The 72,089-nt window shown below is 36.2% G+C and overlaps 3 protein-coding genes across 12 annotated transcripts; 1 reads left to right on the top strand and 2 right to left on the bottom strand.

Annotated features, from left to right (window-relative positions):
* The first annotated feature begins 14,409 nt into the window (after positions 1-14,409).
* Positions 14,410-17,685, top strand: LOC104235479 (trihelix transcription factor DF1-like). The gene is made up of 2 exons (XM_009789258.2): positions 14,410-14,953; positions 15,590-17,685. Exons 1-2 carry the CDS (start codon positions 14,658-14,660, stop codon positions 17,205-17,207), a joined length of 1,914 nt encoding a protein of 637 aa, XP_009787560.1. The 5' UTR covers positions 14,410-14,657; the 3' UTR covers positions 17,208-17,685.
* Positions 17,686-31,521: 13,836 nt separating this feature from the next.
* LOC104235480 (actin-7) lies at positions 31,522-34,418 on the bottom strand. The gene is made up of 6 exons (XM_009789259.2): positions 34,306-34,418; positions 33,453-33,522; positions 32,950-33,343; positions 32,258-32,871; positions 32,069-32,135; positions 31,522-31,796 (listed from the first exon to the last, which is right to left on the bottom strand). Exons 2-5 carry the CDS (start codon positions 33,510-33,512, stop codon positions 32,070-32,072), a joined length of 1,134 nt encoding a protein of 377 aa, XP_009787561.1. The 5' UTR covers positions 33,513-33,522; positions 34,306-34,418; the 3' UTR covers positions 31,522-31,796; position 32,069.
* A 2,832-nt stretch (positions 34,419-37,250) lies between these two features.
* Positions 37,251-59,630, bottom strand: LOC104235481 (DNA (cytosine-5)-methyltransferase DRM2-like). 10 transcript variants are annotated; one of them, XM_070158479.1, is made up of 16 exons: positions 59,518-59,630; positions 59,313-59,378; positions 50,960-51,024; positions 45,630-45,676; positions 45,316-45,462; positions 45,080-45,179; positions 44,952-44,995; positions 44,267-44,413; positions 43,484-43,610; positions 43,088-43,179; positions 42,221-42,949; positions 41,581-42,032; positions 40,607-40,673; positions 40,081-40,128; positions 39,869-39,972; positions 37,251-37,484 (listed from the first exon to the last, which is right to left on the bottom strand). In XM_070158479.1, exons 4-12 carry the CDS (start codon positions 45,630-45,632, stop codon positions 41,595-41,597), a joined length of 1,827 nt encoding a protein of 608 aa, XP_070014580.1. In that variant the 5' UTR covers positions 45,633-45,676; positions 50,960-51,024; positions 59,313-59,378; positions 59,518-59,630; the 3' UTR covers positions 37,251-37,484; positions 39,869-39,972; positions 40,081-40,128; positions 40,607-40,673; positions 41,581-41,594. The 10 variants fall into 10 exon arrangements, with proteins under 10 accessions (XP_070014580.1, XP_070014582.1, XP_070014585.1 ...); XM_070158481.1 differs by having other exon boundaries at positions 39,869-39,967; XM_070158484.1 differs by lacking the exons at positions 40,607-40,673; positions 50,960-51,024 and adding an exon at positions 58,358-58,407 and having other exon boundaries at positions 45,630-45,646.
* Between the last annotated feature and the right edge of the window lie 12,459 nt (positions 59,631-72,089).

The following is a 72,089-nucleotide window of genomic DNA, read 5'->3' as shown; positions in this document are numbered from 1 at the left end:
ATAAATAAAGTGGTTAACCACTGACAAGCAAGGTCTTCCAAGCAGAAATCAAAGTTATCATGGCAAGTGAAGGAGCAATAGACCTCAAGGCCAAGTCCAGTGGTTTAAGTCAAGAAAGAACAGCATACGCACTGAGTGGGTGGCAATTGACGTGCTTTGGGATTCATGTGAGACATAAAGGTTTGGTAAATGTCAGTTCATGGGCAATGCAACGGATAGAGGGTATTGGGTCTTAACGGAGAAGAGGTATTTTCTGTGATAAGGATGACAGAGAAAGTGGTTAGCGAGGTCTTCGAGTGGAAGTCAAAGTTATCATAGGAAGTGAAGGAGCAATCGCCCTCAAAGTCAAGGCCACAAACCAACCACCGCACTTTAAACTGACAAGATTTTTCTTTGATTGAAATAGGGGCAGAAAATTTCGTTTGTTTCAGAGAAACCCTCTGTAAGGAAAAACAAGCACCAGACAAGTTTGACCGTAAATTTTCAGGACCCTCCTGAAAAATGGGACCTAGTTTAACATTCAAAACAATCATGAGTAGCATAATCTAGCATAAATGTACCCCAAAGGAATATAAGTTGGCTTCAAAGTTTGTATGTTTAAGATATGATTCAATTAGGAGTTTTCAGGACCCTCCAGGATAATGGGATGTAGTTTTAAAACTTGCTTGGATAACAAGACTTAGCATAAGACATACCTTCAGAAGACATAATTTAGCTTTAAAATTGTCATTTAAATAGGAGTTGTCAAGACCCTCCTGGATAACGAGATCTAGCTTTCAAATTCTCGATAATGTTTGGTAACATGATTCAGTTTAACACTCACAGATGTGCCCAGCTACCAAACTGGGGCAGAAAATTTTCTTTGTTTTGTCTATTTTTGTTGAAATCAGGCACCCACTTGGAGAATAGGGAGAAGCAGTTCGAGTTCAGCAATTAGGCGCCCACCTGGAAAGCACGGGAATACAATTCAAATTCAGCAGTCAGGCGCCCACCTGGAGAGCACGGGAATACAATTCAAGTCCAGCAGTCAGGCGCCCACCTAGAGAGCATGGGAATACAATTCAAGTTCAGTAGTCAGGCACCCACCTAGAGAGCACGGGAATACAATTCAAGTTCAGCAGTCAGGTGTCCACCTGGAGAGCACGGGAATACAATTCAAGTTCAGCAGTCAGGCGCCCACCTGGAGAGCACGGGAATACAATTCAAATTCAGCAGTCAGGTGCCCACCTGAAGAGCACGGGAATATAGTTCAAGTACAACAATCAGGCATCTACCTGAAGAAAAGGGAAAGCATCTCAGATTACAATTCAAGTCGGCAACAAAGGGACTTCACCGGGAGAATACAAGTCAGCAAAGCAACAAGAATCACAAGATCAAGTTTGAAGATATAGATAGGACTTTTGTAATTCCTAGATCATAGTTCAGCCTAGCTTCTTTTACTTTGTCATGGTGTAATAAGGAGGTCAGTAAGTAGTAGCAGCAGCAACAGTGAAATCACAGCTCCATGGTAGTCCCAGCTACCAAAACTTTCCGAACTACACTGACCTAATTTCTTTATAGCCAAGGATATGTAGGCAACCTCGGAAGCAGGGTGCAGTCAAATCTTTCAAAAAATGCTTCCCACGAAATATTCAAACGGGCAAAATCGCTCGTATCCGCTCACTTTATCTTTGCACAAAAACTCTTCATGTTTCCGAGCAAAGAGGGGCAGTTGTGAGCACGTGATTTTTGCCCTATATGAATTACTCTAATAAATTCAAAACAAAATAATTTTTTCCATTGTTTGCAATTTTGTGGATTTTTGTGGCATTTTCTGTCAATTGTTTGCATTTGTCTCGGTATGTTTATTTGGTTTAATTAACGAAAAATACAAAAACATGTTGCATTTGCATTTAGGTTTTTACTTTGCATTTTTAAGAATTAATTAGTAATTAAATTGCTTTACAAAAATGAAAAATTACAAAAATAGTTTATTTTGCTTTTTAGTTTTAATTTTGATTTTTGGTAATTCTCCCTTTAATTTGGTATTTAATTTAGTTGTGATAATTATAATTTAGAGCTCCATTAATTTAATGTGGTAGGATAATTTGTTTTAGGAATTAATTTTTGTCTTATTTTTAGTTTTAATTTTTAAAAAAAGAAGAAGAAAGAAAGAAGAAATGAAAAGAAAGAATACAAAGGAGGGAAGCCTAATTTGGGTGAAGTTATTTCAATCTTCCCAAGTCCAAACCATTTGTCCCTGATACCCGCCCAAAATCTGCCCCAACCCAAGCCATAACCCGGCCAGCGCCCATTCTCTACCAAACGACCCCGTTTTACTTAGGGGACTGATCTGGGCCGTCGAGGTTTCTTAATCGAACGGTCGAGAACATGGGGGCCTTTAGTACTTATATGTCCGAAATTACTTACCCCCCCCCATCGTTACTCATCTCTCCCAACTCAGCCCCTCAGAGACCCCATCAACCCTAATTCACCGCCCCTCTTTTCCCCATCTCAAACCTGGCGGCCCCATCTTTAAACGTCACCAAAATCACACCCTAGAGCCTCCTCACTCCCCTCTTTCCAAACCCCCACCTTGTACCCTTCGAATGAGGCCAGAACTCGTCGAATCTCAAAATTAGGGTTCGAGCTTTAGAAGCCAAGTCGGAGTTATGCAGGCAAGGATCTTCCTCCAATGTTTCCTCAGTGTTCAAAGTCGATTTGCTCTCAAAATGACGTTGGTCATTTGTTCTTGGCAAAGAACAAGCGAGTGACGCCATTTGGAGATCGAATCAAGGTCAGTCGAGTTCAAGCCGAGTCGGTAAGTTTATTCTTTCATTTTGCTTTCTTTATTTTTCTTTTCTTCTTCTCCTGGGTTAATTCAGTCGAAAGTCGACCAAATTTCGGGCCAAGCCAAAACCCCGTCCATCTGTTCTCTTTCAGTTGTTCTGTTCCAGGTTTAGTCGCTGATTGTGTTTTGTTTGTTCCCCTTTTGTTAAATGGCTTAATTCACAGTCTTAATTTTTCTTTTTGATTTAACTTAATTAAAGTGATGTGATAATTTAGTTTAATTCTACATTAACGGGTAAATTAGTGTTGGTTTAAATTTCGTTTGTTTTAGTTTTTGGCCCGTGTTGAGTTTTTTTTCACATTTTTGTTTGGGAATCCAAATTGTTTCTCTTGTTTTCTTATTTTTCATGACTGGCAGGGTTGGACCTGGGCCTAAGAAAAGGTTTCAGCCCAGATCTTGCCAGAGTTAACTTATTTTGAGCCTTTGGGTACAACTGGACTCATTCTGGGTAGGCTAAAGTAAAAATAGGGGTATGGGGGGGGTAATTTGGGTAGTCTGCTTAGGAAAATCTTTGTATAACTGAAATGGAAGCTTCTTAGAAGCTGGGGTAGGGACTTAAGGGGAAAATCTGATAATTGCCTAGGGATATCTAAGCTATATTGAAAATTTAAAAAGGGCTGAAATGCAAATCTGATCTCTCTATTGCTGCCCTATTTCCTTGCCTATAAATGCACACTTCCTTGCTATTCAAGGGAGGTTTTTTTTGGAGAAAAAATTCAGAAAAAAACAAAGACGGCTAAAATTTGAGTGAAACTTACTGTTTTATTGAACTCTTTCTGTGATTTCTTAAGTTTCTAATTCCTGAAATGATTTCTGATTTATCTGGGGGCTGAAATGGTTTGAGTTTGGTGGTTTAAAAGTTTGGTTTGAAGTTTTGGTCGATATTTTGTTGATTGGTGCATATCATTTCTTAGTTTAAAGCTGGTTCTCTTGGTTATCTCGGCTGCTGACCACTGTTCTTGCTACTGGCTTACTGTTGATCCTCTCACCTCTCTCTTATTTTGCTTTCCAGGTAGCTGTCCTTAAAATTGTAGAGTTGATGCTCAAATTGGAGTTGAAATGGAAATGGAAGTTGTTTTTTTAGCTTAACATTAAGTTGTGATTCATAATATAGCTTTACTTTCATGGGTCTCTCTGTTTCATGCTTTCATAATTAGGTTCTTCATGTGTAATTGAATATGACATTAGATACTGTCTTTTACATGTAGGACTTTAATTGGTTTTGCTTGAATGTAAGAGGCTCAGAGACATTTTAGACTTTATGGATCAGCAATCGTTGGACTCTATGCTTAATTATGTAAACTGAGTAACGGGAAATTGTGTGTCACAGGTTATCCCATTGAATGTTGTTTCAAGCTATGATCATCTTTCTTTTTCTTGTAAGCTATGTTTGAGCATGAACCATTAATAATATATAGAGTTTTTGGGTATATTAATTATGGGTGGGATTGAGATTTATTCAGTCGTGTTTGAGTACAAAATGCTGATTTAATATGGTTCAATGTGGTTTCTGGATAATTTTAAAACAATTGGTTTTTAGTCGTTCATGAAAATGTTTGGGTTCTGAGACCTGGGCCTAGTACTGGCCCAATCAATAAAAAGTAAAGACCAATCGGAATAAGTATGACATCCATGTTGTTAAGGAAATTAGGATCATGTCAGCACTTCATTAATTTGATATTTTGTGTGCTTAGGGGTTCAACCTCGAATCCCACCCCTGCCTGACGCTCAACCCTTAGCATTTTGGGACTCACATTGGGATGGATTGGGAAGCAAGCCGAATTTCTTTATGTACAAGGCTGTGTAGTCAAGCCCAATAGTTTGCTCTCATGCGTCCGCTATATGTTCATCTCGTCTAGTGCTGGTTCATTAAATTTTGAAATCGGTTCAAATGCTTAACCCAAATTTAGTGACAATCTTTCCTGCTCCTTTGATTAGTTAGTGGAGGTGAGCCATACTAGACAACACCAATAGCTTATGGCCCTCCGAGTTTAATGTGAATTCTTTTAAAATTAGATTGGAGGTGTGCCATGCCAAATAAAACCATAAATTTCACGGCCCTCATTTAATTAATATTTTTATCCTTAGAACTCGAGGCGCGCCATTTAGCAAATTTCTCATGGCCCTCGCAAAGTTAAAAACGTGCAGTTGCTTTAGGCACGATATTTTAATAATTTACCTTCCTAAACTCGGGTGCGCATTTATGTGACCCAAAAATCCTAATAACGTTATATATAATGTGTTGCGAATTGCGGGTGCATTTATGTGACACGGTTCAAAACGTATTTTATGTGACATTAAATTTTCTTAAAAATGATTAAAAGCGGTTATAAAGTTAAAATTGCACATAGGCTAAAACATGTTTAAAATCAGATTGAGCCGATTATAATAGTTGAGCGACCGTGCTAGAACCACGGAACTCGGGAATGCCTAACACCTTCTCTCGGGTTAACAGAATTCCTTACCCGAATCTCTGTGTTCGCGGACTGAAAAATAGAGTCGATCTTTCCTCGATTCGGGATTCTAAATCGGTGACTTGGGATACCATAAATTATCCCAAGTGGCGACTCTGAATTTTAAATAAAATAATCCTGTTTCGATTGTCACTTAAATTGAAAAAAACTCCCTCACAACCCTTCGGGTGGTGTGTAAAAAGGAGGTGTGACAATTATCATAATAATTTATGGTTTATTAATATTAGTTTGTTTACATAATAGTTATGTTTTCATTTCAAGAAGATTATTATAAAAGGGTGGAAGAATGACAACAAACTCAATCTCCTTCAACTCAACGAACTCCTGATGATATGACTTCATTGTGGACAGAGGTAGCGGGTGGAGTAAATAAAGGCAGAGTCTACGAACTTGGTGTACGCCGACCTACATATCACTCAAACCCGCTCTTAGTCGATTCTTCTTCTTCGCAAAATCAAGAACAGATGGAAGATATGAGAAAAGAAATTCGAGATTTGAAGCAACAATTGGACTCACAATTTGAAACATTTGTTAAGATGCAGAATACATGAGAAAAAACGGGCATGCTCTATCTGATGATGAGGATGAAGAAATTGAATATGATTTGTAGTAGTTTAGGTGTATGGTATTGGTTGATTGGTAAACTTGATTGTGAGAGACAAGTTTATGTTTTGTTTTAAAACTTGAATGTGGGCTATATTTGGATGTTGTTATGCCCAAAATTGTTAGGTTTAATAGATTTGTTGGTTTAGACTGTGTTAATGATTGGGTTTGTTAGTTTAGATGTTATATTTGTTGATATTTGTGATTGGTTGTTGGCGTTATTGTATTGTAATTATTTAACAGGTGGTGTAGCTCAAAATTGAGTGGAATTCTGCCCAGTTTTACAAAACACTTTGACTGATTTCCAACGAAAACAGTGGGACAGTTGCCTAGTTTTTTTCAAAAAAAAAAACACTTAGATTTTCGACCGATTCGGTCGGAAATGATAAAAAAATTAATTATTTTTAACAGTTTTCGACGGATTCTATCGGAAAGTTAAAGAAATTTTATTTTTAATTATTAATTTCTGATCAAATACGTCGGTAAATATTTATTTTTGTTATTTAATTTTAAATAAATATTATTTTTATTTAAATTATTATGACTGATTCGGTCGGTAAAATTCTGACTACTCTGGTCGAAAATTTAAAAATAATTTGGTTGTCTGATCTTTTGAACGTTCCGACTATTTGGTCGGAAATCACGGACGGATTCGGTCGGAAATCAATTTCCGACCAACTGTTTTCCGACCGACCAATTTTGGTCGGAAAGTGTAAGAAATCTGTGATTTTCGACTGATATGACGGTCGGAATTCAGCCATTTTCTAGTAGTGCCATTTGGTATTTTGTGAAATTAAGTTCCACGACCCTATAACTATGTCGAATTTTCAATTAGATTCTTCATGTCTCACGATCTATTACCGTGAAAATTCCTTACACAATTATTTAGTTTGCTTTCTTATCGTTTCTTAAATTTTTGAAGATAAAGTAACATAATATAAGTTAACAAAGTTCCATCGCTGGTAAGATGCCGGTGACATGGAACCAACTCTTCTGATTTGTTTACTGGGGAATTATAACTTTGAATTTTCAAAGTTCAAAATAAGAGGTCGTGGTGTGAAACTGTGAATCAACAACCAAAGCGTCACACCAATTATACATGGCAGTACTAATGCGACGTCAGAATTTAAAGTTTAGGGATTTCGATTTGTTATTGAACCCTTAGCTCCTTTTGTTAGTAGGTTCGCAATTAAAAATTACACATATTTAATAAATATTCTATTATAAATTTATGGTGTAAGTAAAAATTATTGGATTTGTCCGAACCCGTCAACAAACTCTCCCTCCGCCCCTGGATGCTATTATTACCCTATAACAACATCAATCAAACTGAAAAATTGACCTAAAAAATTATTGCAAGATTAACGTGGGGATATATATTAATCAATTAAAACTAGGGTTTGAAAATAAAGCAATCAACAACAAGTGATTCGGTTAAAAATTAAAACAAAATTTGAACTACAACTGTACAAAAGATGTTTATCAAAGTGTCTTTGTAACAATTTAAAATATGGATGTTGACACATCATCTTCATCCAACTCATAGCATTAACTTCTTCAATAATATATTTATGGGGCTTGGAAGTTGGAATAGTATATTTATACTACAATGATTACAATCTCATATATGTATTATTATTACTAACATAAATACATCGCCTATTCCATTCTGTATTTTCTATAAGTATGCTAATAAGAGCCATTTTCACACTGTCATCAAGGATTTCTAATTCAGATTAAATCATAAATTAAATTAATTAATAATGTCACTTAGAAGAATCTTTTTTTGTTGCCAATAAATTGACAGTAAGTAGTGCTTGGCATCAATTATTTCAGTCTACCTTACACCTTTATCTACATAATACTATATCATATAATACATCATTTTCGTCATTAAATGCCAAGTTTATTAACCAATAGTGGGTGCGTGGATTAAAATTAATTTAGTAGCGTTTGCTCTCATGGAAACAGTCCGTTCAATCATAAAAAAAAAGAACTGATTTTCTTTTTATGGTTAAAATCAAATGCCAGCGTTTGAAACATAAAGTTCGAAGTATCCAATCCTTAGTTTATAATTTTCTTTTTTTTTTAAATGAGAATATATAATAAAGAATTGACGACTCGACTGGTCGTTTTGCTTTCTAGAATCCTGTTCCCCTAAATAAGACTTCCCGTACTTGCTTTTACTGATTTGTGACTTGGGGGATGGTTGGTTCAGGATTTGGAAGAGTTTGGGTTGAAATCGGAACACTTGGTTCCTTAAGGTTAGCTTAAAAGGCCAAGTTTGACTTTGGTCAACATTTTGAGTAAACGGCCTCAGAATCGGGTTTTGAAGGTTCCAACAGGTTCGTATAATGATTTGGGACTTGGGCGTATATCCGGATCGGGTTTTGGCAACAATAGTGAAAGTTGATTCTTAGAGGATTTTGGAGTTCTTTAAATTTGGTTTGGAGCGGGTTTTTGTGATATCGGGGTCCGAACGGGATTTCGAGACCGGAAATAGTTTCATAATGTCATTTAAGACTTGCACGCAAAATTTGGTATTATTCCGAGTAGTATAAGTACGTTTCGGCACAATGAAAGTAGATTGAAGAAGTTGAAGTTCATAAGTTTGATTCAATTGGTTTTAGGGTGTGATTCTTAGTTTTAATGTTGTTTTGGGCATTCCGAGGGTTCGAGCGAGTCCGTTTTATGATTCAAAAATTATCGATATTTTCGGGAGGGGCCCCGAGCGCCAATCGGACGAGGCTCGAGCTAAGTTAAAAATTTGAGAAGGAGCTGAAGCTCTAGTTGCTGTCATAACCGCACCTGCACTTGGCCAGCCGCATGTGCGAGCTCGCAGATACGGTTAAAGCATCACAGATGCGGCCCAAGGAGGGGAGCCCAGGTTCCGCAGATGCGGCCCCTCTTCCGCAGAAGCGGAACCGCATGAGCAGTTACCAGTCCGCAAGTGCGGCCCCAGCTGGCCCGGCCCATTTCCGGAGAAGCGGACAATCATCCGCAGAAGCGAGACCGCATATGCGGTCAAGGCACCGCAGGTGCGGAAATCGCTGAAGGTAGTGGCCTTCATTTAATACGGGAGTTAGTCATTTTTTACTCATTTTCACTCCATTCTTGGACGATTTGGGAGCTTCAAAAGGGGAGATTTCAACCTAGCTTTGTGAGATAAGTAACTTCTACCTAATGTGCGTTTAATACATAATTTATGGGTAGACTACAACATGTAAAATATTGGAAATTTTGATTTAGAGTAAAACCTAGGTTTTTAATAAAAATGAGATTTAACCACGAAATTTGTTATGGAATGTAGTAGAAATCATATATTCTTGATCCTAACGTCATGGGTAACAACTTTCTTCAAAAAATTTCGGGATCCGGGCATGGGTCCGGGGATGAATTTTAGGAACCTTGCATTTAGGGTTGGAAAATTACTTTAAGAGTTAGAATATGAACTCTTGAGTATATATTGACTAGTTTTTACCCCATTTGAATAGTTTTGGATCGTTCGGCTCCGATTTGAGGGTTTGAGCGCATTCTTGAGTTTGGAAGTAAGTTGTGGGGCAAGGCAAGTCTCCTTTTTTAACCTTATAAGAGGGAATTAACCTCATAGGTCAATTAAATAAATGTATGTACCTATCTGTGGGGGCTACGTACACACGTGGTGACGAAAGTCCGTACGTAGCTACTATTATGCTAATTGTCCGGGTAGTTTAGGACTCGTATCATACTATACTTGCAATGCTTGCGTCCTTACTTGTTACTATAATCACTTAAATCTTGCTGGAAATTGGTAAAACAAATATAGACGGTTGTACTCACTTATTCAAGAATTTGTATAAATTACTTGACGGTAAATAGGCAATGTGTGTTTTCTTGAAAATTAATTGTTGTTTGTGAATCGGGCCGAGCGCCTCGGTAATAAATAGATGTATCTATGGTCCGCACCATTCGACCATCTGGCAGTGCACAATTTAATATTATATTGGACCGGACCGTACGATCTCGGCATAATCTGCGCATGTTATTTATTTGGAACTTCCTGTGATTTATACTGCTTAAATGCTTTGAAATATAAGTTGTTACATGATATGACTAAAATTGACATGTTGTTTATGAAATAATATCTTACTTCTCCATGTTCTTAAACTGTCATTATTATTCATACTATTTATGCTTAGCGTAACACTTAATTTATATTATTATTGGCCTTAGTAAGTGTTAAGTCGACCCCTCGTCACTGTTTCTTCGAGGTTAGACTGGATACTTACTGGATACATATTGTTTATGTACTGATACTATGCTTTTGTACTTAATTGTACAAGATCTGAGGCAGGTGCATTTAGTTATTCGCTAGGCGTGCATACTTGATTCGGACTGAGACTTATGGTGAGCTGCCCCCACCCTAGCCGTTCAACAGCATATCGGAGTTTTTCTCTTTTGCTTGTATTTGTCTACTTATTTCAGACAGTAAGGTAGTCTTCTTTTGTATATTCTACTAGTTGCCCACACACTTGTGACACTAGATCCTTGGCACTTATTAGTAGACTTAATTTTTTGGTGGTATTCCTATAATTATAATTTCTTTTAGTTATTTCCGTTTCAGTTGCCTTAAAAATTCATTACTCATCGAATGTTTTAAATTCAAGTTGAGTAAATGTTGGGATTGTTTAACAAAATAAATAAGAACCCACTAATTAATCAGTGTTGGCTTAACTAACAACGGTGTTGGACACTATCACGACCTATAATGGAATTTCGATCGTGACAGGAATGGCTTAAACAAGTTCGACCACTTAATCATATAATATGACTTTTGCAGTTTTCAGAAGTTCGTTTATTTAAGTTTTATAAATGTAGACTTTGATGTTTTATTTTAACTATCGATTAAAGTTACAACCGTTAGTTGAGCGTTTTTCACTATCATTTACTATATCATAAGTAAATTAAATCAGAATACTAAAATGTAATTCGAGTACAGTGAGAGAAGATTGCGGCTAGGGATGTACAAAGGAAACCGACAAACCGCATCAACCCGATAATCCGAGTCTAACCGAGAAAAAAAATCTGACTATGGTTTGGTGTTGGAAAAAAAACCGACCATAATTGATTTGGTTTGGCTTTAACTAAAGAAAGTCAAAACGAAACCAAACCAACCCGACATTACATATATAGAAATTTTAGATATATTTAATAAATAAATATACTTAAACGATTTCATAATTTTATCTTTTGAGGTATTATTTCAAGATTGGACTTAGAACTTTTGAATGTTCCAATAAGTTTTATAGCCATTAACATTAATAAATTAAATAGTGCTAACAAAAGCCCAAACCAAAATCAAATCAATAATAATGCTAACAAAAGACATTCAATTCAATACTACGAACGAGAATGTATTAAATATCTATTTTTTGTTTTGCAATAATTTAGATAAAAATGCATAACCTATTTTTATTTTTTCTTTAGCGTTTAGTCATGTAATTAATACTCCCTTGTTAGTCTACTTATTTTAGCATGACTTAGTACTTTTAGAGTATGTTTATTTTTATTATGGCTTTTTAACTAACAATATTGATATTACATAATTTTATTGTCTTTATTGTTGAATATTTTAGGATAATGTCATGGCATATCTCATATTTTGTATTATTTTCTTGAAAAATACTTTATATAGTTGTATCTTACTAGGACTAAAGAAATACGTTGAGCACAATTTAAATGTTTTGTTCTACGAAGATTTTACCGGAAAAAAACCTGAAAAATCGAGAGTGAAAAACCTAAGTTTTATTGGTTTGATTTGGTCTTTAAATTTAATAACCGACACAATTGGTTTGGTTTGGTAATTACAAAATCCGAACCAACCCGACGCCCCTAAATGCGGCTAGTCTTCTCATCATCAATTACGTGCCATTCACCTCTTTTTGCTGTCCTCTCCCTAAAAATATACTATGCAACAAAAGAACGGTGCCCCATTTTGCTTCTCATACTTAACAACCTTTTTGTATTTTCACTTTTATATCCTTTTGTCTACAATATCTTTTTATATTCTTATAATAATTCACTTTCTTAGTTTAAATGACCAATATAACACTAAAGCGCACTTTATCTTTTTAATAGGAATTTCCATCTTTTAACTCTCAGAATATACGTTAAACGGTTAAAGGGTGTTAATTCCTTTTCGATGTTTTATGTGATGGCCCTACTCTTCTCTTAAGGGTAAATGCTTGTGCACAGCATAATGTTATGTACCCTAAAGTTTGCAATTTGTTTTACAATTGTCTTCCATTTGCTTATTCCGTTCACCAAAGCCTTCATCATTATCTTTCGTCTCAAAAATACCCGTCCCGTAATGGTTCTCCACCGCAAGAGAACTATCAAATGATGGGAAAGTATGTGAAAAAGGAAAAACTTGAAAAAAGGAACTTATACCATCTTCTTGTTCTATTTTTTCTTTTTTTTTTAAAAAAAGAACTTTGCTCCCTTTTTTCCCTTTAGGCTTAAAATAATTAGAAAAATAAATGATAAGAACGTTCTGTGTTTGACATTTTCTACCATTTATTACGGTAGGTTGCAGGCCTAACGGAATTGGACAGAATTTACTTGATTTCGATATGTTTGCCTATGACCTACATCTAACTAGTTTAATTTAATTCCATATAAATGGATCCCACTTTTTAAAAAGACCTCTCGTAAGTTCCACTTGAGTTTTTTTTTCCTCTAGGTTTTTGGACAAATTACTACTTACTCCCTCCGATCCATAATAAGTGACTAATTTTTTTATTTTATTTTGGTCCAAAATAAGTGTCCATTTATATAATCAAGAAAAAATTCAATTTATTTTTCCAAAATTACCCTTATGTACGTATTCCTAAAAAGTCTTTTACTCCTCATATTAAATTATGATGCAACATTTAATTAAAGATAGTTTGGTCAAATTTAGTCACACTAACTATTTTTGTCTAGAATTTTGTATTTCCTTAATGGGTGTGTTTAATACAAAGTGATTACTTATTGTGAATTAGAGGGAATATAACCAATTTTTTTCAAAGTCTTTAATTGTCATCCTCCAACTATAGGGTCCCTAACAAGTAACAACTACGTGGCTAAAACAAGCACCACGTTAGTCTTACAAATTTACTTGCTCAAGAAAAAGTAAAAAAAATCTCAAAAACTATTAGTAGTCGGAAAGAGCTCTCTTTAACTTACAACTGACAATAATTCTCTGGATTTTTAATAGTGAAAAATATTTATATCAGTAGAAACGAATTCAAAATTAAAATTTGATGCTTTCATCATTTAGGTTTATTTAGAACATAATTTGATATTTTCGAAATTGCGGATCCAGATCTTAATAATTAATATATTTGCTGAAATTATTGCGATTTTTCATTTGAACCTGTTGAATAACACCTCATCCGTCTGTATACACAATCGTATAATTACAGATAAATTAATCTTTATAATGAAACATTATTTTTTACTGAAACAAGATAACATAAATCTTACTGTAATTAAATTATTTCTTTATCTTCTAAACAACCTTGAAGGATACTTTAGGAAATTCCCAGAATTAAACTAATCAAAGGATTTATAACAAAGGAATCTCACATATCATTCATCAAGTGAACTAATATAAAATTAGTCAGATTAGCATCTACATGATTTAAAAGGTCAATGGGATTCATGTTAGGGATACTTTTGCCTTTTCATAGCCCCCATCTACCTCTGTAAACACCCCCCCCCCTCCCCCCAACCATCTTTTTTCCTTTTTATTTGCCTTTTTTTACAAGTCTAGCCAACAGCCACTGAAATCCAAAATGCCTAAAAAGCAAAGATGACCTACTTGGAGGCCGGCTTTTAACTATATTTAGCTGGACAGACAAAAACCAACTTATTATCTCCATCGTCGCTATCTGCAGCTTTGCTGCTGCTTCTAAGAGATTAAAAAATAAATATGCATAAAAGATAAAGTAAATTTATTTAATATATATACATAAAAAAAATTGACCTTATTACTGTGGCATAAGTGAAAAGTTTAATAAGTGGTATTAATATTTAAAGATATAAGCAAATGAATAAATTACTATAACAGCAAGCAGTATTATTTTTTTATATTTATACTTAATTTTTAATTTTGTTATTGTTATAAAAAAATTAGACGAAGCGATATGACATGACATCGTTTGGACAAGGTGTCGATAACCCTAGTGTAATTTTCTAGCGAAGAAAGTCAGGATAACTCCCTTTCCACATCCTAGCTCCGCCACGTTCTTACTATTTATAGTTGCTGTATATATACTCCTTTTCCAATATATACCGAATATATGAGTATAAGCCAGCCTGTACATACACATTATTCATTATGTATTTTATATATATCACCAATATCTTTGTTTAGAAACAATTATTTAATGGGGTTTTTTTTCCAATTTATATTTGTACCATTACCTTCTGGTTAATTATATATATATATACATGTTGATAATAAAGAAAATAAAACTCGCTTTTGTATTCTTTTTCTTTTTGTCTACACTTTTTCTTTGTATTTTAAGGGGTGTGAGATTGACAGACAGATCCCACCGAAATAAATTACTAACAAATTCACCACACCCCATCTTCATAAAACCCACAGAATTCACCATCTTTTTTTTGTTGCTGATATATTTTTATTATAATTTCAGCTGTAATAGAGAAGAGAGGTGACTCCTCTTTTTTCCTTTTTTTTTAGTTCTTTCAGAAAAGAAAGAAAGATGCTTGGTGGTCTAATGACTACTACTTCAGCAGGTGGTGGAGGTGCGGTCAGTATTTCAGCACCACCACCACCACCACCACCACAAGAAGCTCCGGAAAGTGGCGGAAGTAGTGAAGGTGGCGGTGGTGGTGATGTGGCAGCTGCAGGTGGCTTTAGTGAAGAAGGAGAAAGAAATTCAGGTGGAAACCGATGGCCAAGACAAGAAACTTTAGCTTTACTGAGAATTAGGTCGGAGATGGATGTTGTTTTCAGGGATTCAAGTCTAAAAGGACCCTTGTGGGAAGAAGTCTCCAGGTTCTTCATTTTTATTTTGTTATTAACTCCTTATCATTATCATGCATCAGATTCACAGTAACAGAATCTTTATTGGAAAAAATAAAATTAAAGATTTATTTTTTTGGGAAACTAAAAGAGATCCATAGAAGTATTGCTTTTTGATGTAAAGTGTCATTGTTTTCAGTTATTTATCAGGAATTCAGTAGTTTTTGGGGAATTCAGTGTCCAGTTTTTTTGGTTATTCAGTTTTGTTGTTATGCATTTTCCTGCCAATTTTTGCATCAAATTTAGCATGATTGGAATTCCAGTTCTTTTGTGTTTCTCTCTTTTCTTCAAAATTCAGCAATGATAGAAAAGAATTCTAGTATTTCATATATAGATCTTGGAAGATGACTGTATTCATTTTCTTTCTCCTAGTGTTTTAAATGGATTCTTTCCAGCTATATATATGGGATCTTTCATTTCTTATAATTTCTCGTTTGTTACATCTTAATTAATTAATTACCTTAGTATTGATTAATGATTTCTTAATCTTTATGTTTATTTTATGTGGTAAATACAAGTATGAGATGTTGTTTTATTAAGATGAGGTGTTAATTAGATTTGTATCATTGTTTAATTATTCCAATTGTTTTGATTGTTATATATCTGCAGGAAATTGGCTGACCTTGGTTATCATAGAAGTGGCAAGAAATGTAAAGAGAAATTCGAGAATGTTTACAAGTATCACAGGAGAACTAAAGATGGTCGTGCTTCTAAAGCAGATGGCAAAACTTATCGCTTCTTTGATCAGTTAGCCGCTTTCGAAAACACTCCATCTCACACTTGTTTACCACCACCACCACCTCCATTGGCAGCTACTCCATTAACAATGGCAATGCCAATGCCAGTGCGACGACCAAATTCTTCTGCAAATCCTCCAATTCCAATGTCACAAAACACATTCACTGTATCTCAGAATAACGCAGCAGCACCCACTGTTAATCATCCCTTGAACGCGTCCTCGCTGCCACCAACACAGCCGATAATTACAACAGTGAACCAGATAAATCGGCCTCAAGGTAACACCAGCAGCTTGCTGTCAAATTCGACATCTTCTTCATCAACTTCGTCAGATGAGGATATACAAAAGCGGCACGGGAAGAAGAGGAAATGGAAGGATTTCTTCGAGAGGTTGACGAAGGATGTCATTGAAAAGCAAGAGGAATTGCAAAACAACTTCTTGGAAACACTTGAGAAGCGGGAGAGGGAAAGGATGGTCAGAGAGGAGACTTGGAGAGTACAAGAGATGACCAGAATGAATCGCGAACATGATCTTTTAGTCCAAGAAAGATCAATGGCAGCCGCCAAAGATGCAACCATCATTGCCTTCTTGCAAAAAATTACCGAACAGAAAAACACACCAATCCCGAATATTACTAATGCTTCTCTAGCTCAAATACAGTTTCAATTGTCCGAAAAGTCCCCGAGTGTGCCACCACATTCCCAGCCACAAAAACAAACACAACAACCACCAGCACCACCAACAACAATACCAGCACCAGCGACAACACCAGCACCAGCTACTGCGGTATCACTACCGATGGCAATACATGCCCAAGTACAAACACAAGCACCGTCATTACCCTTTGAAGCGCCAAAAACTGATAATGGTGGCGAGAATTTGAGTCCAGCAAGCTCTTCAAGATGGCCAAAAGAAGAAATTGAAGCTTTGATTAGGCTTCGGACTAGCCTAGATCTGAAGTACCAAGATAATGGACCAAAAGGGCCACTGTGGGAGGAAATTTCAGCTGGTATGCGAAAACTTGGATACAACAGAAATGCCAAGAGATGCAAAGAGAAATGGGAGAACATCAACAAGTACTTCAAGAAGGTTAAGGAAAGCAACAAGAAAAGACCAGAAGATTCCAAAACATGCCCATATTTCCACCAGCTGGAGGCATTGTACAAGGAAAAAGCCAAGAACGAAGTTGTACCAAATACTGGCACCGGGTTTGGATTAAAACCCGAAAACAATAACCCAATGGTTCCCATTATGGCTGAGCCGGAGCAACAATGGCCATTTCCTTCAAATCAACCACAGCAGCAACAACAACAACAACAAGGAATCATGAGTAATATTATTCAAGATCACGATAATGAAAGCGACAGCATGGAAGAAGATGATTACGACGATGATGAAGATGAAGGAAATGCTTATGAGATAGTGACAAACAAACAACCATCATCAATGGCGGCTGCCACGGCCACTGCTGCTACTACTGCAGTTTGAATAATTACGAAAACAAGAAAGGATAACAAATATAGAGAGAGAGAGAGAGAAAAGCAGCAGTAGTATTATGGAGTTAAAAAATGTTGGCAAGTGACTGTGCATTGGGAATGTTAAGTGGGTCAACAGATTTTGCAGAAATTTGGCGTATTTAGAAATTGCTGTTGGCGAGAGAAGACGGTGGCTGCAGTGAAAATATCATCTGGAAATGCAAAGGCATGTAATTTACACATTTGGGGTTTTACATATTTTCATTTTTCTTTTTTACTTTTGGTCCGTAAGGGGTATAGTTTTTGTGGTACAAGTTTATTTCATTTTCATTATTTATTTATTATTTGAGAAATAAAGTTTATTGAGGGATGGGCGGAAAGAGAAGTGAGACATAAAGGAATAAATGCAGGGATAGTGTTTGTACTTTTTTTTCTTCATTCTTATTTTGTTCATGGTTGTAAATGTGAGAAAATGGTTACTACATTTATAATTTTCTTCTCTTTTCTTTATCGTTGCCCTTTTATTTAAATGATTTAATCATATTACAAGTTCTTGATAATTTTTTTGAAGAAAAACCCGCAGCAGCTACATCCTCTGCCCTTCGAGTGAGCACTCTGTGCGCACTGGATAAACTCCACATTGTGTAATAGCTTGCAAACAACATAAGGGATGTAAACTGCGGCTTGACCCAGAAGGCATTGAAGGGGGATCGATGTCATTTGTATGGATCGGATGACCGCCCTCCAAACTAACTGGGTCATCCCCGAAGTGATAAGTTCTTGATAATTGCTTATGCAAGATACGAGCAGTGGCATATGGATGACCACCCTCCAAACTAACTGAGCCATCCTCGCAGCGATAAGTTCTTGATAATTGCTTATGCAAGATACGAGCAGTGGCGCAGGATTTTCACTTAATGAATTAAAAAAAAACACGTAGAAGCAAAACCGAGAGAATTTAACATTTAATATATATATATACATACATACATACATACATACATACATACATACATACATACATATACATACATATATATATATATATATATATATATATACATATATAACTTAATCTTCTACTTAAGGGTGTATGCACCTTATATATTACGATGTCATGGGACGCCGCTTGGTCGAATTTTTTTACTAGACATGTAGAAGAAAATTGAAAATATTGGGAATACGTATAGAAAATGACACTACTTGTCATTTTACTGATTTATGTTTATTTTTCTATTTTTTTAAATTATGATACCGTTTATGTTAAATTCTGTATATGTCACTGCTTTCACCCCTAGCTCCGCCCCTGAATACGAGTTAAATCAGGAGGTGTACGTTGATACTTATTAAAAGAATTAAAAAAAATATATATATCTTCTTTAGTTCAATGAATGGAACATAAGTAAAGAACAAAGGCAACATAGAATAATTTTCATACACCAACTTGTGAGACACTAGAAAATATATTACCCAAGTTGCAAATACAGCTAGCGCCTAGCAGTAGAATTTCGTACATTGTGATTCTATCTCTAAACTAAAAAAGAAAGAGGAGAAAACAACAACAATAAATTAAACGGGATCACTGCTAATTATGGCTAGTGATTGTCAAGTTATTCTTGGTACTTGGTCGACTTATCACTTGTTCTTTTCATTTACTTATTATTTTTGCAATCTTAATTAGTAGTTTTTTTCAGTCCTGATCATATGATAGAATATAACTTGAGAGTTGAATAGCGTAACTTACTGATAGACTATACCTTGGTGTTGTACAGGTTACTACCTTCTATTTCTCTTAAAGATACACCAGCTTCCTCCATCCACCAAAAAGAAAAATCTTTTTTTTTTAAAAAAAAAAAAAGAGACTTATTTTACAGTATAAAATAAAAAATAAAAAATGGGCAGGCAAAAATTATCATAATCAACCTTGATCATGATCAGCAACAAATTTAGGAAATATCGGGTTTGTTTACACCTGTAACTGATGAGGACTAATTATGTTTTAAAATTGTATAATATTTCCACCATTATTGTCAGTGTAAATCTTTTAGGGATGGAAGTTATTAGAATATATAAGAAGGGGGCTGGGGAACGAAATTAATGATAAGGCAATATTATTTCATGTTGGGAATAAACCCCTTACCAAAATAATATTCACGGTAATAAAAGCGGAATAATAATGTAGCACCGAGATACGGTAATTAACAAGAATAAAAGAGTAACAACGACACCAAGATTTTTACGTGGAAAACCCTTTTAATAAGGGAAAAAACCACGGCCCCGAGAGGAGCAACTGATATCACTATAGTAAGGAATTTTACACTTTGTAGGTCGGAGATAAATACTCCAAAGACCACTACAACACTCAAAAGAAATAACCCTCTTTTGATATTCCCACCTCACTACAATATCGCTCACTCTCTATTTTCCTCACAGACTATTTTCTTATACCTTGTCTGTGAAACCTCACTCTTTCTTTCTCTCTTTGTTGGTGTGTAGAAATGAGAGTTGAAGCTCTCCTTTTATAGCCAAAGCTTCACTCTCTAAAGCCTACCATATTTGACAATTTACACACACTTTTCACAATTCAACAAAGTTGGCTACCAAACCAAACTAATTCAACAAGGTTGGCTACCAACCAAACCAAGTCAACAAGGTTGGCTACCAAACCAAAGAAAACTTTTATTAGGCACATGTCTAATACTTCTTCAATGAGATGGACATCATCAATCTCCCCCTCCAGTCTCATTCATCTAGAGGAGGTAGCACTGTCTTCTAGTTTGAGTGCATGCCGACAAGTTCTTTGCATAGCTCGAACTTGTTCCTTGGTACCACCTTGGTCAGCATATCTGCGGGATTCTCACTTGTAGAAATCTTCAAGACTTTTAGAGATTCATTATCTACCATTTCTCGAATCCAATGATATCTCACATCAATGTGTTTGGTCCTTGCATGGTACATAGAGTTCTTGCTAAGGTCTATTGCACTTTGACTGTCACAATAGACGACATACTCCTTCTGATGCAATCCAAGCTCTTGAAGGAACCGTTTGAGCCATACCATCTCCTTGCCAGTTTCTGTAGCGGCAATGTACTCTGCTTCAGTTGTTGAAAGTGCAACACACTTCTGCAACTTAGACTGCCATGATATAGCTCCCCCTGAAAATGTAAACAAATATCCAGTAGTAGATTTTCTGTTGTCAATGTCACCTGCCATATCAGCATCTGTATAGCCCTTCAAGATTGGATCAGATCCTCCAAAGCACAAACAATCTCCCGTGGTACCTCTCAGGTACCTGAGTATCCACTTGACTGCTTCCCAATGTTCCTTTCCAGGATTTTCAAGAAACCTGCTGACAACACCAACTGCGTGAGCAATATCAGGTCTAGTACATACCATTGCATACATCAAGCTTCCGACTGCTGAAGAATAAGGAACTTTAGCCATGTTCCCTTTCTCCTCCACTGTTGTAGGACACATCTTCTTACTCAACTTTAGATGACCAGCAAGAGGTGTGCTGACTGGCTTAGCATTCTTCATGTTGAAGCGTTCTAGTACACGTTCAATGTACTTCTCCTGAGATAGCCACAACTTTCTACTTGTTCTCTCTCGAACTATCTTCATCCCTAGAATTTGTTGTGCTGGGCCCAAGTCCTTCATATCAAATGACTTGGACAGATCTCCTTTCAACTTTGCTATCAACCCCTTGTCTTTTCCTACAATTAACATGTCATCCACATACAACAACAATATAATAAAGTTATTCTCAGAAAATCTTTTGAAGTATACACATGGATCAGAATAGGTCTTTAGGTATGTTTGACTTTTCATGAATGAGTCAAACTTCATGTACCACTGCCTTGGTGCCTGCTTCAATCCATAAAGACTCTTATTCAATTTGCACACCATGTGTTTCTTTCCAGCTACTTCAAATCCTTCTGGCTGCTCCATATAAATCTCCTCTTCCAAATCTCCATGAAGAAATGCAGTTTTCACATCCAACTGCTCCACTTCAAGATCTAGGCTAGCTGCTAAGCTCAAAATTGTTCGAATAGAAGTCATTTTGACAACAGGTGAGAAAATTTCGTCAAAATCAATACCTTTCTTTTGTTCGAAGCCTTTAACCACCAATCGAGCTTTGTATCTGACCAGCTTGCCATTTCCATCTTTCTTGAGTTTAAAGACCCATTTGCATTTGAGTGGTCTTTTACCCTTTGGAAGTTCAACCAGCTTGTATGTGCCATTTTTCTGTAGAGATTCCATCTCTTCTTGCATAGCTTTCATCCACTGGTTCTTTTCTGGATGGGACAACACCTCCTTAAGACTTTCTGGCTCCCCCTCATCACTGATGAGGACATACTCTGTGGAAGGGTACCTGCATGACTCTACCCTTGGCCTCTCTGATCTCCTCAGAGGTTGAGGTTGTTCTTCTCCCTGAGTGGGGTGCTCCACTTCCTCGACACCTTCATCAAGTTGCTCCCCCTGCTCAATAACCTCACCAGGTTGCTCCCCCTGCTCGGCAACCTCGTCGGTCGTACTTTCTGCACTTGTGGGATTGTTAGAAGTAGAAGGAATAGTAACAAAGTTAGGAATTATACCATTCTTCGCCTTTTCTGACATATCAGCAGCAGTTCCAACTTCACTTTCTCGGAAGACTACATCTCTGCTTCTGATGACCTTCTTCTTTACAGGATCCCACAGTCTGTACCCGAACTCTTCATCTCCATATCCGATAAATATGCAGGGAACAGATTTATCATCCAGCTTTGTTCTCTGCTCTTTTGGTACATGTGCAAAAGCTCTGCAACCGAACACCTTCAGATGCGAGTAGGACACCTCCTTGTTGGTCCAAACTCTCTCTGGGATTTCAAACGCCAACGGAACTGATGGACTCCTATTGATCAGGTAACAGGCTGTCTGAACTGCTTCACCCCAGAATGACTTAGGCAGTTTAGCCATTCTGAGCATGCTTCTCACCTTCTCCACAATGGTGCGGTTCATCCTCTCGGCTACGCCATTGTGCTGTGGGGTTCCAGGAACTGTCTTTTCATGTCTGATCCCATGACTTGAACAATACTCTTCAAATTCCCTTGAAGTGTACTCACCTCCATTGTCACTTCGGAGACGCTTTAGCTTTCGACCCGTCTCCCTTTCTACTAGAGCATGAAACTTCTGGAAAACTTGAAACACCTGATCTTTGGTTTTCAAAATATAAACCCATAATTTTCGTGAAGCATCATCAATAAAAGTAACAAAATATTTGTTACCGCCCATTGATTCAATTTCCATTGGGCCGCAAACATCAGAATATACTAAATCAAGTATATTCAATTTTCTTTCAGACGATGTCTGAAATGAGACTCTATGCTGCTTACCAAATAAACAGTAGTCACAAGGTTTTACCGTTGTACCTTTGGCATAAGAAATGAGTGATTTCTTGGCAAGAATCTGCAATCCCTTCTCGCTCATATGACCCATTCTTTTGTGCCACAAATCTACAGAAATCTCATCTTGTGCCGCGTTCAATTCACCTTGGCATATTTCTGCATTTGTCCTGTACAACGTGCCACGAGCAACTCCCTTTGCAATCACCAATGATCCCTTAGTGAGTCTCCACTTTTGATTTGCAAAATAGCTCTCGTATCCATCTCGGTCTAAAGCAATTCCCGAGATCAAGTTCATCCGTAAATCAGGTACATGCCGCACATCCTTTAGAACCAATGTGCATCCGACATTTGTCTTGATACAAATGTCACCAATCCCCGCAATCTTTGAGTAACTTGTGTTACCCATTTTCACTGTGCCGAAATCACCTGCTACATATCTGCAAAAAAGATCTCTTACCGGTGTGGCATGGTGAGATGCCGCTGTGTCAACCACCCATTCCGACTCTGGACCTGACAGGTGCATGCATTCCTCTTCCTCATTTATAAAGAGGACAACATTATCATTATTTTGCACCATGGCGGCTGTGTTGTCGTCATTCTTCTGGCCACTGGTTTCACCTTTGCCCTTCCTTGGATTTGGGCAATCTCTTTTGAAGTGACCTGGTTGATTACAGTTGTAGCAATTTCTGACTCTTGATTTGGATCGGTTCTTTGACTTCCCACGAGCTCCGGATCTACCATAGTTGTTCGAACTCCTTTGATAACTCCTGCCTCTACCTTGTGTGATGAGAGCATGTCCTTGATTTTCAGGCTTCTTTCTCATCTTTTCATTGAGTAGAAGAGCCGATGTGACATCTTTCAACTCAATAGTAGTCTTACCGTGCAAGATGGTTGTTGCCAAATTATCGTACGAAGATGGCAACGAGTTCAATAGCAAGATGGCTTTATCTTCTTCCTCGATTTTCACTCCGAGGTTGGCAAGCTGTGTGATTAGTCCGTTAAACACATTTAAATGTGACAAAAAATTCGTACCTTCACTCATGTGTAGGGCGTATAACTGCTTCTTCAGGTACAATTTATTTGTCAGCGTTTTGGACATGTATAGGCTTTCCAACCTTGTCCAAATTCCACGTGCAGTGTCTTCATCAATGATGTTATTTACCACATCATCTGATAAGTGCAACCTGATTGCACTAGCAGCTCTTTCATCCAAGTCAGCCCAATCCTCAGCTTTCATGGTATCAGGCTTTTTGGAATCAACATCTAGAACCTTGTGTAATCCTTGTTGGATGAGCAGATCTCTCATCCTTCTTTGCCATGTTGAGAAACCGTTATCTCCGTTGAATTTTGCTACCTCGTACTTTACTCCGGACATTTTTATTTTTCACCAAGTATAGTACTACCGACAGTGAATAGTATTTCAGTGAACGAGCAGAACCTGTGCTCTGATACCAGTTGTTGGGAATAAACCCCTTACCAAAATAATATTCACGGTAATAAAAGCGGAATAATAATGTAGCACCGAGATATGGTAATTAACAAGAATAAAAGAGTAACAACGACACCAAGATTTTTACGTGGAAAACCCTTTTAATAAGGGAAAAAACCACGGCCCCGAGAGGAGCAACTGATATCACTATAGTAAGGAATTTTACACTTTGTAGGTCGGAGATAAATACTCCAAAGACCACTACAACACTCAAAAGAAATAACCCTCTTTTGATATTCTCACCTCACTACAATATCGCTCACTCTCTATTTTCCTCACAGACTATTTTCTTATACCTTGTCTGTGAAACCTCACTCTTTCTTTCTCTCTTTGTTGGTGTGTAGAAATGAGAGTTGAAGCTCTCCTTTTATAGCCAAAGCTTCACTCTCTAAAGCCTACCATATTTGACAATTTACACACACTTTTCACAATTCAACAAAGTTGGCTACCAAACCAAAGAAATTCAACAAAGTTGGCTACCAAACCAAACTAATTCAACAAGGTTGGCTACCAACCAAACAAAGTCAACAAGGTTGACTACCAAACCAAAGAAAACTTTTATTAGGCACATGTCTAATACTTCTTCAATGAGATGGACCTCATCATTTCATACGTTCACTTTTACTTATTCGCAATGGATTTGTACTCCCTTTAAGAAATAACAAATTAAATACATATTTTATCATAATACCCATAATAATAATAATAATATTTCAAAAAGTCTACTGGTTAATAATAAGGATAAAATAGAAAAATTAATTTGCTAAGGTGGGGTCGTAAAAACTCCAAGATAAGGGGTTCCAAAAACTTTAAATCTAGTGAAATGAGCATAATTTTCATTCAAGTCATGTTGACTTTCATATAGCCCACAAATGTTGTTGCTAGAAGAAAGACAGATCGGAAAAAGGAAAGAATAATAATGATGATAATGGATGGTGCGAAAAAAAGAGAATTAATTATTGATAAGTTGTCGAGTTTATGGTGATGCCTTTTCTTCCTCTTCCCACATGAAGTGTTGGGTTAAAACAAATAAATCTTATCTTTCTTTTTTTACAACTTTGGTTAGTATTTTAATTTGTAGAATATTTTACGTACCTTTTTGGTTCAACCATCAAAAGAATTTTTCAATCCTTCTATTAATAACGTGACTAGAAAATTAATTATTGAATAAATCATAGCAACTCTATGTAAGTTTTTCTTTGATCATGTTCTTTTTAGCTCATACCTTCCAGGTTGTATTCAACTTGTCATAAGAAGAAGAAGCTCTATTTTACATGGTCAAGTCAATCATTTATATATGGGTGAATATATATGTATAAAATGTGGGGGGTCCAGAAAATGAGTGTTGAAAAAGATAAATAGAGATACACGAATGGACAAAAAAAGAGTTAATACTGTTGAGCTGTAACAGTAATGAAGTAGTAGAACGAGTGTATGACAGTGGACACACATGCAGGCAAAGCCACTCAGAGACAGCACCAGTTCCTGTTGCTTTCATAATTGCTTATCTTCTCCTTTTAGCTTAGTTTACTCTTAATTCAATTCAATTTCTTTTAATAATCGTCGGATATCCAAAACTCTTCGGGGAGTTTTGGAATAACGGTAAAATTATCTTCACGTGAGCTATAGGTTATCGGTTTGAGCTATGAAAACAACCACAAATGCTTATATCAGGGTAAACTATCTACATCACACTCGCCGTTCCACGGACTCTACATAAACATAGAATACCTTATACACCGGACTGTCCTTTTTAATCGCCGAATATCCAGAACCCAAGTAGTCCAATATTAATCCGAGTTCGACCTCGATCGCATCTCTATCAAGATTTTTTCCACTTTGAATGGTCAAATTCATCAAGACTTGTAATTATTGGTGAGGAGATCACATCTATTCCATCACATCATTAACTCGGTGATTTACTAAACTCTAATTAACTAACAAAATCTCTTTTATACATTTTTCGTGTGGACTAGGAAAGGGTATGGCACTTCAACCCCCTGATCGATCGTATTAGATGAGTGTTGGAACTTTCCTGGCCTTATTGATTGAAGAGTATGGACTGTTACATTCTTATATGATCTCGGACTAACTCTCAAATCACAATTTACTTAATTAGCTTATTGAGTTTACTTAAGCCCAATGTCCATATTCTTAATAATAAGTGGTGAAAAAAACATGCATGTTAGTTTATGTTAAACTTTGCTTGCGACAATTATAAAATAACTCTTCTTACTATCCAATTTATTATTTTATCGAGCTTAAGTTTTGTGCACTTGCAGTGCATATGATTTTTCTTACACCATGAGATCAAATAGGTGACCTGTCACAAAAAGTAATTACTTTAATTTATAGCAACCTTGCTTTGAAATATGAAAATAGAGTAACTAATTATCATAATTTTGCTTATATTATCAGTATATAACTTATTTCGATATCCTTAAATTTAACTTGTTAAATACAGGGGCGGAGGTAGAGTACGGGATGCGGATTCGGCGAACCCAGTAGCTTTTGTTCAAACCATGTATTTATCTTAAGAAATTCATTGGATATGTACAATTTATTAATTTAGAATCCAGTAACTTAAAAGGATTACGTACAATTCCGAACCCATAAGGTTCAAATTCTGGCTCCGCCTCTGATTATATACTCACTCTTGTTCGGTAAATATACACCTGAAGAGAAGTGAACTATATTAGTAGTAATTACAGAGTTAAAGCTGACTTCATTGAAGCTCATAAAACTCGCTCAACTTTGATTTTTCCACGTAGACTGGATCATTTCAAACTGAAAAAAATAAATTAACTATGTTTTAACATTCCTTTTTCTAACTGCGGTTTGACATTCATTTTTCAAAAAGAAAATTTGTACACGAGTTTTAATTGGAGCGAAAATAATTCATGAGTAGAAATGATACCAGTTAGCCACTTTTTTAGCATGTTGTTTAAAATATATATACAATTTATAATATATTTAAAGATTAGCTAATTTCATTCAAACTTCAGGACACGAGTTCTAGTCCTAGAGTTTAAACCTTAAAGTTCAAGCTTCCGGACATCGTATCCTAAAGTTCGAAAATTGTGTCCAGAAGTTCCAATCTTATGTCCTGAATTATAAATTAGTAGTTTAAAAATTCAAGGACACTTAGTCCTGAATTTCCAAATTCAGGATATTTAGTCCTAAAGTTTGGGTGAATTAGCTAATCTTTAAATACATATAAATTGTAAATATATTTTAAATAGCGGGTTGAAAGTGACTATTGTTGCACTTTGCCCTAATTTATGACTCAAATGTAACAATTTGGGAAACCCGCAAATATTTAAGTAGAAAGCAAAAAGTTATATGTATTCAATATATAAGTACTTCTATGTTATTAGCTATGAATCTATCATATGTGTAACAGCACATTTGAAAACGAAAGATTTAATTTGAAGAATGGAGAGTGGAAAAAGAGAGACTTGAAAATTTAGCAGCAAAAATCACTGAATAAGTAATTTAAAAAAATAAAAAGAAAGTTTGTAGGAACAGCGTTTGAGAGTCACTGGACCTTAGTACAATTTATGAATATAATGAATTGAAGTTAAATTCAGTTAATTGTACGGAAGCATCTTTACTTACTTCCATTTTTCAAAATTTTCAGAAGCTGTCTTCTGCCTCGTAAAATCTGGCTCTGGGTTTAGCCTTAAGATTTCAACCTGCTCGCGCACCCGCACCTCGCACCATTCCATAGTTACGTTTATAGTGCAATTCGAGGTTGTCTTCATGCCTCAAACTGTTAGCCGTTTATGAACACTTATTTAATTATATATATATATATAATCTATCTAAAGTAATTCTTATACTATCTGAATACTTAAAAGATATTTATGTGAAGAGGCGGATCCTAGATTTAAAATCTATGGGTTCAATCTATAAGGTTTATAGTATTAAACATATTACTATATTTTTAAAATTATAGGAATTCATGTCATTGCAATTTTAGTAAAGTTTTACACATAAATTCATGATCGGCTTTGAAAATTATGGGTTCAATTGGACAGTGATACATCCGCCTTTGTTTATGGTAACTTTCCATAAAATTTGAGATTTTTAATCTTGAAACTATGGCGGATTTACCTGCTATACAAATAATATTGACCTGATAGTGTAAATATTTTTACACTGTCTAATAAACATACCGTTAAATGATTTCTCTTAATATGCTAAAGTGTACAAGTAAAAAGGAATATTTATTCTTCGTATACGAACTAGTAAATGAGAATATTTATTCTTTATATAATATATGAACTAGTAAAAGGGAACAGAGGAGGGAGTAATTGCAATATCTTGGGGTTGCCATGAATGAGTTGCTATAGTGCTACTAACTTTCATGCAATTATTTTTGTGTGGCTGTCCTTGAAGTAATAATTCACAGAATTCATGAACTGCTATAATTTACTCCTTCCAGTCCAAAATAAGTGATTTTTTTGGCTATTTTCACACAATTAAGAAATTCAAGTTTTAACATTAATTAGCAATGAAATTGACCATATTAACCTTTAATATCTCTTCACGTAAACACTCCTAACACATACTCCAACACTATTTACTCCAAAGGCAATGTAGGAAAAAATATTTAATTCATTCTTGAAATCTGAAAAAATCACTTATTTTGGACCACAAAAAAAAACCCCCAAAAAATCACTATTTTGGACCGGAGAGAGTAACATTTTTCATTAACTCTTACGTAACGGCTTTTCCTCTCCTTTTTTTATTTTATTTTTTTGGTTCTGATAGTTACATGTATCAGTTGGTAATAGTAAAAGGATAAGGACTTAATAATGCACTATGAAAAGTCATAAAAAGGATAAGGACGTAATAATGCACTATGAAAAGTCATACTTTGACCCTTTATTTTATTAGTATACTATAATTTTGTCTACTGATTGATTATCATATAGGAAATTTTGTCTAGTTTTGGGCCTGTCTGAATTGGAACACTTGAGCCCACAAGTGGATAATACCCACTTGAATCTTCTGTGTAAAAAGTCAAATACACATCTACTTGAAATTTAGATCCTTTTGCGAATCAAATTACGCAAACTAGTGTTTTCTTCTTTTAATTTTATTTTTTATTTAGGTCAATTCTTAAATGAACTTTGTTTGATAAAAGTAAAGATCTAATTAAAATACAAATTTGTCCTACATGAAATAGATATAACTCCATAGCATGTTTTGATTATAAATTTTGGACTTGATTTGACCGTGGATTTGTATCTATACCCGCTTTTTGGGTCACGTTTTAATTTGTGTCCGCTTTGCAAAAAAAATTACAAGTGTACCTACTTTTTCGCGTAACTTCAGCATACGGGATTGAAGTAGCAAAGACAATCACGCAAAACTTCAGCATTCTAGTAGACGGGCCTGAAGTAGCAAGTGTGCTGAAATTTTTGTTTGTAATTGCTTAACTTAAGCATACCAGCTGAAGTTTTGTTCTCTATTTGCTGAAGTTTTTGTTTGTAATTCCACTAAATAAGCTGAAGTTTTTTTGTCCTGAATTCATTAGTTTTGTCATTAAACTTTTTCACAAACTTCAGCAGAAGATGCTGAAGTTATTTAGTTCATTTATAAAAACTTCAGCACTAAATAAGCTGAAGTTTTTTTGTCCTGGATAAATTTTTTCAAAAACTTCAGCAGAAGATGCTGAAGTTATTTAGTTCATTTGTAAAAACTTCAGCACTAAAAGCTGAAGTTTTTTTGTCCTGTAATGTGTATGATCTCATTCAGATAACTGGTAATGAGCATGCCCTTTTCCATTTTTTTCGGTACCTCTGAGTCGGTGACATTTGCATTCTTTTGGCATGGCTAAGTAGAGCCCTTCTTTTAGGCATTCTGTAGTGTTCAGACAACATGATCATCGTCGTCTGAAAATAGAGAAGGTGAAAGGAAGAAGGGAAAATGAAGTTAAAAGAGCATACAACAAGCTTATTCCCCCTTAATACTTTTAATTTGATAACTAAAAGACATTCTCAAAAGACACTGTGAGAAAAGGCAGAAATAATCATCGCTTAGGATCAATATTGTATCGGTAAAAGTGACAATTTGTGGAGGCATACATACACATTACATTACAAAGTCTCTCATGGGAGTGTTCAGGAAGAAGAAGAAGAAGAAGAAGAAGAAGAAGAAGAAGAAGAAGAAGAAGAAGAAGAAGAAGATGAAGAAGAAGAAGAAGAAGAAGAAGAAGAAGAAGAAGAAGAAGAAGAAGAAGAAGAAGAAGGAGGAGAAAGGGGGCTGAAGTTGTTTTAAAAATGGGTACAAGTTAAAACGTTTTTAAAAAATGGGTATAAGTTAAATGGGGGCGACCAAATAGGGCGCCCCGTGCAATTTTTACTGTTACCGGAGTGAGGTAGTTAATATAATGAAAGAACAAGAGACAACACCAGAAACCTATCCCGTCACTAAGGGGAAAAAATTAAAAAAAATAGTCACATTTATAACTGGTAATTGCAAAAATAGCTACAATTTTAAAAGTAATCAAAACATAGCCACTTTTTCATGTAAAGATAAAATTTGAACAAAAACATCCTTAAAATTCGAAAATATTCCAGCATAATATAATGGAGTTTGAATTCTTTATATATGAGCTTTCAGCATAATGTGCTGGAGTTCCAACATAATATGCGGGAAGTTTACATGCAGGAGCTAGAGATGGCAATTGGGGCTGGGCGGGGCAAGCTTTGACCCACTAAGATGACCCGTTCTGCCCTTGCCTGTTTAGCCTTTTTCTAAAAAAAATCCTTGCCCTGCCCTGCTTAGCCTTTTTCGATAAAAAAATTCCCTGCCCTGCCCCGCCCTATTAACCTCGGCCCCGTTTAGATTTTCTTTTATTTATTTTCTCTTTATTTAAAATTGACATGTCAGTAAAAGTATTTTATTTACATAAAATAGTTTATTTACATTTGTTGAATAAAATATAATTTTTATCTGGCTAAATTTATTTAACCTTCAATTAATTGATACGTGTGTTTGTAAAAACTGTATATATCACCCTCAAATATTGAGTAACTAATATAGATTTAAGATAACTCATAGATAACTAAATTATGTAACAATTAATAATTTGTAAAGATTCACAAGCAAACCAATGAAAAAGACACTTCAATTCATTGAAATTTGAAGGTTAAACGCGTTGTTGCCACAAAGATCATAATCAGAATTTACCGATACTTACATGACTAAAACCGCAAATTCCCCTTAAAAAAAGACATTATATTGTTTCTAGTTAATTGCATTTTGTTAAAATTCCACCGAATCATTTCCTTTCCCCTCTCTGGTTTGGGTTGTTATAGAGCTTATCCAAAAGTGCAAAACCTTGCAAATTAACGTAATTAGAAGTCATGCGGATCAACGAAAATGATAACAAACTGGAGATGCCCCGCCCTATTTAGATCTTCCCCTGCCCTCGTGCCATGTCCATTTTGAACATATACCTTTCATAAAAAAACATATCAAAAGCTACATATAAATCCAATCTCTCACTCTTCATTACCATCATATGGACATAACATCTTGAAAGCTCTCTCTCACCTAGAGGAATATAAAGCACAATGACACCAAGTCTATCATTACATAGCACGTAAACTGGAACAAGGTCACTTCTCATGTATATAGAGTTCAAAACTGCAAGCAAATCCACATTCCACACTATTGCAAAACCTCTGAGAAATATATCCACAACTATCTCAACCTGAGAAGCAATAAAACATAAGCGTTAGTCTCTTCTTAAGACGGCTCTTCAACCATTTTCAGGGCTTACTAGCAAAACTACTTTATAGGAAAAATTAAAGCACCACCAAACTAGATATAGTACATAATGAAAGTAACCAAGCAAAAAAAAATACTGCTCCCAAGATCACTTCAAATGCACCTCTTAAAATACGACCAACGTAACCCCCAAAAAAGAAGAAGAAAGAAACAGATTTATTATTAAAAAAATAAAGGACTCAAGATCCGACCAACCTTAGAAGCATTTCCTGTGAACAATTGCAGGACCAGATTCATCGTACTCGGCCTTTGAAATCCACATCTGCATATTAACAAGAAATTAGAGCTAATCCCTCAAGCTTGAAGAGTTAACAAGAGGAAATTCAAAATTAAATCTTCCTTTTTTCTTTTGGTTTCAGTCAAATAGAGTGAAGGAAAACTAACTTGTTGGAAAGTACTGAGAGAAGCTAGAATTGACCCTCCAATCCAGACACTATACTTCCTCTCGGGTGGTGCAACCACCTTGATCTTCATGCTGCTTGGAGCAAGAGCAGTAATTTCTTTGCTCATTCGATCTGCTATACCAGGGAACATAGTTGAGCCACCACTGAGTACAATATTTCCGTATAAATCCTTCCTAATGTCCACATCACATTTCATGATTGAGTTATAGGTTGTTTCATGAATTCCTACTGCTTCCATTCCAATAAATGATGGCTGGAAGAGAACCTCAGGGCAACGGAACCTCTCAGCACCGATTGTGATGACTTGTCCATCAGGAAGCTCATAGCTCTTCTCAACTGATGAGCTACTCTTTGCTGTCTCAAGCTCCTGTTCAAAATCCAATGCAACATAGGCAAGCTTCTCCTTCACATCACGAACAATTTCCCGTTCAGCAGATGTGGTAAACATATAGCCTCTCTCAGTGAGAATCTTCATGAGATAATCAGTAAGATCACGACCGGCAAGATCTAACCGCAAGATGGCATGGGGAAGTGCATATCCCTCATAGATGGGGACAGTGTGGCTCACACCATCACCAGAATCAAGCACAATACCTTTTTGAAACACAACAATCATATTAGTAATGGATTATAAGCAATAAAGAACCAGAAGATAACAGAAATTATGCTTACCAGTAGTACGACCACTAGCATACAGAGAAAGAACGGCTTGGATTGCAACATACATGGCAGGCACATTGAAGGTCTCAAACATGATCTGGGTCATTTTCTCTCGGTTTGCCTTGGGGTTAAGTGGTGCCTCAGTAAGAAGAACAGGATGCTCCTCGGGAGCAACACGAAGCTCGTTGTAAAATGTATGATGCCAAATTTTCTCCATGTCATCCCAGTTGCTGACGATACCATGTTCAATCGGATATTTCAAAGTCAGAATACCTCTTTTAGACTGAGCTTCATCACCAACATAGGCATCTTTTTGCCCCATCCCAACCATTACTCCTTGGTGTCTAGGACGACCAACTATACTAGGAAATACAGCCCTTGGAGCATCATCTCCAGCAAAGCCAGCCTTCAAAAAAAGAATACGAGTCACTATATTTTAATATGTCACATAGGAATTAATGCAACAAACTTGAATATAATAAGTTAAAACTGCAAGCTATTTTTTTCTAGCTAACCTTAACCATTCCAGTTCCATTGTCAACAACGAGTGGTTGAATGTCCTCACCTTCAGCCATCTTCTAAGGACTACAAATATTAAAAGTACAAGTACAATTTAGATGAGAAATCACCGGTACAAATGCAGACTCAAAGTAAAGAATATCAACAATATCAGCATAGCTCAGTTATTGCAAATGATTTTGCGCAAAAATTGCTTCCTCTACCAATTTGCTTATTTCTTTTGGCAATTTCCTTTCAAGATCAAAGATAAATCAATTCCCTTTGTATAAAAAAAACCTGCTGTTACAACCAAAGAACTTCACCTACTCCTAAAAGGAGAAGAGAGAACAAAAACAACACTGCAGAGTGCAACTAAGATTCAAGAAAAACACAATAGGAAGGAGAAACAAGGGTCACCAGATGCAGTTGGAGTTCATCCATGATAGTACCTGGGGAAACTTGATATGCTACTCCGAATAACTCGAGTTGAGTTGTGTACATATTTATTCATAATATAAAGTCACAATAGTCGACAGCCCAAAATATATAAAAACTGTTTGAAAACACTTACGGTCAAAGAAAAACCTCTTTCGACTCATCAAATACTACCAGCGTCATATTTAAAAAAGAAAAGAAAGAACAGATGAAGTATTCACTAAAAGATTAAAGAAAACGAGCCCTTGTATTGACAAATTTTGTATCCGAGCAAAGTTTCAAGTGAACTTGAACCCCAAAATTCACTTAGCAGCAACAACATCAAAAAATCAAAGCAAATAGCCACGACAACAGGGTGAAAGTGAACACAAGGAACAAAATCGTAAAATCAAAATATTAAACAACAGAATTATCAACAAAAATTGAAAAGCATACCTTGATGAAATCAAACCCTTTTTGCTGTTTGACTGACTAGCGGTAGCGGGTGAAGAGAAGAAAACAAAGAGAACGCGCGTGGGAAGAATATTTAAGGAAAAACGAATGTGGGCCCCCCTCCTCCTGTATCCTTGATTCCTTTAAAGAGGTATCAGGTAAATGAAATGCAAATGCAAATGCAAATGAGATTACTGAAATCAAAATTTTCTGGGTATTTTTTAAGCTTACACAAAAAGAGATATTCTTTTTGGTACATTATAAAAAGATATTCTTGCAATTAATTCTAACTTAATTACATTTATTTATTCACTACAAGCCTACAACTAGGAGTGTCAATAGATATTTAAAAACCGACCGAGTCGTATAACCGAATTTTAGGTTTTTTCTACTAAAACCGTAGGTTTTTATATAAATCTATAGTTGTACCGATAATTAGGGTAGGTTTTTAATTTTATAAACATAAACCGAAAGAATATTTAACCGTACCGAATAAATTTACATGTGAAAAATATATTTATATATTAAGTTTAAAATTAATAAAGCATTAAATTTTTCCTTGGCCTTGAAATTATGAAAACGGTTACAAGCCAATAAGTAATTAAAATTCAAAATCCTAATTCTCAAACCTATTATGTTACTCCTATTAAAACCAAATTATTTCCAACATATTCACTAGCAAGACACAAGGTATTCTACCGATTATGAGCAGTAAACTATAATGTATCGAATAGTTTTCTTTCGTATCATTTAGATTTATCTTTTTGAATATTTAATCTTTTATGGACTATATTCTTGAGTCTCAACTTGATTAATATCTTTCCATGCGTGTGATTTTTATTTTTTTTTGTCTTTACTTAGTTTCTTTTATTCTGCTGTAGAATAACTGATGAATCTATACTCTGGCCATATTTCATGTTTTCTTAATTCATCACCCTTTAAACAGTAAAATTGTCCAGAGAATTTTGCTAAGTCTTATAAAAGTACGTATATTATTGCATTCTATTAGTGGCTTTTACATGATATTTTTAAAAAATTACCAAAAAATAACCGAACCATACCGATACCGAAGAGAAACCGACATGATTGCGATGACTACGAAAAGTCTAATTTTGATTATACATAATAGAATAACCGAAAAAATGGTATGATACATATTTTATAAAATAACCGGCTGAACCGAACCATTAACAACCTGTATAAAACACACACATTTGTGAATGTTGAATACTTAATCCTTACTTGAGCATATATCTCATGCAAAACTGTATTTTTTGTATCTCGCTTTTAAGACTTGTACGTTTTTGCTCTATTTTTTGAGTTATACTCAAAATAAACTCTTAAAATGCTCATATTCGACCATGTCTGTAATTTGAAACAGGAGTTCATTATTGCTCGGGTAAATTTGGAGGGCTAGAGGGCGGTCACATGAAAGAAAAGAATTTATGACAGTGCGGAGCCGATTTATGTATATCTCGACTATTCACTAAGTATCTGTTATCTATTACAGGTATTGTGTAACTCTCCGTGAAGGCTTAAGCATATGAAAAAAAAAATTAATTTTATTAAAATCTGAATCCTATTTTCAAATTTTGAACTCACTTCCTTAACCACTATGTCACATCCTTGATTTGCGTAAAAAAGTAGCCACTCTAAAGGACTGCTATTTAATAATTAGCACATGTCGTGCTGAATTACAATTTTTCAGTTCAAATTTTCGAGACATAAATGTCCTAAATTGCCCTGAAGTTTTCGAGATATAGATTTTTAGTTTACAATTTTAGGACAAAATAAATACTGACTAATCTCTAAATAGCATCCATGAGAATGGCTATCTGTGCACTTGTCCCTTGATTTGCGCCACCGAAAGAAAAGAATTACAAACTCGGGGGAAGTGCACGGTTAGCCACTAATAACACATGTATTTATTTAAGCCACTGTTTAAAATATTTTTAGTCTTTAGTCACTGCTTCAATAAACTTTAACTGCCCGAACGAAAATACCCTTCTGCTCATGTCCTTAACTTTTAAACTTAACTTCAGGACTACATGTCCTTAACTTTTGAACTTGGAACTCTAAGTTCAGGACTTCAGGACTACATGTCCTTAACTTTTGAACTTGTAACTGTAAGTTCAGGACCAAGTGTCCTTAACTTTTGAGCTTGTTAGGGCTTCTTAGCCTAAGTTCAGGACCTATTGTCCTTAACTTTTGAGTTTGTTAGTCTAAGTTCAGGACTTGAGGATCTATCGTCCTTAACTTTTGAACTTGTAACTATAAGTTTAGGACCTATTGTCCTTAACTTTTGAGCTTGTTAGTCTAAGTTCAGGACCAAGTGTCCTTAACTTTTTAACTTGTAATTCTAAGTTCAGGACCAAGTGTCCTTAACTTTTGAATTTGGAACTCGAAGTTTAAGACCAAGTGTCCTTTAACTTTTGAGTGTTTGGACATTACCAAGAGTGTAATTCGTATTTATTGGATTGAAGGTACACAATGTCGAGCAACTTTGGAGATGGATATGCGACGAGATCGAATGAAGAAGGTTTTGGAGGCATCTATGGAGGAAACAAAGAGGATGAAGAAAAGATAATCCATGGAAAAGCCCCTGGTAATGGTTTATGCTCTATATTTATCTTCTTGCTCTTAATATGTCTTCTAATGTCAATTCATCTATTTTTTTATTGATAAAATAGAGTATGATACTAATCAAGGAAGTAAAGTCAAAGAGAAGGAGAAGGCACCTAATCAGCGTCAAGCAGCATGAAGAAAACTATCATTCCTGTTTATAAGAAAGGGTAACACAGTCTTTTCATATTAATATAAATAGACTAGTGGCTACTGTCTTTTCATATTAATATAAATAGACTAGTGGCTACTATTGCTAAAATGCTGGATAAAAAGTAAATATCACTTTAAAAAGTGACTACCCCACACAACTTTTACACACTAAGTTGAGGAAGTTAACCAGAATCATATTCCAATAATCCCCACATATCCAAGGTAATATCCAAAGAGTCAAAATGTATAATATTGTTCAATTCAAAAATTAGCATACATAAGTTTTGAAAATGTTTGAAAATAAAAGATTTCTAAGAGATTTTAAGTTTCAGCAACAATCAATCGGTACTCTTAAGTCTTAAGTAAGGTCTCACTGCTTTTCTCTACCCTTTGTTCATTTGCTCCACCTACAAAAGATAGATAAATAAATGATTCAGTAAAAAAAACCTAAAAACTCTTTTAAGATGTCAAGCACTAAGATCAGGACCATCTTTCAATTATATGATGAGTCAACCGCATGGTACTAATACTAAAATAGAGATTGAGAGAGATCACAAAAACACAAATAAAAAGACATAAAAATAACTAGAATACAACATTTCTAAATGACTTGGTAAACATCAGCTCTATCTTCACCAAGTGGTGGTCAGGTTATAAGCTCAAGAATCACTTGAAGGCAGCCAACATTCTAATACACGACACACTTTAATTATTTAAAACGTACTGTCAAACAAATGAATTAAAATTTAGTAAGTCATGACCATTGGAGGTGTGCAACCTAAATGAATGTGTTGAATTTCATTATCCAAAGAAAGCTATCAAGTGTTTTAACTACACGGAATCACACGGAATGAGAACTATGAGACTGAACTGACCATCAAGGATTTTCAATTAACAACATGAAAGAGATGCGCGCATGTAAAAATGCATGAACAGGGGGCTCAATGCAATGATTAACACAAGCAGACTCAGTAAAGGATCCTAATCATAAAGGCAACATCCATTGATTCAAGTGAATGATCATGAGAGACTAAGCTAATTCAAAGATTAACACTAATGAATCAAAAAGCACTGACAATGACTCATTACAAATTAAAATAGAGATGACCAAAACCCAGGCAAATCATGATTTATTCTGCAGAACTATCCTCTAATCATAGCAAGTAACTACCTTATTCATATCAAAGCACAAAAATTCATAGCCATCTTGATGTCCATAGTTATCACTTCAGACATAAAATCACACAAGCAGAATATAACAAGTAACAACTAACATGCATCACAGAATACATGAGCTTATGTTATCCAAGTTTTAAATTAAGATGATACAAAAACTTAAGAATACAAGTCTGTCTCTTGTATCAAAGTAAATATTAAGATGCCAAACTTCGAAAAATTGGTAGGAAAAGGAAGTTCGACCACAGAAACATATAAAATTTGAGACTCACACATGTGATTCTTAAGATTCATTTTTGAACTGGAACATGTACCTTGCAATCATAATTTTCTTTTTCATGCACTTTTTATGCTGGGACCAGTCAGCAGTAATTTTACTTAACTTCACATTTTTCATCTTCTTAAAAGCCAAAGAAGAATGTAGAAGCCTGTGGAGTTATTTCTACAACTGTTATAATGAGTCTTGGAGGCCTAGTACAATCAGATGCCTCTAGGATGCTTCATAGAGTTTTTCAAGTGGTTTTCCTAAGATGGCTTCAACGAACCCGAGGATTACCAACTTGAAGTTGGTGAATGAAAAAGAGAGAAAAGCTACTAATTTTGCTGTTCAAAACAAAAAAATTGGCCAAAGGCTGCTTATGTTTTTGAATAATGAGAAATCACGTTATTCAGCTAGTTTACAGGTGCAAACCTAGGGTCTACATGAAGGAAGATATCCAACTCTAACTAGATAGAATATAGATCAACAAAGTTAATCAGTGGATCCTATAAGAAAACACCTTATTTAATCTTATTCGGAATTCCATCACTAATAACACCAGTAGAATCTTCTGCTGGTCAGACAAAAATGATGGAAAAGAAAATTCTTCTCATTTCTCGGAATGCCCCTTTGTCTCCTTATTAAAAAAAAATCTTCTCACTGTTGCCTTCATTTTTGTTGACAACATAGAATAATCAACCAGTAGTAGTTGGATTAAGCAACAAAGAGTAATTCCATTATAGTAAAACCAGAACCATAGAAAGTAGAACTTTATTCCATTTATTTCATTTGAATATATAACAGAAGAGGTCGCTTGAATCATAAAAATTGACAAACTTTAACACATACCTGAGGGGACTGATGATGGAAGGTGGAGCATTTGAAAACCAGGACAACAAGCTTGGAAACGAGCAATGAATTGTAGATGTTCAAGAAACTTAACGCTACATTAGTGGACCACAAAGTCACCAGACAAAATGGTCCAAAAATTCTGATGGGACTAATTCATATATCCCTTCATGCTCATTATGAGAGTGGTCTTACTATATTTGTGTGTGTTGGGGGCAGGGGGTGGGATGTTGGGGTGTATGTTGCAGTAACATTTTGCTCAAGATTTTGATGGATTCAACAAAAAAAATGGTTTCCGTGATTTTATGAACAATCATGATTTCTATGATTTTATGGATGATCATAAAACCTGCAGACAAACAAATTAAACAAACCAGCAAAAATATGCCATCTTTCAACTCTTTCATTAACATTCAGTTTCAAGAAACCTCTCACATGATATGCAGAACACAAGATAAAAGAACACAGCGTAGGTCAAGAATGTTCAGCTAGCTTGCTCTAAATCACCTTCTTAAAGCAACACACAGTTGGATGATGAATTCAATTGTTTAATCAAATGCCTCCTATTACTGCTGTCAACTACAATAGTTGGATTTACATTTACGCCTGCTCTGGAAAGAACAGAAAATGGAGGAAAACTATCTGTTAGGCTGGAAAAGAATGCTTCAAATAATTTACGTGTATCCAAAGACCTGAAAGAGAAGCTTCCTGCCACTTACTTGAACTTGTTAGTCTAGCATAAGTAACGGCAGTTGGGATGATATAACCTGTAAGAAGATGAAGCAATTCAGATTAGAACTTTAAGGGGAAAAAATAACACGAAAAATTATTAATTTTAAAGCAATTCAGAATATGATAGTTGCTCTCTAATTGATATTAGTCCCAAGAGGTTCATTTGGTTTCTCACACAAACTTGTTAGATGCATGGAGGATGGTCTAATAAGATTGAGACATTCTACGGTATGAAAGAGACTAAATCTACACAAACAACCCTTATCAAATAATAATATGCTGAAGTTGAAATGTAATAAAACTAACGAGGTTGCACATGCTTCTAAGCTGTCAGGAAATAGACTACGAGACTATGAGCATGTGCAGATTTGTTTGAAAGTTGTCAAGAAGGAAAGAAAAAACTGACTTCCAAGAAATGAGTCGATAACATCATAAATAGATGATTTTATATAAGTCGAGACATTTTCAAAGTTCAGTATGACTAAAAGATGTTTGTTGGACACAAAGACTCACGATGGAATGGAACCCAATGGTCATTAAAACCGTTAGATCATAAGACAGCAGCACTGTCAGAATGCCACTGCGATGAAATATCAAGGTGAAGATCAGCAGAAACCAATGTAGTCCACTTGTTCCCTAAACAGTAATCATAGACCTCATTTCAACCAAGATAATGCTTCTCTTACAAATGCCAATCACGGATTGAAAAACTGAAGTGGAGAAAATTGTCATCTGAAAAACCTCAAAAGTACTGTCAAATTGTAAAATTCTTGAACACGGAAAGAACCAGGATCTCTTTGGTTTAGATTTAAAAGAAAAACAAGGAGAGAGAGTGATTGTTTTTATCAGAACAAATATATAGCAACAAAGAAATCCAGGATTTCAATCTTGTTTCTATGTATAACATTGCAGCTCCTCTATTGGCGCCTATATAACGTTAAGCAAGATATAAGAGAAAAGCAACAAAGAAAAGTATTTTTTTCCTGGAACTTTAATAAAGAAAAGTCTTCGAGGACATAAACTAAACAGACACATAATTAAAAAAAAAAAAAAGACACAACTCATAGTTTTGACTAAATAAGTTAGATAACTTAGATCATGAACAAGCACAATTAACTTCAAATGCGAGAGTGAAACATGGCAAACCACTTAAAAAGTAAACACAAGAATTGCATTATCAAAGGCCAACCCTTCTCAATGTTCGATTTTAATATTAGTACTTTAATAAAGAAAATTCTTGGAGGACATAAATTAAACAGACACATAATTAAAAAAAAAAAAAACTCATAGTTTTGACTAAATAAGTTAGACAACTTAGATCATGAACAAGCAGAATTAACTTCAAATGTGGCAAACCACTTAAAAAGTAAACACAAGAATTGCATTATCAAAGACCAACCCTTCTCAATGTTCGCTTTTAATATTAGTAAGGGGGCTTTAGTAAATTAATTTGCAAAAATGAAGGAAAAACAAAGTACAGAACTTGCCTACTACTTGTCTACTAATGTCTATGTCTGGACATTATGGACTTGACCAAGTCCAATATCCGAACATAGTCATAAAATAGGGAAGACTCTTTGCCTTCAAGCCCATCCCTGCTCACTCTGTTACTGCCTGCAAGGTTATTGCACGGGCTTCCACCAATTACCAAATCAAATCCTCCAAATGACTCTATCAGTTGCTCCAAGCGGTCTCCATTCAGCTGCTGCACATCGTTAAAATGTATAAGATTCCCTTTCTGATTAGTTTGCTCCCACCAGCTTCTCACAATATCCCTGTTGACTTCAGATTTTTCCACAGAAACCACTGTGTTTAGTGGAATACCGAGACGATAAAGAGCAACTTCACCACCGCCAATTCCAGAGAAGAGTGATAAGACGTTGATACCATCGGGAAACAAGTTTTTCAATACCGACAAATGGTACGCCACAGTGTCAACCTAATCGAAATGATCGATCCAAGTATCATGTCAAAAATTATTCTAACAAAGAAAAGAAATTGAATAAGCCAATAAAAGGAGTAGCTTCACTATATTCAACAAACCCAAGTTCATGGGAAAAAGGAGAAGGAGGGAGAAAATAATAAGACTTATACTGCGAAATAAAAAAGAAAGAAGGTTAGTCTAACCTGGAACGAATTACCAAGCGACTTGTATCTATCGGTCCTACTTATACCACCTCCCCTGGTATGGTTCTTTGGAAATCCCAATAGCATTTCAACTTCATCAGGCTCCAAAGGAGCAACTTTGTTTCTCCCAACCCACACCAAATTCCACTTCCGACATTGATCAAGAACAAACTTCTGAACTCTCATTGGTGGCTCACCATCAAAGTCCTCCACGGCTTTCCTAATCCTATTCGTCAATTGTGCACTTCCAATGGCTGTTTGCAAACAATTTAACTTTGTCCGTGGATCCCAAGATGGCCACCATTTCTTTGACAGGGGAAGTGCCTCATGAATGGTACGTGGGGCAAGTGGAAACAAAGGAAATCTATTTTCAATCGGCAAATTATGAATATAACCCCTTTTTCTTGCAGCAGCACAAAAATATTTGGAGTCGACAAACTCGGGCTCAATATCGTACAAAAATCTAGAAATTGTGTCCCACACACCCTTTGGAGCTAGAGCAACATTTTCATAGTAGAAAAACGGGGGTCCAACAGCTTGCTCGGGAAGAGTTCTTTGAACCATTGCTGGAACTAGTTCGGTAGGAACCCCAAATCCAATCATAGGTTTGGGCAAACGAATTGTCTCTTCCTCAAAAATCGCCTTTGCCTTTTTTCTTTTGCACAATTCATTGTACATCTTTCTTTTCTTGTATCCACCACTACCATTCAATATATGGTTCAGTTTTGGCTGTCACAATGGAAGGAAAAAGGCATCAATCCTATGGAAAATGATACTGCGAAATTTGCAATTATAAATGCAAGTAAAGTTGGACAGATTGTTAGTTCACATGAGTCCATTTCAAAATACTGCGAGGGGAAAGCAGACCTTTACATCTTCTGGCAGATAGACATCTTCTGCTCTTGCCATTTGAGCAGCACATATGAAATCTGTCAATTCAGCAACCGATGCATCTGGACCTAGAAAGTTGTGAATAGGACATTAATAACCTAGAAATGAAATTAAAAAAAGGTGCTACAGTACTAATAAGATATCCAGGAATATGGTAGTGTGTCAGTAAGCAGATTTTGTTCTAAATACATAACTAGGAACTCAACAGAGTAGCATCTAACCTAGAACTTGCATGAATAAGATTTCTTCCGCCATTGATAAAATCTTAGCATAATTAATACATATCAAAAGCCAAACTAAATGTCTAATAAGATAAAAAGACTTAGATCACATTAGTTGTGTAGAGGACAATGCACTATTTAATATACAAACCACATCTCTCCATTGCTATGGAAGCCTCTTCCGCGGGGTATCCCATACTTGCCAGGAACGATAAAGTCTGCTCTTTTTCAGATGAAGAACTGCTCTCAACTTTCACATAGCATTGTTTAGCAGAATTCTATCACAGTTACAAAAGGAAAATGTTAGAAAAGCTTTATATAATTGTGCCCAGAAAACTTGTAACAAGATTCAGGACCAGCAAACATCTTAAGTGGTAAAAAAAGTACAAGTTGATGCATAAATATAAATATATGAAACAAAAGGTTCTTTAAGCCCCCAAAAATAGTGAGCAGCTAAAAATTAATTTCGAGTCACACTCGTCCAACTTCAGCACTACTTTTACAGGTCAACGTCTCCTCATTTGTAGAAATTACTCCCAAAGAAACCACTTCTATGTCTCCCCAAATCCTAAATTAGAAGGGGGGAAAAAATATCTTGTGCATCCTCCAACTGGAAGAACCTGATGACTGTCAAAGCTGAAAATCACAAATACCTTTAATTTTATTTTGTAGTTGTCCGCAAATTTGTAAAACTAAACCACCTCATATTACTCGTATAATCTAGTAGGAAAAGAAGCCATGGGTGTTCAAAAATACCATTTCACTGACATTGCATTACATAGATGACGTGTTACAAAGATCAAAAAGGTTGATGATCAAAAAAATGGCTAAATGTATCTTTTGAACAGATAGAAACCAGATAGAATATTTCCTATTCCACAGTTAGACACTGAAAAGAAAAATAGAGAATGGTGTATGATTGAGGATAACATACTCTACAGCTGTCTGAGTCGGAGGACCAACTATCTTCCTCATACACATCATCCAGAAAGTTCTCGTTGTATTCAGAAGAGCTATCGTCAGAATTAATGCAGGGTTGAGGGCTAGCACTGGGTTGTTCTTCAGGAGAGTCTTCAAGGGCCTGCAACATCCGAAGACAAATGAAAAGTATGAATGTATGATTAATACTGCTAAAATTTATGCAAAGACCATAATTTTTCTATAGTTATTTCTTCTTCTTTATTGGAGATGTTTTTTTTTTTTTTTTTTTTTTGGGTGTGGGGTGGGGGGGGGGGGTCTGTTTGTTAGTATTAGTCTATTAGAGGGTCATTACTTGTGAAAAAATGAAAGGAGAAGTCATGCATATTCTTAATACAGTTCAAGCTTGCTAACAGAGTTGTGCAGACCAACAAAGAACAATTGGCATCATTCATTGCACAGTCACATGGCCCAATCTCTACATTAATAGGTGTCACCATCTCATTCAAAACCCTGATTGATCTAAACTTTACTTGGAACATGTAAATGAGCTTCTCTCTATAAACCATGTTATGCAAGTGGTGGCATCTATAGGCAACTATTAGAAGAACAAAAGGTGGTTGCCAACTGAGGGGTGGATTGAACCATCTTCATTCCCTCAGACAGTGACCTTCTATTACAATGAGGCAAACATTACGCACCTTGAATGTCAGAAGAGCATCCAACACCAAATCTGAATTTTCTCCTGCGTCCCAAGTCACATAACATAAATGCCACAAAAGAAAAATCAAAATTTTTAGTTGTATAAAGACTAGTCAAATTCAAATACCATTTTGCTCTATTGCTTTTGCAATAGATGCTTCAGGAAATCCCATCACTACAAACTGCTGAATGAACTTGGACTGACAGGGTACTGATGATGAGCTTGCCTTCAGGTAAGAGAACAAAAAAGACCATAAGTTGAGATGCAATGGTGTGAACTTTTTTTTTCCTTTTTTGGGTTAAAAAAAAGATGTCCTTGACAAGAAATATCAGTAGGTATCAACATAGGCTTAAAGCATTTACCTCCCCATCACATCTAACAGTATGTTGTCCAGTAGTTCTTAAATCCATGCATGAGGAAAATGTTGTGTCCTGTATTTCCTGTATTTCTAGTTCATCTTCGGTATCCCAGTCAATGTTGTCATTGTCTTCTCCAGAAAGATTGTTGTCCTGCACGGGATTGAAACAAGAAATACAAACAAAGAATAAATGTTTTTTCCTCCATTCATCAAATATCTGAATAAAAAGGGAACATATACTTTCTTTTCTGATTTATAAGACCAGCAGGAATTCGAAAACTTGCAGTGTAAGGGAATCGAGAAACGAGCTAAATTTACCATTTCTCAAGGTAAGCCTGAAAAAGAACTCCAAATTGTTAAGCACCCTACATAACACCAGAAGGTAAACGTGAATTACTGCCATTAAAGCTCCACAGACCAATCATCAAAGCTAAAGGTTAGCCCATCGTCTCTCACACAAAAAACTCAAAGACAAAAGTTTCTTTATGTCTTGACATTGAAGCAGGAGGAGATAGCACTTAAGTTCTTTCCTTTTGGACACGAAACACGACTTCAAAAGAATATATATGATACCTTCTTCAATTAATTAACATAAGTACAAAAAGCAATTTCCAATACCAAGGCCTATATCAAAAAGGAAATGAAGAGACTTTGCTCCTAGATTTTTTTCCTTTGATCATATGACTTTGCTCCTAAATTTAAGCATGTATCGTTCAGTATTACAATTTTCGCTATTGAATTATTTAACATGCTCTCTTAATCAAAGTTTTGATGACGAAAAGGACAAGTTAATTATTTGTGATGTTAGAATAAGAGGGATTGAAGAACTTATACCATGCCCTTTATGTTTTCACTTGGTAATCGTTCATGCTTTAATCTGGGTCCTATTTACATAATTTCCAATATATATGCATTTTTAAGTTCATATTTGATTTCAACTTGAATTGCATTTCGACTTAGCTTGCAAATCATCCAAATTTAAATAAGAGGCAGCCTCAAACAGGTTTTGTTTGATGGAATCAATGACACAAATCATAAGAGTGCAAGATCGTATGTCTACGACTGATTCCTCTTTGGCACCAGTGTTATCAAAGGCGTGCTTAAGCCCTGAAGCGAGGCTCAAAACATGTTGAGCGCTTCGCCTCGCTTAACGGACGCTTCAATGTTGTCATCAACGCTCCAAGGCATACTTTTTCTTGCTAACGAGCGTAATCCGGAAGATGCAACACTAAACAGTTGATATTTCACTTTATCGTAAATTTTCTTCAATTTCTTTGTCCATATATTTGGTATTCATGCTTATAAATATTAGTCTTGGACTACACATACATATTTGTAGCTTTTCTCCGTATGCTCCTTTTTTCGTTAAAACACACGCTTTATTTGTGCTTTGCGCTTAAAGCCCCACCAGACCTTAGAGCTTTTTTGCGCTTTTCGCCCTTTGATAACACTGGCACCAACATTGGCACCGACATTGGCAGTGGGATAATACTAACATCAATATGACCAGGTCTATGAAGACTTAACTTAAAAAGATTAGTCCTGAAGAACTCTCCATGGAATTGTTAAACTGTTGATTCTTTCCAATTTACTTCTGTTAGAAAAAATTCAAATGTAAATCCAAAACGACCCCAAAAATTGTCGAGCTTTCTCAAACCTTCAAAACCTCTTACTTGCCTACTGTTTCACCCTCAAAAATATGACAAGACTTGCAATATTTTTCACTATCATTTAGGTTCAATGATTATAGAGGAACCACAGTTTCCTACATCAATATGGTAAAAGTTCCCCAAATATTACAAACAGGATATTCATCCTCATGAAGAGCTTGAAGAAGTTGCAGAATTCTCATAAATAGCTTAAACTACTCGAGGGAGGGGGTAATTAAATATCCTGTGATTTGGACGAGCAGTCACGGTGAAAATGATAAAAAGGGATTTCATAAGCCCATGCTCACCTTTCAACAACCATCCAGCCAGAGAAGATAGAAAGTTTATCAAGGCTACCTCCTTGTTATTATCTTGAAAACTTAGGGATACAATTTTTCCTTTTCTAAGCTTGTTCTCTACAATATTCTAGAGATACCAAGAGTGCTAATAAGTACTCAACTCAAGATAGAAGCAATTTTGACACTGATTTTCTGTGGGGCAGACAGAAATCAGGTGCTCTATTTAAACCTAACTCTACTTATTTTTGAAGCTCTTTCAGGTTTGCATATCAACATGCTCAAGAGTGTGATTTACCCCGTAAATGAGGTGCATAACCTGGAGGAATTGGCAGTATTCCTGGGCTGTAGCTTAGGGACTTTCCCAACTACCTATCTGGGGCTTCCACTAGGGGCCAAATTTAAATCAGAAGCTATATGGAATGGGGTAATTGAAAAGTTTGAAAAAAGGCTAGCATCATGGCAGTTGCAGTATATATCAATGGGTGGAAAATTGACCCTGATTAATAGTGTCCTTGATAGCATCCCCACTTACTATATGTCACTATATCCAATGAGTAGTACGGTCCTGAAACACCTTGACAAGATCAGAAGGAAGTTTCTGTGGGAAGGGAACAACAAGGATCACAAATTTCATCCGGTCAAGTGGTCTAAGGTTCAATTATCAAAGCACCAAGGCGGATTAGACATAAAAAACTTAGCGCTTCATAACAAATGCTTGTTAATGAAATGGCTATGGAGGTACACACAGGAGGAGCAATGTCTTTGGAAGGAAGTTGTCAACGCCAAACATGGAGTCCTGAATCATTGGTGCACTAAATTATCAAGAGCACCCCATTGAGTTGGAGTCTGGAAGAATATTTTTTTTTTTTGATAAGGTAAAAGTTTTTGGAGTCTGGAAGAATATTTGTAAGCTATGGGAAAAATTCTTAGTGAACAAACACTTTGTAGTAGGGAATAGTCAACATATCAAGTTTTGGAAGGACAAGTGGTTAGGAAGCACTGCTTTGATGAATGACTACCCTGCGATATTTCAGATAGCCAGAGATCCAGATTCAACAATCTTGCAGTGTACGGAGGGAGACAACTGGAACATACTATGCAGAAGGAACTTGCAAGACTGGGAATTTGAAGAGCTAGTCAGATTACTAGCCACACTGAATGGCTGCTCCAGTAACAACCTATTTACTTAGTACCAGACCAGTTCAGATGGGGGAATGCACATGCAGGAAGGTACTCCGTGAAAGCAGCCTACAAGTTATCAGAAGCTCAAAAAGCAATCACCGACCACTGGCCTTGGAAGCTAATATGGAAAGTTACACTGCCACCTAAAGTTGCGTGTTTCAACTGGACTGCTCTCCATGGATCATGTCAACACAGGACAACTTAGTCAGAAGAAATTTTCAGATTTCAGATTGACAGTAGATGCTACATGTGCCAGAGGGAGGCAGAATCACATAGCCATCTCTTCCTACACTGCCCAGTTGCAGCAGGCTGTATCTCTGGAATATGTTTATTTCTCTTTTTGGACTCAGATGGGTCATGCCACATAACATCAGGGAGGCTTTTGAGAGTTGGAGCTTATGGAGTATTTGGAAGGAAAGGAATAGCAGATGTTTTGATGGACTATCAACTACTTTCCAATCTCTCAAAGTTAATTGTATTATGTTTTTATTCACTTGGGTTTATTTATCCCCCCATAGATTCCCCCGATAGTTATTTGAATTTTGTTAGCTCCTTAGTATTAGCCTGAACATCTGTATTGGAGCTGACATTATTCCTTTTTGCTATAACTCTTTTGTAACTATTATGCATCTTCTTGATGCCAGTAATGAAATCAATTACTTCATTAAAGAAAAAGATAGAAGCAATTTTGAACAGGTTATTGCCACGTGAAGACACACACAGCATTGACCAAAATAAGTGCTGACAAGTAGCTTTTCTAAAAAATAGATTATTAGCTCACTGAAAATGGCTTCCACAGATATTTGAAGAAATTGAAAGAATCTAGTCCCAAACATGCAGATAACCGATATGATATTTTAGCAAAGACCTAGTTTTCTTTTCAAAGACAACAACACTGCAGTGCTTCTATTTTCGTCTCTCATCCTCCAACCAAAACCGGCAATATAGATTGTACAAGTCAAGGCACAAATAGAAAATATAAAATAAACCAACTTTACAAGCCAAGGCACAGTAGAAGAGCGACAAAAAGAAGCAAAACTTGTGAATTGGTTACAAAGTTGAGGTTCATTCAACTTCAAAGGACCAAGGAGATACAAATTGGACAAAGTCTCAAAGAATAAATCCACAATTTCAAGCAATCTGATACTGTGATATTGCATGTTTTGTATTTAATATGATTCATCTGAACCTTGTCACACTGTTACAACTCAAACAATCATATAGTGACATTCCATCTTTTGTATTACACCTCCTAAAGATTGAATATTTTCCTCAGTACAAAGAGTGGGACAAGATTCAAATGATGCATCTACATCTTTACAAGCACATAGTAATTAGCATGGCAACATCAATCACTTTGTACCAAAGTGTCCCAAAAATATAACATTGCAATTTTCAATAGCAACATTGAAAAAGACGGTATAAATAATCTCCATTCAATATGGTCCCTAAAAGACACATTAATTTGAACTATTCAAGGGGAGGCACGTAAATTTGGTGCAAACTATTTTTTATAATCTTGTCAATTTCTTATCCTTTTTGAAATGACAAACCTAACCCTATACCTTCAACAAGAAAAAAGGCAATACAGCCACAATAGTATAAATACAATTTTGTATCTTCTATTTAACTCCCATCTCCAGCCCTCCCATGCTATACATTTTTCTTCTGAATATCTATATATTTTCCTCCTGGCTTAAAAGAACGAAAATATCTTTATTAGAAAAAAATTCTTTTCTCGTATCATATTCATCTCATGCTATCTAGTAAAAGGAAGAAGAGAGAAAAAAATTTGTTTATGTAGTTAATATTGTGTGCTTGTATATGAAGAGTGATACACCCAGTGATAGACGAAAAAACAAAATAAATTGCATAGAAATATAGTTCTTAGAAAGCTTTGTTTTTCCTATCACAGACGACATGTTTGACATTAGACTTTTGGTGGCACTCTGATACCTAAGTTAAGCGGGTTAGGGTGCAAATTACCACGAGGCTAAAATGTTAGGCAAGAAATGTCCTAATATGCTCATTATATATGTTATATACACTCATAATCATAGCTATGTCAAGGTATCTTTTTGTGTCTGTTTTTCTCATTATATGTAATCAGTTATAGCTGCAGTGAGCGTCCTGTTTGTTGTATTTTAACATAGATAATTTTTTTAAGATTGTAACATATCATTTTCTTAGGTCCATAACGTATTAGTTGCAAAAATAACACAAAAAATGCATAAGAATGCACCACTAGGTTCCAGTAGTCTCATTCAGCTTAAGCATTTGCCTTCTGCAACTCATACAAATGCAGATAGAACATCCGACAAGAATTTTAATGCAAAATTAGTTCTTTTTGGAGTAAACTTCTGCAAATGGGGGATTAGTTTTGTTTTTCATAACAATTTTGAAATAGAACTTCAATTGCCCCAAAAATTCCAAGCAGACAAAAATTAGGTTTTTGCAACATTCATCACCCATTACAAGCAAGAAGATGACCAAAAAGATTTTAAACCACTAAACTTACCTGAGAATCTTTGGCGATCAAGGTCGTCAAGCAACTTTGAGCAATATCAGAAATCTTCTTAATATCTTGCATTATCCAAAATCCCAGACCAAAAACAGTTAAAAATTAGGAAAAGAAAACCCACAGTTTAGGCAAATTCAAAACCCAAAAAAAAAAAAAAGGTTCTTTCGTTTACAAGTGAAAATGATAAGCGAAAGATATACATACAGGAGAATCAAGAGTGAAGGAAGAAGAGACTTAAGGAGATATTCTTGTAGTGTGAGGGCTAGGAGGACAGTGAGCCAAAGAGATTCGAATTCGATATGTGGAGTTTAATGTGATTATTTTACTTGAGTGGGACGAACAGGGGTAAATTTGAGAAATCATCTGCTTGACTTTGTGAAACTATTCTTTGCCCTATGTGTCAAAAGTATTTGTATTTTCTGACAGATTTTTCTATAATTTGTAATTTTGTTAGCAGAAACTGAACTGACTTTTGTCTATTTAACAGAAGAACCGAACTCGCTTTTGTCTATTTAATAGGAGAAACTGAACTCACTTCTGTGCTTTGTTTCACCTATCAGGGTTTTGCAATAGTGTTAGATTTCTCATAGGTCACTCACACAATGAGAAGCAGCTGATCCAGGTTCAATGTTAGTTGTTTATGTTGGCTTGGCAACTGTTTCTTCTTTTGCCCCCATGAGTTGCTACCTAATACACTAACGGATGCAATTGGGAAGGGGTACCAAACTTCAGTAACTTATAGTAAGCAAACAAAATTCTTCTCTTCTTTTTGCCACAGAGCTGATGCATCTAGGTTGTCGTATGGGTGATGTGTATAATCATGTCTTTTGACAATAGCTTCTTACAGTAGCTTCTTACTTTACTAATAACAAATTTGTACAATTCTCTTAAGCATCAACAACAAATTAAAAATTTATATTCTTCATGACTTTTAACAGTTCAAAATCAGAGATAAAAGATAAGGTTCGCTGTCATGGAGTTACTGGTTTCATGAAAGTTTCCTCTGTATCTACTTGCTTCCATGCTTCCAGTATAATTTAAACTAAAAGATGAATTGTACAAGTGAGCAAATCTTTAGCTGACAATTTTATAAGAAACCATCTCATCTCTAACCCTTTTTTGTTATAAGGTAATGTATTAATCACAAGGGAGAGAACTCCCGTATACAGGAACTATACCAAAAAGAAGAGAATTTACATCAGAACATGATTCTCTACAAAAGACGCTCAATCTTCTATACAAGTAGGGGCTATATGAGTGCAACAAAAAGCGATCAAAGATAAAAGACTATTCTTAAGATGTGAAAAAGGAGACTCAATCCCCTCAAAAGCTCTCCTATTTCTCTCCCCCAAACTATCCACATGAGAGCTGACGGGGCGAACTTCCACGCCTTTTGCTTTCTTCTTCAACGGAAACAGGCCCAGCTATATAACTGTGAGAAGGCACGGGAGAAAATATGATATATTGATATTGTGTGTTCAATACAATACAAGAGGTCCTTATTTATAGCTATACTATACAAGGACATACTACTCATATTCCAATGTGGGACAATACTACATTATGTGCATATCTAACACTCTCTCTCAAGCCGGTGCATACACATCATATGTACCGAGCTTGTTACACATGTAACTAATACGAGAACCAGTAAGAGACTTAGTGAAAATATCTGCTAATTGATCATTCGACTTTACAAACTTTGTAACAATATCTCCTAAAAGTATTTTTTTGTCTGATAAAGTGACAGTCGATCTCAATGTGTTTAGTCCTCTCATGGAACACCGAATTTGATGCAATATGAAGAGCAGCTTGGTTATCACACACTAGTTCCATCCTGCTGATTTCTCCGAACTTTAACTCCTTAAGCCACTGCTTAACCCAAACTAACTCACACGTTGACATAGCCATGGCCCGATATTCCGCTTCGGCGCTAGATCGAGCAACTACATTTTGTTTCTTGCTCTTCCACGAGACCAAATTACCTCCTACTAGAACACAATATCCAAATGTAGATCGTCTATCAGAAGGTGATCCTGCCCAATCAGCATCCGTGTACCCAACAATCTGCTCGTGGCCTCGATCCTCGAATAGTAATCCTTTGCCTGGAGCTGACTTTATATACCGAAGAATACGAACAACTGCATCCAGTGACTATCACAGGGAGAATCCATAAACTGACTTACAACACTCACCGGAAAAGAAATGTCAGGTCTAGTCACTGTGAGGTAATTCAATTTTCCAACCAACCTCCTATATCTCGTAGGGTCTCTAAGAGGCTCCCCTGTCCAGGCAGAAGCTTAGCATTCGGATCCATAGGAGAGTCAATAGGTCTGCAACCCATCATTCCAGTGTCCTCAAGAATGTCTAAGGCATACTTCCGCTGTGAAATAACAATACCTAAGCTAGACTGAGCGACCTCAATACCTAGAAAATACTTCAGTCTACCCAGATCCTTAGTTTGGAAGTGCTAAAAGAGATGTTGCTTCAAATTAGTAATACCATCCTGATCGTTGCCAGTAATAACAATATCATCAACATAAACCACCAGATAAATACACAGATTTAGAGCAGAATACTGATAAAACACAGAGTGATCAGCCTCACTACGAGTCATGCCGAACTCCTAAATAATTATGCTGAACTTACCAAACCAGGCTCGAGGGGACTGTTTCAAACCATATAGTGACCTGCGCAATCGGCATACACAACCACTAAACTCCAGCTGAGCAACAAAACCAGTTGGTTGCTCCATATAAACTTCCTCGTCAAGATCATTATGGAGAAAAGCATTCTTAATGTCTAACTGAAAAAGAGGCCAATGACGTACAGCAGCAATGGACAAAAAAAGACGAACAGATGCTACTTTAGCCACGGGAGAGAAAGTATCACTATAATCAAGCCCAAAAATCTGAGTATATCCTTTTGCAACAAGACGAGCCTTAAGCCGATCAACCTGGCCATCCGGGCCGACTTTGACTGCATAAACCCAACAACAACCAACAGTAGACTTACCTGCAGAAAGAGGAACAAGCTCCCAAGTGCCACTCGCATGTAAAGCAGACATCTCGTCAATCATAGCCTGTCGCCATCTAGGATGAGATAGTGTCTCACTTGTAGACTTAGGAATAGAAACAGTGGACAAAGAAGATATAAAAGCATAATGAGGTGACGACAGACGATGATAACTTAGACCAACATAGTGGGGATTAGGATTAAGTGTGGACCGTACACCTTTGTGGAGTGCAATTGGTTGACGGAGCATGAGATTGTATGAGTAGGGTACGAGCAGTTTCAATAAGATGTCTATTCTTTCTTAAAGCTACCCCATTTTGTTGAGATGTGTACGGACAAGATGTTTGATGAATAATCCCATGAGAATTCATACACTGCTGAAATGGGAAAGACGAATACTCTCGAGCATTATCACTACGAAATGCGCAAATTGATTTTGAATTTCAGCATGAAAGGTCTGGAAAATAGGAAACAACTCAAATCGATTTTTTATCAAAAATATCGAGGTGCGCCTAGAATAGTCATCAATGAAACTAACAAAGTAGCGGAATCCTAAGGTAGAACTGACCCAACTAGGACCCCAAACATCTGAATGGACTAAAGTAAAAGGTGACTCTGCTCGATTATCAATACGTCGAGGAAAATGAGAGCGTGTATGCTTACCGAGCTGACAAGACTCACACTCTAGAGCTGACAAGTGAGATAAACCAGGTACCATTTTCTGAAATTTTGACAAATTAGGATGTCCCAACCGTTTATGTAATAAATCTGGTGAATCAGTAACAGGACAAGTTGTTGAAGGAAGACAAGATATGAGTCCATGTGATTTAGCAAGGATAAGGTAATAAAGTCCATTTGATTCACGCCCGGTACCAACGATCCGCCCTGTACTGCGTTCCTGTATAAAAATATGGTCATCAAGAAATAAAATAGCACATTTAAGTGATTTGGCTAGGCGACTAACAGCTATGAGATTAAAAGGACTATTAGGGACATAAAGAACTGAATCTAAAGGTAAGGAAGGAATTGGGCTGGTTTGACCTATTGCAGTTGCCATGATTTGAGACCCATTGGCCATTGTGACTCTTGGAAGAGATTGAGAGTACGAAATAGTAGTGAAAAGAGATTTGTTACCAGAAATATGATCTGATGCACCTGAATCAATGACCCAAGACTCAGAGGATGAAGATTGAGAGACACAAGTCACGCTATTACCTGTTTGAACAACGGAAGCTATCTCCGAAGATGTCTGCTTACCTGCTTTGTACTGAAGAAACTCAAAATAATCCACTAAAGAAACCATCCGACTATTCGAAGTATCGGTTCCCATGTTGCTACAATTAATAGTAATAGGGTTAACTTGAAATAGTGAAAATTAGTAACTCCTTTGGGAAAACTGAAGAAATCGCTGAGAAAACACTGTTTACACCAGGAAAACAGAACATTGTTCTGCGTCGGAAAACACTGTTCACGCCAGAAATACTGTAGCTCTCGGAATATTACTGTAGCAGCCGGAAAAATTCAAAGTGGTCGGAATGAAATAAAAACAGTAGGGGGTAGGATCGGAATTACCAGACGACCCAACTGTTCTGAAGAAACTTTTTAAAAAAATGGTCGGAAGTCCACTTCTAAAATCACTGTTCACGCCGGAAAAAATAAAAAAGTGGTCGGAATTTGGTGTAACCTGGATGGGTAGGCTCGGAATTGCAAGGGGAACAATCTGTCCTGAAGAATCGTCGCCAAAAAATGGCCGCAAGGTAGCCCACGCGACGTCAGAACGCTGGAAAATTTTCTTCCAACCACTACACTACTCCTGTGGTAGTGTTGGATTTTGCACAACACTAACCGAGACAAAGCAGATGCAAAACAACTTTGAAAAGTCGCCAGAAAAAAAAGGGTTCCGGTAACTAATTTCACTTCCCGAAATTGCTGGAATTTATGCACAGCGATAAATCTCTCACGATAGCTCTGATACCATGTGAAAAGGCACGGGAGAAAATATGATATATTGATATTGTGTGTTCCATACAATACAAGAGGTCCTTATTTATAGCTATACTATACAAGGACATACTATTCCTATTCCAATGTGGGACAAGATTACATTATGTACATATCTAACAATAACATTTCCTTTACAGTGCTTGGCATCACCCATTGAACACCAAAAAGATTCAGGATTGCCCTCCACAAAGCCGAGGACACAGGGCAATGCAACAAAAGATGATCAACTTATTCCCCTGAGCTTTTACACATGTAGCACCAACTAACAAGTGTAATTCCTCTCTTTCGCAGATTTTCAACAGTCAAAATCACTCCCCTCGCCGTTAGCCATGCAAAAAAGCACACCTTCGTGGGCGCCTTAGGAATCCAAATCGAGGAGTATGGAAAAGTGGCCTCCTCTTTCACCAACATACTCTGGTACAAAGGACTTTACGGTGAACAAACCATCGACGCAAACCCCATCTCCAAGAATCACAATATGGTTGGGGCCTATCTTGCCCATATAGCAGTGTCAACAAATCTTTGAGCTCCGCAATCTCCCAGTCTTGCATGTTCTTTCTAATTGAGAGGTCCCATACTACCCCCTTCATGCTCCTTACGAATATGTTGGACCATCAATTCTTTCTGGTTTGAAACTCTGAAGACGTGGGGGAAGGAGACCCTCAGAGTATCCTCTCCACACCACCTATGATTCCAAAAGCTGATTCTCCTTCCATCTCCCACCCTGTAAGTGATGTTGCCACTGAAGACTTCCCAATTCTTCATGATGCTCCCCCACATGCCACACCCGAAAGGTGCTATGATTGCCTTGGTCCTCCAACCCCCTCCCGTGGAATCGTACTTTTCTACTATGACCTCCATAGAGCATGCTCTTCTACCCCGAATCTCCACAGCCACTTCCCCAACAAAGCTCTATTGAATTCGCTAAGATCTTTTACTACAAGTCCACCCCACTTCTTTGGGGAAATGACTGTCTGCCAATTTACTAGATGAAACTTTCTAGTTCCATCCGCCGCATCCCAAAAGAAAATTCTTTTGAAGCCGCTCCAGTTTTTCTGTGATACTCACAGGAGCTTTTAATAAGCACTTCCTTACCGCCGCATCTCATCTCTAACCTTGTAGCTTCCTTTGGTGAATGTTTCTAAGAATCTACTATTGGCATACCAAAGTATGGGGGTGGTGTATGGGGATTTGAGCACTTCACCACTTTAGGTCTATACGAGTATGTGAGGTTTAGAAGGAATTTGCAAGACTGAGAGGTAGATGAATTTCAGAACTTGCTCGGACTGCTTCATAGCCAATAAGTGTCACAAGATAGACATGATGCATGGAGATGGGTCGCCGGGGAAAATGGCATTTTTCCCATTAAGCCTTATGATGGATAGCTACTATCTAGGGAGGAGTCGCCTTCCCACATAATTCGGTATGGATTCCTAGAGTACCAAGAAAGTTGTGCTTCTTTACTTGGCTAGCTACAAAAGGGGTGATTTTGACGGCGGAGAATTTGAGAAAGAGAAAGGTTACTCGTGTTAGTTGGTGCTTCATGTGTAAAGAATCAGGAGAAGGCGTGAATCACCTCCTTTTACATTGTCGGATAGCATCTTATTTGTGGGGACAAATTTTGAGTTAGTTTGGTATAGAGTGGATGCTTCGGGCACAGTTAAGGAAGCTATGTTTAGTTGGGCCTTTAGAAGATGGAAGAGAAGATGAAGGGCTTGGAATGTTGCTCCTCTTGCACTCATGTGGTTTGTTTGGAGTGAGGAATAGTAAAGCTTTTGATGGAGTAGAAAAAGATCTTGTATACCTGAGGAGTAGCGTCTTTTCCCTTATTTATTTTTGGTTGCACCCATGAGGTTCCTATTTTTATAGAAGATTGGGTGTCATTCGTAGAAAAACATGTCCTTTTGTAAGGTTTTCTATTGTTGGTGTTGGTTACTCCTTGTATATTTTCGCTTTTGTTTTAATGAAATTATTACCTTATCAAAAAAAAGGTCTATATATTTGTGAGGAAGTTGTTGGATTATCAGAGTCCAAAAGAGTTACAAGAGTTACAGTGCATTTTGGTTAAACATATGGACAATGTCTCTCATTCAGTTATGCCTTTGCTAAAACATGTATGTTTCTATTGATTGCAAATGGCAATTGTGAAGATATGTTAAAAAGAGGACTAATTAATGCCTGCCAAGCTTGATCGTGTTTGATAATTGTGTTAGACTCTTCCCAGGTACGTTTGTTCTGTACTTTCTGGTTTGTAGACATGCAAATTTTAGTCTACTGCCCGACCAATAAGTGGCTGATGGGCTGCTTTCATCCACACCATATTTAGCATTAAAGAGATTTGAGGAAGCATAAGAAGTCAGGTAGAGTTCTACTTACAGTTGTATTACTGGGGGCTTGCATGGTTATACATGATAGTATTCTAATGCCTGCATTTGTTATGTTGGTATTTTAAAAGCATTTGCTTTTTTATCATCTCAACAACAACAACCAAAAAAAAAAAAAGCAATTGCTTTTTTATGTGTTCTTCCAGTTGAAGAATGATTAAAACGTAATAAAGAATTTCCCCATACTTTTCACACCCAACAAAAACTTAAAGCGCAGCCCGGTGCACTAAGCTCCCGCTATGTGCGGGGTAAGGAAGGGCCACAAGGGTCTATTTTACGCAGCCTTACCCTACATTTCTGCAAGAGGCTGTTTGCACGGCTCGAACCCGTGACCTTCTGGTCACATGGCAACAACTTTAGCAGTTATGCCAAGGCTCCCCTTCCAAATAAAATCTTAACTTATCCCCCCCCCCCCCCCACACACACACACAAGAAAAAAAGATAAAACAGAAGCTTGTATATCTTGGATAAAAAAAGATTCTTGGTTTCTTATAAAAACATACATTTCCCGGGTTCATACTTTAAGATTTAAGAAGCACACAAAAGACTGGATATGTAGTATTCTTCATGTGAACTAAACATATATTTGTATCTTAAAATCTATGTTAACTTTCTTATAAAATGAATGGAAAATCTCCAATAATAGCCTAATTTTGATCAGTGTTCACTCTTTAATTTCCTTTTTAGAGTAACCTTCATATTTCAGTTTGCGGGCATAAGCACTTAATGGGAGAAATTTGGGGCTGTTTTTTCTCTATATAATCCTATATATTTTGGAGTCAATTTCTGCAATTGAGGGATTAGGTTTTGTTTTTTCCTATCAATTTTGAAATAAAGCTTCAATTGCACCTAAAAATTTAACATGCAGACAAAAATTAGGTTTTTCGACATTCATTACTGATTACAAGTAATCAAACGACTGAATATTTTAAAACCATAAAAATTACCTGAGAATTTTTGACGATCAAGGTCGTCAAACAACTTTAATCTATATGAGAAATCTTCTTAATATCCTGCATTACCCAAAAACCCAGACAAAAAAGAAAGTTACAAAATTAGGATAAAAAAACCACAGTTTCAGCAAATTCAAAAATCCCCCCCAAAAAAAGGTTCTTTCGTTTACAAAGTGAAAATGAAAAGAGAAAGATATACCATTAGAGAATCAAGAGTGAACAAGGAAGATGAGTCCTAAAGGAGATTTTGTTGTGGAGAGAGTTAGGAAGAGATTCCTTGAATTCGATGTGGATTTTAACGCATGACTCTTTACTTGAGAGGGACGAACAGGGGTAATTTTAAAAAATCATCTCTTCAGCTAGGGGCAAGACAGTCTTTTGTCGTTGTGACAATTCTTACCCTATGTTCATGTCTAGGGGGTGTCAATGGATATTCGAAAACCGATTAAACCGATCGAGTCGTACCGTACCGAACCGATTTTTAGGTTTCTTTTTAAGAAATCGTAGATTTTTATATAAATCTATAACCGCACCAATAATTAGGATAGGTTTTTTATTTTATAAAAATAAACTGAAAAAATACCGAACCGTATCGAATAAATTTTACATATAGAAAAATATATTTATTTAGTAAGTTTAAAAATAATAATGCATTAAATTTTCTTTGAGCCTTGGAATTATGAAAACTATTGCAAGCCAACAAGTAATTAAACTCAAAATACTAATTCCTAAAACCTATTATGCTACCTCTACTTAAACTAAGTTATTTCAAGTATCTTTATTAGCAAAACACAAAGTATTCTAGCGATTATGAGTAGCAAACTACAATGTATTAAATATGTTTCCTTTCATATAATTTAGATTTATCTTTTTGAATATTTAATCTTTTATAGACTTTATTCTTGAGTCTCAGCTTGGTATATCTTTCAACTCGTGTGATTACTATTTTCTTTGTCTTTGTTTGATTTCTTTTACGTTGTTGTAGAATAGTTGATGGATCTTTACTCTAGCTATTATTTTTTAATTCATCACCCTTTAAACAGTAAAAATATCTAGAGAGTTTTGCTAAGTCCTATAAAAGAACGTATGTTATTGCAATTCTACTTCTACTAGTGAATTTTACAAGATATTAAAAAAAATACTGAAAATTAACCGAACCGTACCGATACCGAAGAGAAACCGACATGATTGGGACGGTTTCGAAAAGTCTAATTTTGGTTATACATAATAGAATAACCGAAGAATTGGTATGGTACAAATTTTATAAAATAACCGGCCGAACCGAACCATTGACACCCCTATGTATCTCTATCCGTTCCATTTTATGTCACATAATTATTCAGATGTCTACGCCGACTAAATTATCCCCAATTATAAACTAACTTATCCCACCTCTCATGTGGGATAAAATAATACTACCAAGTTTGATGGGATAAGATGGGATATTCAGGATTAAATCTGGGACTAAATTTATACCAATAACCAAACATGGTATAAATTTAATATCATACTTTATCCCACCTTATCCCCGCGTACCAAACGACCCTTCAGAGTACTTGGGTCAAATTAACTAATTTTTACTATAAATTCTAATGTTTTCCTTGAATTGAGGATATAGGGGAAACACCTTCTCTACCTTCATAAGGTAGGGGTAAAATCTGGTACATACAGTCAAATCTTTATATAACAGCGTCAATTTCTTAGCCTTTATAGCGAATGGTTGTTATATACCTATAACAACATTTGACTTTTAAATATTTTTTGGCTGTTATAGATAAACTTATCCAAAAATTAATTATTTTTTTAATGTTATATATAAAAGATAATAAAATTCTTCAAATTTAAATTTAAAATCTTAGAACATATGCATTTCACTAGGTATATATTGAAGAAAGCTAATACATTATTAATAAATTCATTAATAAAATGTACAAAGATATAAACTCTATGGCACACATTTTAAAGCTACTAGAAAAATAATTTTTTTCAAGATTGATAGAAGAACTTTGTAATTGTAGCTGTTTCGTACATTTCATTCTCTTACTATCGATATAACGCTTGAAATTGACGAAGATTCGTGTCCAAATTTCTATCAAAAAGGTATTTAATGAAAAATATATCATGTGCAAATCTTCAAATCTTTTGCCTTATGCAAGATAGAAACTTTGTTCAGTTAAAAAGATTGTGTGGAGATTTTTAGAATTGTCATTAGCAATCTTAAAGATTCTTATAACTGTTATAGAGGGATAATTTTACAAATAGCGTTCTACTATAAATATGGTGGTTGCTGTTATAAGTAAAAAATTATTATAGAGAGGTATAATATAACTTAAAAATCGGTTCTAAGAAAAATCTGGCTTTTATAGTGAATGACTGTTATATAGGAATGTTGTTATAGAGAGGTCTAAATGTACTACTCCATACTTGTGGGATTACACTAAGCATGTTATTGTTGTAAATTCTAGCATTAAGGGTGTGTTTGGTATAACGAAAAATGTTTTCCGTGAAAAATATTTTCTTGGAAAACAAGTAGTAATTTTATTCATTTTCCGGTGTTTGGTACGCAAATTAAGGAAAATGATTTCTCAAGAGTATTCATAAATAATTTAGATATACTAATGAAACCATAAACTTTCAAACCAACAACCTTCCGAACCCACATTTTTCATAAACTTTTGAACCGCTAAACTTTCGAAACCGCGGAATTTCGAACTCATAAACTTTATAATTTCTAAACCCGTAAACTTCCAAACACATAAACCTCTTAACTCATAACTTTGAAACTTATAAAATTTTGAACCTTTAAACCGATAACTAAAAAAACTAAAACTGAAAAATATATTAAAAAAATATTTTTTCGGGGGGAGGGGGGCAGACGGGGTGGGATGGGGGATGGGTGGTGCAGAAAAACGAAAAAACAGAAATTTGAAATTGCAAAAAAAAAAAAAAATAATTTTTTGCTTTTATGTTGGTGTGGGGTGGGGTGGAGGGGTAGTAGGGTGGGTGGTAACGGAAAAACTGAAATTTAAAAAAAAAATGGAGAGAGGGGGTGGGGTGGGCTGGTAAGGGTGGGGAAGGTTGAGAAGGAGTTTTGGAAAATGTTTTCCCTTTTCTTGATAAGGAAACATTTTCCTTCAATTAGAGGAAAATGAGTTCATAAGGAAAATGTTTTCCAAAACATTTAAGCCAACCAAACATGGGAAAATTGGAAAATATTTTTCGGAAAATGTTTCCTTCATACCAAACACACCCTAAATCTTTAAATCTTTTCAATAAAATTTATATAATTAGAAATCACATAAAAATAAAATATGCCATAATAATTAATTTTTCAAAGTATTTATAAAAATATGATCAAATAAAAACTTTTTAACTATGTCACATCAAATGAAACAAAGAAAATAAAGTATCAGAATTCGTGTGTTATAATTCCTAATCTACACACCCAACTCAATTTCAAATAAAAGATGATTTGTCGCTTGAGAAAGAGTGTTGATGTAACAATGGCCATGATTATGAAATTGATAGTGTCCATCATAAAATCCCAATTCTTACTTTTGAAGTTGTAAATCTTCAAATAAAGCCCCAAATTCATTATGGCTATGCACAAATTCGTGTAAGACCTTGAAGATATCATCTTTAACATTTCTTCGATGCTATTTCCGTTTGGTAAAAATAATGATATCTTCAAGTGGGTGAATTTAGGAAGATTCTATATTTATATAGTCTACTAGGCGAGGTTTGCACGTGCAAAGTACGAGCCCAACGCATTACATTTTCTTTACCTGTATTAGATCTTGCACTACATTGGTACAAGACATTTGAAAAATAACCCAGTTGAAAAACACAAAAGCTAATCATAAAACAATCATTAGCAGATAGAAAAGGAACATTCAAAGTCATACATTACAAATACGCAAGAAATAACTTGAATCATATGGATATCTGAAGCTTGATAACTTTCTTATATTACATGGAAGATTATATTACATGAAAGAACAAAACTAAAATCTGATGTTCCTAGCATAATTTTGCATGCATACTTTTATGGAGGATAAATTTTTAACCAAAAAATAGCATTGTTTAGTTGAGAATGAAGAACAAGTTCATATCCTTCCAGCAATTAGAAAGTAAAAGAAAAAATGAGAGTGATCAAAATAATCTAGAATGATAAATAACTTCAACGTTGTTCAGAAGTTGAACACGAGTTTTTGAAGCACAAAAGAAAAGCATCCTAACAATTCAAACTCAAAAAATTGAAAAAGCAGCTTGGATCATCAGTTGTTGACAGAGTTCCAATAGGTTCCAAATCTCAGAGATATGAAAGTTATTGCTCCACTTAGTTCTTACTCTCTGCAAAATAAAAGAATTGAACAAGTTCGTAAGTTCGAAGAACTGAACAATGATCCAGAAATGCTCCTGCTCGTGGGAATTTTCAAAGCAAGATCAACCCAATAAAAATAATGATACAAAACAAGTCGTAATAATATTCCATACACTAGTTTTAGCCAAAAAACAAAAGAAAAACAAAAAAGCTCCACACATTAAATTGTTGTAGTGCTATTTACAAATTAAAGCCAATGAGCTAAAAGATTTACTTAGCCAAGTGAAAGTTCAATAGTACATTATTGCAAAGAAGTGATCCTCAAAGAAAAGATACTGACAAAAACAAATTTAGATGATGCCTTCAGGCCTTACGTTACCTAACTTCCATGTCCTTTATTTGAGAAATATGTTATTTTGTTTTCACGTATCTACTTCCAAAATATATGGAAATATTGCTCTAATTTTTCAAATATTTAGGTTATTAGCTAGCTACTATAAGTAATAAAACTTCTTTTTTATTGTGTGGTTCTTTCTTTCAAGCAGGCTTGATCAACATAGACTTCTATACACAATTCAATCCATGAGATCCCAAGCCAATTCATTGCCATAAAAGACCCAAAATTCTAATATCTTAGAGACGTTGCCGAAACATTCCAATCTCTTAGAACTCTCTTCTCGGTAGTTTTACCCTCTTATCATGATGGTTATCTGTAATGTTCTAGCTCTTTAGGTAAAGCAAATTATTTAAGGTAAGTTGATGAGATTTGTTCTAGGAAGTTATGGTGAGCACATGACTTAAACAAAAAAGCAGAGGAAGTGTAGACTTTTAATCGGAGAAATAAGAAAATGTAGACAAAGAGATGATCTTTGGATTACTGAGATACTCTAAACATAGCTTTAGAGTGAGGGATCTAGCAAAGAAATAAACCAGTGTAATTTGGCAATTAGATCTCGCCAAACCTGTCATTCACAATACAGACTTTCTTATGATTGATCTTTTGAAAATGAAAATGAGAAGGAAGAATATTAGAAATTTCAACTCGAAAAGTATTTTCTATTTGGTTCTTTGAACAACAATATAAGACAATAGTTCTAGCCTAAAGGCTAAAACAACTTCTCGATGTGAACTATGCATGAAAATCACGAGAAATTGTGTTTCAAACATTAAAACTTATTTGATTCACAATTTGAGGTTCAATCATTTGATAAAATGAAGTTATCGTAATGTACTAATATGAAGATTGAGAATTTTGCTTTTGATTTGACAAACCACCAACTACGTGCAACTCTTAAATTAACCAAAAACGTTTATCTTCCTGGTGGTGTAGAAGCAATCAGTCCCTTAAGGTTTGATGTTTGTGGTCCCGGAATAGATAGATCTCAGTACAAAGCAGCATGTATTGAGACATGAATATCAGTCCAAAAATGACAATTTAGGGACCAGACTTGCATAAAGCAATGTTGTAGTTTCAACCGTTCTGACAACATTCTAGAATTCAGCTAAAGCTGAGAGCTATGAACTTAAAATATATGAAATAAAAGAACATATCAAGATGGTTAACTACCTTGACTTCATAAAGTAGTTGAAGCGCAATAATCCGGCAGGCTTCTTCTCCGTGATTCAACAATAAGACATTGCTCCAATTGAGCCTTGTCACAAATATTGTCTTCTGAACTACCCAAAAATATTTGAAACAACAAACCAAGTCAACTCCAACAGCTAACATCAATTACATGGACAATCACTGACAGTCACAAGACTATTTGTCTCATAATAACGACGCACAATATAGTTCTAAATGGTATACAAACACAAATATCAAAAAGGAAATGAAAAGTATTATTTTCTTTAAAGGTGTCTGTAACGACCCGACCGGTCGTTTTGAGCTTTTGCACTTTGCTCGTCAGTTCTCGGGCATGACTTGCCCCGTGTGATGGATTATGACTTATGTAAATCGTTGGTTTTGGTTTTCAGGGTAATTGAAGTGAATTTGGAAGAACAGTTCTCAGTTTGAAGCTTAAAATTTAAAAAGTTTGACCAAGATTTGACTTATTGGTATATGATCTCGGATCAGAATTTTTATGATTTGGTTAACTCCGCTAGGTGATTTGGGACTTAGGAGCATGATTGGAATGCATTTTGGAAGTCCGTGGAAAGTTTAGGCTCGAATTGGCAAAATTGAGATTTTGGCGTTTTCCGGGTGATAGGTGAGATTTTGATATAGGGGTCAGAATGGAATTCCAGAAGTTGCAGTAGCTCTGTTATGTCATTTGTGACGTGTGTGCAAAATTGCAGGTCATTCGGATGTGGTTTGGTTGGGTTTTTGATCAAAAGCGTAATTCGGAAGATTTTGGGATTCTTAGGCTTGAATTCGATGCAAATTTGGTGTTTTAATATTGTTTTGAGTGTTTCGAAGGTTGGAACAAGTTTCAATGATGCTATGGGATATGTTGTCATGTTTGGTTGAGGTCCCGAGGGCCTCAGGTGAGTTTCGGGTGGTCAATCGGGCCATTTCATGATTTTAAAAGTTGCAGAAAACTGCTGAAGGATTTCAGGAAATTTGACCTTCGCGTTCGCGAAGGGTTAGCTGGTGAGGTTGAGGAATTAGACTTCGCGATGAAAGCTCCGTGTTCGCGAAGGGCTGGAGTCTTGTGCATCGCGTTCGCGAGGTTCATGCCACGTTCGTATAGAAGAAAGATGAGCAGCTGGGTCCAGGGTGCGTGTTCTTCGCATTTGTGTCACGTTCGCAGTGAGTAAGAAAGTCAGGCTTTCGTGTTCGCGTAGTTGTTGTAGTGATCGTGATGAAGGAAGAATTGGTCAACTTGAGTTTGTGCTTCGCGAACGCGAGGCTTTGACCGCATTCGCGAAGAAGGTTTTTGATGCCTGGGCAGAATGTTTAAATAGCTATTGTCCGTGATTTTGAGGCTAACTTTCACCATTTTTGGGTGATTTTGAAGCTTTTTGAGAGGATGTGAAGAGAGATTCAAGAGATAACACCTAGAGGTAAGATTTTTGAACTTAATACTCGATCCTATATTGATTATAACTTGTTTAATCATGAAAAATGTGGAAATTAAAAGCCTAAAATTGGGGAATTTGGGCTTGAATTTAGAGAGTGTAAATTGGGAGTTTGAAGGGGTAATTGAGGTCCGATTTTGATGTTCTTGGTATGTATAGACTCGTGAGAGGATGATGATTCTATTGATGTGACTTTTATCGGATTTCGAGACATGGTCCCGGGGGTCGGGTTTGAGCAATTTTGGGATTTTTGATATAAATTGGATATTTTCGTGTGGGCTTTGTTCCCTTAGCATATTTTAATGGTTATGCACTAATTGTGGCTAGATTTGGAGCATTCGGAGGTCGATTCATGAGGGCAAAGGCATCACGGGCTAGAGTTTGGATCGGATCGAGGTAAGTAATGATTGTAAATGCTGTTCTGAGGGTTTGAAACCCCGGATTTCACATTGTTGTGCTACTTGAGGTGACGCACACGCTAGATGACGAGCGTGGAGTCGTACACCATTGGGGATTGTGACTTGGTCCATCCCGTATAATTGTTAAGTCGCGTATTTGATTTGAAAATCTTATGATATTCCTTATTTTAGAGAATTATATTATATTTGGGCGGTATGCCATGTTTGGGGCCTTGTGCCGACCTGTTGAGACCCTTAGGGGCATTTTTACTATTTTTCCTCACTCTATTTGTTTTGAAAGCATATCCTCAGTCATGTTTTACCTGTTTATTGTTTGAATCTGCTTTTATCACTTTACTTCTTAAAATGTGAAAACTGTTTGGGCTGAGTTTCCTGTTTTACTGATGGTCCGAGTGATCGTGAGGTTGATGACTGAGATAGACCAAGGTTCTGATTGTGAGGTTGATGACTGAGATAGACCGAGGGTCTAATTGTGAGGTTGATGACTCAGAGAGGCCCAGCGCCTGGTTGTGGGGATTATATATCTATGGATCGGGCTGCACGCCGCAACAATATGTATATATATATGTACACACATACACACACACGCACACACACACACACACACACACACACACACACACACACACATATATATATATATATATATATATATATATATATATATATTGGATCGGGCTGCGCGCCGCAGCGATATAGCGCTTGGGATGTAGAAGCTCCTCCGGAGTCTGCACACCCCCAGTGAGCGCAGTCGACTATATATATGGATCGGGCTGCACGCCGCAACAATATATGGATCGGGCTACACGCTGTAGCGATATATGGATTGAGTTGTACGCTGCATCGGTTGCTATATGGTACTTATTGAGTGTGAATGGTGAGTGTGAGTGCTGAGTGTGAGCGCTGATCGATGAGAGTTGAGTCTTGAGTGACTGAAATGCTTGCCCGAGGGGCTATAGACATACATGTACATGAGTGATGCTTTGCATGAGGGGCGTGTTTATGAACTTACTATTTTTACTCCTCCTTAAAGTGAGTTTTTATCGAATATATTGATTTAACTACTGCTTTCACTCATCTTTAGATTGAGCCTTTATTAAAAATGTTGAACAAATGCTTTAAACAACTTTCATTCAAACTGAAGTTTTTAAGTTATGAAATGGGTATAAATTTCTGTCTTGCCCGAGGGGTTGTACACGAACTATGTTTTGCCCGAGGGGTCTATTATGGTTTTCATCTCTTTTATTATAAATGGTATTGAACCCCTACTAAACTGTTGGAAAGTATTTTCAAATGATTTTTACCCAAAAGCTAGATTTTAAATGAGACGATTGACTCGCATTCTGATTTGGAAGCCTGTTGTGCTTATTGAGTTTATCATAAATGTGGATTCATTGTTTCCTACTGCTCAGTCTTTATTTACTCTTATTACTTACTGGGTTGGAGTACTCACATTACTCCCTGCACCTCGTATGCAGATTCAGGTATTTTAGAACCCGGTAGCGGGTGTTGATTGCTTAGACGCGGTCATTAGAGTTAGCAAGGTGGTTGCACGATGTTCGCAACACCGCTTCCTTCCTCTCATTTTCATTACTGTACTTAGTACATTTTTTACTGTTTTTGTTATATTCAGACCTTGGTAGATGCTCATGACTAGTGACACCCCGATGTCGGGCTTGTGTAATTATTCCGCACTTTTTTTTTAAATTTTCATTATGAGATTATTGGTTTATAAATGGTATAAAAACAACTTTTATTGGAAAATAGTTGATTCGGGAGTTGTGTCAGCTGGCCTAGTTTCACGATAGGCGCCATCACGGTCGGGTCGGTTTTGGGTCATGACAAGTTGGTATCAGAGCATAGGTTACATAGGTCCCGCGAGTCATGAGCAGGTTTAGTAGAGTCTCGCGGATTGGTACAAAGACATTATTTATCCTCGGAAGGATGCGAAACCTTTAGAAAAAACTTCACATTCTTGAATTCTTATCGTGCGTCCTTGATTCAGCTTGAAAAGTAACTCTTTGAATTCCTTCCATGTGTTCATATGCGCGCATGAGCGCTCGGTATCAGATGTGCATCGATGGTTTATGATTCCCTGAGCGAGGGGTGAGATGTGATCTCTGTGTGTTAATGTTGGGCCAGTCTGGAGGACTTGAGGCCAGGTTTTTGCCTGTAGCTTGAGCACCGAGGTGCTGATTGTGTGAGCACATGTTTTTGAACTTATATATTCGGTAGTGTCCCTATTGATAGAAGTGATGGCTGGATGGCTATGCGATGAGTATGTTATGACTACGAAATGTATTCATATAATTTAGAAGCGACCAGAAGGGTCTGCTAGAGGATGGAAGAACTATTAGGTACTTGATGTTATCTTGAATTGAGGTATAGCCACGAGCTATGGGCGTGTGAAGAATCTTTTCATGTTTCCTAGTTGGGAGTGAAGTAAATTTCATGTTGCGGTATGAGTTTAGACTCGGGAAGACTAAGTGACTGCGTAACGTTTATGACGGTGGAAGGTATACAGAAATGTTAGTTGGAGGCAAAGCAGGTGAGTTATCTCCTGCGGAGTGTTATGAGGTTATGTGATCCTTATGTTGTTTGTTAGGAGCTCTCATTTACAAGTGTAATATATGTGTTGCAATTTAAATTTGGGTTGCTTAAGAGAGTGAGGTTCAACTGCTACGAGAGTGAATGAGAAATTTGCATAAGATTTAAAGTACCAAGTGGTCTGTGTTTCACGAGTGTATGAACGGTTAGTTTAAATCTCACTATGGTATTATGGCAGCAATAGAGTATATGCGTTACGAGTTATTGTGTGTGTTTTCGTCTATGGCTTCGAGCCAAGTGGGGGAGTCTGCTATTGATTAGTTGATTGCACGGTTATGTGCTATATTGGTTCCAGTTTGAGGCGTACTGGTGAATCAGTTATGGCCTACGAAGATTGAGACCGAGGATGGCTCGAGTAAAGGAAATTTTTTGACAAAGGTTGTAGTATGCTTCATAGGAGTGTGAGAATCATAGAATATCTTGAGTTGTTGTTGGTAAAGGATGCTCGATGCATAGAGCAGGAAGTTGCTTGGTTATATCGGGATGAGGTTGCATTCTGCAGTGTCTGAAGTGCTAATGAGGCATAGGTTGTTTGGTTCTTTTGATCGGGCTAATTGCGGTTTGAGTATAGTGGATGGCTCTCGAGAATGGTTCTAATGTGTTCAAGATTTTTCATGTAACAATTAGGTATTTTCAAGTTGTATATATGGCTAGAAACTGAGTTTTCATTAGAAGATGTCAAGACTTGTGGTATTTTCTATATTAATTATGGGATTCTATGTATCAGTATCAGGAAGGTAAAGGTAACGGATTTAGATTCGCAGGAAGTCTCTTCAGAGTAAAGTATTTTGAATGTGGTGCTTTTGGGAATATTTAAGAGAGTATTCAGCGGCTTATGAGTCTTAGACGATGTGGTTTTGTGCTTGGGTCTCGTGTGGTAAGTCTGGGTTGAGGAATTGTGGTGTTGTAGCAAGAAGTGTTAAGCTGATGGTAGATCAAAAGGAAACTTGAATAGATGGGATAGCTTGGTAGTAGGCCGAGTCGGTATGGTAAGGATATGATTAGTTCTTGGATGCTTACAAGGTAATGAGTTTCTACAGGTGTTTCGCGGCAATTCTTTTGGGTTCTAATAACCTGCATAACTCGGTTGAATTAGAAGGATTCAGTCCTGACGGTTTAGTGTTGTGCAAATGGAACTCGGAGAGTTTTAGATGGTTTCCACCATAGTTAGAGAGGTATATTTTTCCTATTGGAAAGAGGAGCATGGGTTGTATAATGATCTTCTCCTAGATTGGATCGAATAGAAAAGTTCTTGGCTGGTTGAGTAAGTAGTTGCTTGTAGCTTGGAGTGGATTACGAAGTTCTCATAATTTTCATTTAGGTGGTACAGTATATGCGGTATGTTGTGTGGGGTTGAGGTTTGCATGTGTAAGGTCATGGGTCAGTTTTGAAAGAAAGGTCATAAATTCTTAATTAGCATAGGCAGCTTTAGGTGACTAGATAAATGAGATCACTGATTGGTGTGGCTTGATGAGGGTACACATTTCAGAAGGGGCGATGTGTTTGAGTTATGGATGCTTTATTGGTATTGCGACACTATCTTGTCTGATCGACTGATGATATTCGAGTTTGTTTGGTATCACAGAAGAATTATAGGTGTACCCCTCATGGGATGATTGAGTATTAGAGGTGTGTGGTATATTCGAGCGGCGAAATTGGCATCAGATATGGTAATTCGTGTGCCTTATGGACTTGGAGACTGAAAGTTCTCATAAATAGGTTAACTCGTGGTTGTGGACGGTAAAGATATGGGCAAGTTAGTCAGATGATAATATGTGCTATGATTCAGTCATTGTGAACCTTCAGAGGATTATTTATCTGTTGTGTGTGACTAGAGTTGATATGTGGTTCATTGGTATCCCTATATGGATATGTGTTTTGCATCAAGATGGCTTTGTTGACTTCGAGTCGCTATTGGTGAGGGATGTGTTGATTCAGTTGTTATTGAGCTATTAGTGTTATGAATTGATCTATGGATTAATTTTCTGTGTTGCGAGACGTTATGCTTTGTTGGTTATAGGCACAGATGGTGCGGTTCCATTGGGGTTTCATAGTGGAATTCAAGCGGGAAGAGCACTGGGTATTGCTCGATGGATGGCATATCGGTTATGTCCTTTCGAGTTGTGTGGTGTTATGTAATTGCCTCGCGGTGGTTATGATGATTGACATCATATTGCGCACGGTTGTTGATTTTGAGCATAGTACTTAAGGTGTCTCATGTGAACCAATTTTGGATGAGATCGTGCATTGGAGCGAAGTTATGTGGAAGTATGATCCTGCGAGGTAGATTCGTGTGTTCTGTTTATACAATGTGTGGCTAGTTCTCAGCCTTGTGTTGTGGTAGTACTAGTGAGATTGCGGTACAGCTCTTTCATTTGAGTCATTTTCATGATTTGAGTA

The sequence above is a fragment of the Nicotiana sylvestris genome, chromosome 10 (assembly GCF_000393655.2).
Source record: "Nicotiana sylvestris chromosome 10, ASM39365v2, whole genome shotgun sequence".
NCBI lineage: Eukaryota > Viridiplantae > Streptophyta > Magnoliopsida > Solanales > Solanaceae > Nicotiana > Nicotiana sylvestris.
Note: the sequence above shows the minus strand (reverse complement) of the source record. Positions and strands in the feature narration are given on the sequence as shown.

What these genes read in the sequence shown, in the direction of transcription:
- LOC104235481 (XM_070158484.1), bottom strand. An exon ending in CTGTTAGATGTGATGGGGAG is followed by an intron (nt 45,180 to 45,315) that starts GTAAATGCTTTA and finishes TCTTACCTGAAG; the next exon opens with GCAAGCTCATCATCAGTACC. An exon ending in CATAGCAATGGAGAGATGTG is followed by an intron (nt 43,180 to 43,483) that starts GTTTGTATATTA and finishes ACAACTTTCTAG; the next exon opens with GTCCAGATGCATCGGTTGCT.
- LOC104235480 (XM_009789259.2), bottom strand. Translation starts at nt 33,512, where the DNA reads ATGGCTGAAGGTGAGGACATTCAACCACTCGTTGTTGACAATGGAACT. An exon ending in ATGGAACTGGAATGGTTAAG is followed by an intron (nt 33,344 to 33,452) that starts GTTAGCTAGAAA and finishes CTTTTTTTGAAG; the next exon opens with GCTGGCTTTGCTGGAGATGA. An exon ending in TGCTAGTGGTCGTACTACTG is followed by an intron (nt 32,872 to 32,949) that starts GTAAGCATAATT and finishes TGTTTCAAAAAG; the next exon opens with GTATTGTGCTTGATTCTGGT.
- LOC104235479 (XM_009789258.2), top strand. Translation starts at nt 14,658, where the DNA reads ATGCTTGGTGGTCTAATGACTACTACTTCAGCAGGTGGTGGAGGTGCG. An exon ending in TTGTGGGAAGAAGTCTCCAG is followed by an intron (nt 14,954 to 15,589) that starts GTTCTTCATTTT and finishes ATATATCTGCAG; the next exon opens with GAAATTGGCTGACCTTGGTT.